This window comes from Coenobita brevimanus, chromosome 21 (assembly GCF_032717465.1).
Source record: "Coenobita brevimanus isolate Jiangsu-jjx chromosome 21, ASM3271746v2, whole genome shotgun sequence".
Taxonomy (NCBI): Eukaryota; Metazoa; Arthropoda; class Malacostraca; order Decapoda; family Coenobitidae; genus Coenobita; species Coenobita brevimanus.
This window is the reverse complement of record NC_136974.1, coordinates 11,780,056-11,852,144: the sequence shown is the minus strand read 5'-3', so window position 1 is coordinate 11,852,144 and position 72,089 is coordinate 11,780,056.

The following is a 72,089-nucleotide window of genomic DNA, read 5'->3' as shown; positions in this document are numbered from 1 at the left end:
ATGTGTTCCCTGCATGTGCTGTCACTAGGGCTAAGTCTAAAGTTACTGGTGACTTAGAGGATAATGATGATGATGATGATGTTATCCTAGCTGACACTTTTCTTGCTAATTTGGACCACTCACCAGATGAGGCAGTACCCCGTAGTGTTGATAATTTGTCTCGTCAAGAGTTGGTTGAGTTGCAGATTGCTGACCCTGAGTTGAAAAGTCTAGCTAACTCTGCTTGCAGTGAGGAAGAGTCAGCTGGTGCTTCTACTTGTTATTATATAAAGTCAGGAGTACTTATGAGGAAGTGGAGACCCCCAACAGCCTCAGCCGACTGTGAGTGGGAGGTTGTACATTAAGTTGTCATCCCTCGTGTTTGTAGGCAGGATATCATTAGAATGGCTCATGATTCGAGTTTGGCAGGACACCTTGGAGTGAGGAAGACTGTGGCACGCATTTTGAAACACTTCTACTGGCCAGGTATCTTCAGGGATGTTTCCTGGTATTGTAAGTCTTGTCACACCTGTCAAGTTGTTGGGAAGTGTAATCAGACCGAAAAGGTTGCACCTCTAGTTCCAATTCCTCCTTTTGAGGTGCCTTTCACCCTTGTGTTGGTGGATATTGTGGGCCCTCTTCCTAAGACTTCTTCAGGATTTTCTTATGTGTTGACCCTGATTGATATGGCTACTCGTTATCCTGAAGCCATTCCACTTAGAAATATCTCAGCAAAGAACGTGGTTAAGGAAATGCTAGGGTTCTTCACAAAGTTTGGTCTGCCCAAGGAGGTACAGTCAGACCGGGGAAGTAATTTCATGTCAAATGTTTTCAAGCAGTCTCTGAAAGAGTTGGGCATCACCCAGATCGCGTCTTCAGCTTACCATCCCCAGACCTAAAGAGCACTGGAGAGATATCATCAAACACTCAAATCAATGCTCAAGAAATACTGTTTGGAACATCAGAAAGACTGGGATAAAGGTCTTCCATTCGTTGTATCTGCCGCAAGAGAATCTCCAAATGAATCGCTGGGCTTCTCACCCTTTGAACTACTGTTTGGCCATGAAGTAAGAGGACCCCTTAAGTTACTCAAGGAATGCTGGCTCTCGGAGGAAGATGACGTCAACCTGCTGGAGTATGTGATGAAGTTCAAAGAACGGCTGTCCACTGCTTTACAGCTGGCGAGAGAGAATTTAGGAGCTGCTCAGGAGAAGATGAAGACTTGGTATGATAAGAAGTCCAGGTTACGCCACTTTCAGCCAGGAGATCAGGTTTTGATTCTGCTACCAGTGCATGGGCAACCTCTTCAAGCCAAGTTTAGTGGTCCTTATTTCGTGGAGAAGAAACTCAGTGATGTCAACTATGTTATCGCCACACCAGATCGTAGAAAGAACAAGCAACTTTGTCACATCAACATGCTAAAGTTATATCACAGGCGGGACGAAAATAACCCAGTCTGCACTGTAGCTGTTCCACCCGAGTCTGCAAGTGAAGTTCTCCCATGTAGCATGAGCCTGAGTGATAGTTTGGGGAAGAATCCTGATATCATGAATGATCTCCAGACTAAGCTTTCTCATCTAGCTCCCGAGGAAAGGCAGAAGTTTTCGCCATTACTGCAGGAGTACCCGCAATTGTTCCGTGCTACTCCAGGAAGAACCACTGTGTTGATGCAAGATGTCGATGTTGGAGACGCAAAGCCAATAAAATTGCCTCCTTACCGTGTGAACCCAGTGAAAGTTCCTCTCATCCAGAAGGAGCTTGGCTACCTGTTGAACCACAAGATGATTGAGCCCTGTCAGAGTGAGTGGAGTTCTCCTGTCACTCTAGTCCCTAAGCCAGGTGGGTCACAGCGGCTTTGCATCGACTACAGATGTGTTAATCAGATAACCAAAACAGACACTTACCCTCTCCCTCGCGTGGAAGATTACATAGACAACATCGGAAAGGCTAGGTACATAAGTAAGTTTGATTTGTTAAAGGGATACTGGCAAGTACCTATGACTGAACGTGCTAGGGAGATCTCATGTTTTGTAACACTAGGAAAGACTTTTGCATGTTCTGTAATGCCATATGGTATGAAGAATGCACCACCCACATTTCAGAAGCTCATGAATGTTGTAACAGAGGGTTTGGCAGGGTGTGTTGTTTATATTGATGATGTATTAATCTTCAGTGACAACTGGAAAGATCACCTATGCCATGTCAGTAAATTTCTTGAGCGTTTGGTTCAGTCTAATCTTGTAGCAAATTTATCAAAGTGTGAGTTTGGCCAAGCTAAAGTTCAGTACCTTGGGTATGTAATTGGTGATGGACATGTTGCACCACCAGGAGCTAAGGTTCAGGTTATAAGTGATCTTCCCAGACCAAAAAGTAGGAAAGAGCTACAAAGATTTTTGGGAATGGTAGGTTATTACAGGAGATTTGTTCATAACTTTTCAATTCTTGTATCACCACTTACAGACCTACTGAAAAAAGGAGTTAAATTTGTCTGGACCGATAACTGTGAATCCTCTTTCAGCAAACTTAAAGCTATCCTATTAAGTCAGCCAGTGCTCGCTACTCCAAATTTTGCTAAGCCTTTGAAGATGGCTGTTGATGCAAGTGATACAGGAGCTGGGGCTGTTTTGCTGCAAGAGGATGATCAGGGTATTGAACACCCTGTATATTATTACAGTAAGAAGTTCACTCCACCTCAAAAGAACTACTCAACTATTGAGAAAGAGCTTTTGGCCTTGATTTTGGGTTTACAGCATTTTTCATTTTATTTGTGTTCTGGTTTTGACCCCATAGTCATTTATACCGATCATAACCCACTGAAATTCCTTAGTAAGTTTAAAGATAAAACTCATAGATTGACAAGATGGAGTCTACTTCTTCAGGAGTATTCATTAGACATACAACATGTCAAGGGGAAAGAAAATGTTATTGCAGATTGCTTATCTAGACTTTAGACAGATTGTTTTAGAGTAATAAGAAATTTCCTTTGTAAATTTCTTTTTCTTTGTGGGGAGGTGTTACATAGCCTATGATTTCATCAACCTTTGTGTAATTCTAACGTACAGTATGCTGCATGTTTGATCACGAGCGTGTTCTACCTCACTCCCCCCCTCCTCCCTTATAGTAGAGTAAGTCGTTCTTTCTGTTGTTCAGAGCAGGATTGTCAACTCTTTGTCCCTATGGCTTCATTTGTGCGTCCTACTTACAAGTTGTATCAAGCTCTGCCGGCCCCTATATAATGAGCTCAGTCTCTGCATTATTGCCACTTTGATCTACTCCTCATTTTGCTCACATCTCTGTCCTGCCCTGTACAGTTGTTATTATTGTGAGTGCTCAGGAAGTCTCCAACCATCTAGCAGCTGTGTAATTTGAGTATAACTGTTATTGCATTTTTTCTTGTACTGTGTAGCATAAGGTGTTAATTCTTAGGCCTGGTAAGGTTTTTGTGATTCATGTGTTTTTATGTCAGTCATTATTAATAATAATTTGTATCTGTAATAATATATCTTGCATTCACTGAGTATTATCTGGTATTCTCATTTTATCAGGGCTGACTTAGATAAATTTACTCTTGCTAATTTCGTGTTAATAGAGGCTATTGCAGTTAACCATATATTTAACCTGTTTTTTGCCATTACATTATCCTTATGAGTTTTGAATGTTTTGTTGTTAGTTTGAGCATTAAACTTTAACTTGTAATTTTACCTAACTCTTTTGTTTTGAACCTGGAACTTTATGGGACAGTAGTGATTTTTAGTATTCTCACTTAAAGTGTACATTATCTTTCTCTGTTCCGTAACAATAGATAGATAAATAGATAGATAGATAGATTGGTAGATATATATATATATATATGTAGATAAATAAATATATATATATGTATATATATAGATCTATCTATATATCTATGTATCTATAGTTAGATAGATAGATAGATAGATAGATATACATACATATCTATCTATCTATCTATATATCTAGGCTGCTTCCCCCAAGGAAAGGGAGGTAGCCGAGACAGGACAACACACTCCCCATTTACTCATCCATTCAAACACATTCATTCGCATCTTTGCCCCAAAGGGGAGAACGGACAGATCCTTCCTCACCACACCGGACAAGGGTCAACTGCGCAATGCAATCAGTGGCATCCGCAAGAGGGGCCCGACAGCAAAACTGGTTTACCCCTGCCACATCATAACAGACCCATCCCCTTACTCGCACCTGACCTGACTAGCTGATCAGACCAAATGTGGGAGAATATCCCCTCAGGGCTGCGTCATCACTTATTCATTCACAATTTCTCTCCATTTATTTCTGTCACGCATAGCCACTCTTCCTTGCTCAACAGACATCCCTCTCGCATCCAACGCTCTCTTCACACTGTCCATCCATCCTATTCGTGGTCTTCCTCTCAGCCTTACACCTCTCACATCAGATCTAGTTATCATTTTCACCAATCGCTCATTATCCATTCTCTCCATATGCCCAAAACATCGCAACACCCTCTGCTCAACTCTTCCAGCCATCTCCCGAACAACTCCAGTTCTCCTTCGCACTTCATCATTTCGCACCCGATCCATACGCGTCACTCCACACATACTCCTCAGACACCTCATCTCCATTACATTCAAACTTTTCATCTCTGCTACACCCATATTCCATGTTTCAGTCCCATATAACGCAGTCGGTACCACAACACCCTCATACAGCCTTCTCTTTACATCCATTCTTAGCGAACGACGTTTAAACACTTTCTTCATTCCTCCCAGCACCTTTCCTACTTCATTTATTCTAAACTTCACTTCTGCATCTATTCTTCCATATATATATATATATATATATATATATATATATATATATATATATATATATATATATATATATATATATATATATATATATGTATATACTGTATATATATATATATATATATATATATATATATATATATATATATATATATATATATATATATATATAAATCATGCAAGACTTCTAGTTTCTCCGTTAGCTGATTCATCACATTGGGAGTAACTCTTTCAGCAGCCATCCCTTTCCTCAGCTTTTAAGTTTCAGACGTTGCCTCTTATTGTAATTCACAATACTCAGCAATTCTGTGGTGATCTTGTTCACTTTCAGTAGGCAGCACATCATTATTTGCTTACATCACAACTGAAATGTTTCACCTACATCTCTACTACTCCTGCTTTGACGTCTCTCGTAACCCCATGCATATATAATTTTACGAACCCAGGGGACATCACTCACCCTTGTCTCATTGCAGTATTGATACTGAAGCTCTCAATCAAACATTCCTCTACTCTTCTACTCTTAACAATATTCAGCAGTCTTCCTTCCTCAACTAAAATACATGTTCAACACCTTCCCTAAACCTTCCCTATTACTTTATCATATAATGTTATTTTCAGAGCTTTTACCTACACACCATTCTTAAGGTACTCATTCCTGGATTGCTGCTTTCATTTAGAACGTAACGAAAACACTGTAATTTCTTCTCTGTACTACAATCTGTTTTATCAGATGCATACAGAAAATTGCTGGTATGTGAGATCGCCCATCATCCAACTGCTCGATGTATTTTTGCCTTCATGTGACTCTACAGTATGTTTCCTGCAACCCTAGGAGCCTTTTGCAAGGTTGGGTGGTAACTATGTATTCACATGATGCCTGGTGGTCTGCTGGGCCAAGGTGCTCTACCCGGATGGGATCGTGAGGATATGGGGTGGCTAAAGTTTATTGCTTACATAATATATTTCCGAGGTAAGAGCAGTTGGTCACTATCGCCTTAAATGTCGGGAATGAGTGGCCTTATTCTGGTCTCCTGATGGGTCAAAGAAGAGTTGGATAACGAACAGATATATACAGAAATGTCGCATGCCTCGCGCTGATACTGTTTTGTATCAGTAAGCTGATATTGTGATAATGTACAAATCAAGGAGGAAATGTAGCAGAGAGGTCAAGCAACAATAAAAGAGTCAGCAGGCAAATATTGGCCACGGCCAACTTGTATCACAGCATGGGAAACCTTTTTTGTTCATTAAAAGATGTAATGAACTGTTTGCCTATGGTTCTTTAAGACAGAAAGAATGGCTATGGTAAAAACAGTACACCCACATGTTCAAAAATGCAGATGGTGGGGTGGTGGTAGTAGTAGCAGTAGTTGTAGTATAGGTAGCTGTAGTAGAAGACAGTGCTGCAACAACAAATCAAATATGAGGCCACTTCTTTAAAGCAGTAAAGTATGCAGATGATCTAATAAATGCTGCCAAAGTGTGAGATGTGAGGAAATGGTTGGACATTGTAACATCCCATGGCCCTAAACCAGGTTATTTCCCTAAAGCAAGTACACCCATCTTGACTGTAAAACCAACTTTCAATGAAGATGCACCAGAAGACTTTAGAGACACATAGCTGATAGATGCAATAGAAGGCCAAAGTATCTTGGTGCAGTGATAAGAACAAAGGAATTCAAAGACATATATGTGAGTGATAAGGTAAAGGCGTGGGTAGGAAAAAAAATATTATCCAATCACACAAAAACTGAGCCCGATGCAGCAAACACATTTCCATATGATACAGAGAATAAATGGACCCTTGTGATGCGCGTCATCCCCGATATACAGTTGTTGCTACAACCATTGCAGGATATTATCACGGAATTAGTCCCCTCTTCACTGACCGATGGTCACATCCACATATTAGACGAGAAGGATCTTCTAAATCTACCACCCGGAATGAAAGGCCTTGACTTTATAAATTCAGCAGCTATAGCAGGCCACAAATACACTAATTTACTCAAACACACCGAACCTTTGTCAGAGAAGATTTGTGCTCGAGACGAATGAAATGACCAGCATCGACACAAAGACAAAGACACAAATAAGCAAAGGGCAGGAAACAGGACAGAAGGACCAGGTGCAGCACATAATACTTTGCATCAGACTAGCGCAGCAGAGTTGAAATGGCACAGGAGCTTGAGGCATCAAATTGGCTGACAACCCTGCCTCTCAGGTCAAAAGGCTTCGAATAAAATAAATAATATAATGACATCATACACTTGAGACATGGGTGGCCAAGAGAAATCAGCTTCAACCGTGTCTCCGTGGCACTATCTTTGATGCTAATCACGCCATGGTTTGCAAGAAGGAAGGCTTTGTGTGTATAAGTCATGATGAAGTACGCGACCTCACTGCGATAATGCAGTAGGAAATTTGCCATGATGTCACCATACAGCCAGCTCTGCTTTCTCTAGACGGTGAGCAATTCATCCACAGAACCGCAAACATATCAAACGATAAATATGCCAGAGTGGATGTCAGTGTTCGAGGTTTCTGGACACGGTGACAGCATTTCGCCATGAACTTTCCCTCGAGGCAGCACAAAAAGGAATGAACATGATTAAAAATTATAAAGGGAAAATCCAACATGTAGAACTCGGTTGATTCACTCCCTAAATGTTCGCATCAGATGGAATGGGTCAAGAGGTGAGGAGATTCTACATGCAGCTGGCAGAGGTTCTGTCTGAGAAGTATCAACCCCGGGGTTCCATTGTGTCCTGGATATGTACTGTAGACTGCTATTCTCTCTCGTGAGGAGATCTGCACTCCTATGCTTATGAAGCACAAGACCATCAGCCCTTAGGCTCGTCTTTCTGGCTGTTATGGACTATACCATGGTACAGAGGTCGAGAGCCGCATTGACTAGCGACTCCAATAAACATATTATCCTGCAATACTGTTTATAAAACACAGTATGAATAAAAATAATATCATTTGATTGGTAACCATAGTCATTGGCGTATTGGGGGCCAATGAACTGTATTATTAAAATCAGTGTTAACCTACACATTATAACTCCAAATGAAAAATTGTATTATGTTTTGATTTTCAAAACATAATTTCCAAATGGATGGAGGTGATAGTAATAGTATTACTACTACTACTACTACTAGTAGTAGTAGCAGCAGCAGCAGCAGCAGCAGCAGCAGTAGTAGTAGCAGTAGTAGTAGTAGCAGTAGCAGAAGTAGTAGTGGCGGTGGTGGTGGTGTACAAAAAAAAAAAATATGGTCAGATACTTTTCGATCAGACCTCGGTAATTTTAACATTGTGCATCCGACGACATATCTATATAATGTTTCTCATTACTTGCAGATAATTTTATGTAATTTAGAAGATTCGTCTCATAAATAAGGGGTTAAAAGAAGGCATCACTTACTCGATCCAGCTCGACCAGTGTCTATAAACCTACGTAACAAAAATTGCATTTTCCAGTAAAAAAAAAAAAAAAAAAAAAAGGGTTGAATATGTGAACTATAGTTTCAAATGTTAACAGGGTGTGGTGATCACCGCTGAAAACAGTAACAACCCTGGCATTTCATCACCTCTTCCAAAAAAAGGATAAAAGGGGTCAGGATGATGGTCATGGTGAGGAACAACACCAGGCCTCCGATGAACAATGTCACTGAGTACCATTCAAGGTTGAGTACACAATATAGGTCTACATGAAAATGAAAATGTGGACATCCAGACACATTGCAATAAATATATATATATATATATATATATATATATATATATATATATATATATATATATATATATATATATATATATATATATATATATATATATATATATATATGTGTGTGTGTGTGTGTTTTATATATATATATATATATATATATATATATATATATATATATATATATATATATATATATATATGTGTGTGTGTGTGTGTGTGTGTGTGTTATATATATATATTTATATATATATATCTATATATATAGATATATATATATATATATATATATGTATTGTTACATAGCCTATGATTTAATCATCCTTTGTGTAATTCTAACGTACAGTATCCTGCATGTTTGATCACGAGCGTGTTCTGCCTCACTCCCCCTTCTCTCCCTTATAGTAGAGTAAGTCGCTCTTTCTGTTGTTCAGAGCAGGATTGTCAACTCTTTGTCCCCTATGGCTTCATTTGCGCGTCCTTCTTACAAGTTGTATCAAGCTCTGCCGGCCCCTATATAATGAGCTCAGTCTCTGCATTAATTGCCACTTAGATCTACTCCTCATTTTGCTCACATCTCTGTCCTGCCCTGTACAGTTGTTATTGTTGTGAGTGCTCAGGATGTCTCCAGCCATCTAGCAGCTGTGTAATTTGAGTATAAGTGTTATTTCATTTTTTCCTTGTACTGTATAGGATGAGGTGTTGATTCGTAGGCCTAGTGATGTTTTTGTGATTCATGTGTTTTTATGTCAGTCATTTTTGATAATATTTTGTATCTGTAATAATATATCTTGCATTAACTGAGCATTATCTGGTTTTCTCATTTTATCAGGGCTGACTTAGATAAATTTACTCTATCTAATTTCGTGTTATTAGAAGCTCTTGCAGTTAACCATATATTTAACCTGTTTTTTGCCATTACATTATCATTATGAGTCCTGAATGTTTAGTTGTTAGTTTGAGCATTAAACTTTAACTTATAATTTTACCTAACTCTTTTGTTTTGAATCTGGCACTTTGCGGGACAGTTTTCTCTGTTCCATAACATAAATTTGGCGACCTCTTATCAGGATATTCAGGATATTATCATAAGGATATTGTTTGATATTTTGTGACTGTGATCTATTCATGATGTCTATTATTACTACGCTTGATGAAGCCATAGATTTTTCGTCAAATGTGCAAACAGTGTGTGATGTAGAAAACAGAACAAAGAATGAACTTAAGCTTGTTGCTCAACAATTGGGAATTGTTGTTCGCTCTCACCATTCTAAAGATCAAATTGTCGACATGAATAATGAAAGTTTGTTTAATGTAACTCCTCCAAATAAGCAAACGCAGATTGAATTAGCTAAGTTACAGCTAGCCCTGCAGGAGGCTCGTGCTAAGGAGGCTGAGTTTCAGACACGTCCTCAGGAGGCACAAATTGAACTTGCTAGGATTCAGGCAGACCATGAGTATCGCATGAAACAAGGTGGAACTGGATCATCTAGCTCTGATGATTTTGATGTGGCTAAAAATGTTAAACTTGTCCCTCCTTTTAATGAATCTGATTTAACTAAGTATTTTCAGTTGTTTGAGAGGGTAGCTACAGGTTTTAATTGGCCCCAAAAGTATTGGCCAGTACTCATTCAGAGTGTTCTCACCGGTAAAGCTCAAGTAACTTATGCATCTTTGCCTCAGGATCAATCTGATAATTATGATGTTAAGAGCTTGATTCTTAAGGCCTATGAGCTTGTTCCTGAAGCCTATAGAGTAAAATTTAGGACAACTTACAAGCAAGATAAGCAATCTCATGTTGAGTATGCAAAAATCAAAGAAGATCTGTTAGAGCAGTGGTTAAATTCTAAGAATGTGGATTCTAATTTTGACAAATTTAAGCAGATGATTTTGCTGGAGGACTTCAAAAGGTGTATTAATAAAGATGTAAGCCTATATCTTGATGAGAGAAGAATAGATAATTTGTCTGATGCTGCAGTTTTAGCTGATGAATATGTTCTCACTCACAAGAGATATTCTAAAGAAAAAAGGAAAGCTGAGAGTAAGTACGTTGCCTCTACTCAGAGTACAGGTAACAGGAAAAAGAATAAAGATGATGTTTCTCAAGAAGTAAATACCAGCTTCACCTCTAGGTTTCAGAAAAGTAAATGTACTTATTGTAGTAAGCTTGGTCATACTACGGAGAAATGTTTCAGGAGACAGCGTGATGTGAACAAAAAGGAGTCTTTAAATATTCAGTCAATTGGTCTAGTGTCCACCCTTGAGAGTTCCCAGAATTCTTGAACTGAGTTAACTGAACCTGCTTTGAGGGGTAAATTAAATTCTCATGATGAAGCTCCTCTTTTGAGCAGTGACGTGGGTGACACTCTCAAGAGTTCATGTGTTAATTTCCTGTCTGATGGTTTTGTCAGTCCTCTGGACAGTAATGACAGGAAATCATTTAAAATATATCGTGATACAGGTGCTTGCCAATCCCTTATGCTGACCAGTGTTCTAGGCTCTAATGTTAAATCCTCTGATGAAACTGTAATCTTACAAGGTGTAGGGAATAATTACTTCTCTGTCCCTCTGTGCAGAGTGAATTTAGAGTCTGGTTTGGTTAATGGTTCCGTTATGGTTGGGTTGGTTGAGACACTCCCAGTGTCAGGTGTAACTTTCTTACTTGGAAATGATATTGGTGGAAGTCAAGTGTGTCCAGCTCCTCAGTTGTCTAGTGAGCCAGTGGCTGCGACCCAGGATTGTGATGTCCCTGATGTGTTCCCTGCATGTGCTGTCACTAGGGCTTAGTCTAAAGTTACTGGTGACTTAGAGGATAATGATGATGATGTTATCCTAGCTGACACTTTTCTTGCTAATTTGGACCACTCACCAGATGAGGCAGTACCCCGTAGTGTTGATAATTTGTCTCGTCAAGAGTTGGTTGAGTTTCAGGTTGCTGACCCTGAGTTGAAAGGTCTAGCTAACTCTGCTTGCAGTGAGGAAGAGTCAGCTGGTGCTTCTACTTGTTATTATATAAAGTCAGGAGTACTTATGAGGAAGTGGAGATGTGATAAATGACTTTGTGTCATAAAAGACTTTGTATTTACTTGTAGAGAAGTTATATATATATATATATCTATGACTTGTGGACGAGCGGTCTTTATATCTTGGAGTAGCTTCCCATTTGTCATGTAGTGACAGGAGAGGTAAAGAATAGTATGGGACTATTTTTATTTGTCTTGGAAATATTAACAAGTCTCTCACACGGAACGAAGTATAAGTCCCGGGTAGCTACCTCCCTGTCTCGCTATCTGTCTCTCTCTCTCTCAAATTGCCAAGCCCTTCTCCTCGTGACCTGTCTCCTCTAAGGCCTGTCTCCTTCTCTCTTGCCTGTTCTGTGGCTAACCTCCGTCTGCCGCTCTCTTTCCTAAATTCTGGTGTAGCAGGGGTGTGTCACATGTGTTCCTCGTGGATGGAAAGTTCTTGCAGCCTGTGTGTATGTGTGTGTATGGTCACTAGGCGCTGTCGTGTGCCTATCAAGCATTCCTTGCGTTAAGAGTGTGTAAGCATGTTTAGCATTGCTCGATTCTTGCAGACACAATACCTTCTCATCATCTGACTCCCTGCTTCTATCTGTCTCTCTATCTATCTATTTATCTATCTATTTATTATGATTTGCAATTATAATATGGAGTCCTACCACACTGCTCGGCTGCGCGAAAATGGCGTACCATCGACAGTTAATAGTCATAACATATTAATACATAATATATATATATTATAATGAACTTATAAGCCAATTAAGTGAAATACATAATATTGTAAAAGTAACATAATTGTATGAATATTGTATACATATAATATTCATAGTAAATAGTGATTATTCAGTAATATTACATTTTAAACAAGTTGTATACATAGTTGAATAAATGCAATGGTTGTTGTATAACACTTTGTAAGACGTGCATGTACAACAGACGTACGCATATAATTGTGCAATGGTAATACTGCTAGGTTATACATTACATAGAGTTATCACTTTGGTAATGTCTAATATTTCACCTAACTTGTATGATGATACTGGTAATACAGAATTGTACTATAATTGTATGACTTATATTGTGTTAATGCATAATTGTGTTGGCCTTATATAAGTGTCTTGGCCTTATAATTGTAGTTAAAGTTACATAAAAGTTAATGCAACTCTTACATCCCGCCGCTGCCACCAAATGTCATAAATGACTTTGTGTCATAAAAGACTTTGTATTTACTTGTAGAGAAGTTATATATATATATATCTATGACTTGTGGACGAGCAGTCTTTATATCTTGGAGTAGCTTCCCATTTGTCATGTAGTGACAGGAGAGGTAAAGAATAGTATGGGACTATTTTTAATTGTCTTGGAAATATTAACAAGTCTCTCACACGGAACGAAGTATAAGTCTCGGGTAGCTACCTCCCTGTCTCGCTATCTGTCTCTCTCTCTCAAATTGCCAAGCCCTTCTCCCCGTGACCTGTCTCCTCTAAGGCCTGTCTCCTTCTCTCTTGCCTGTTCTGTGGCTAACCTCTGTCTGCTGCTCTCTTTCCTAAATTCTGGTGTAGCAGAGGTGTGTCACGTGTGTTCCTCGTGGATGGAAAGTTCTAGCAGCCTGTGTGTATGGTCACTAGACGCTGTCGTGTGCCTATCAAGCATTCCTTGCGTTAAGAGTGTGTAAGCATGTTTAGCATTGCTCAATTCTTGCAGACACAATACCTTCTAATCATCTGACTCCCTGCTTCTATCTGTCTCTCTATCTATCTATTTATCTATCTATTTATTATGATTTACAATTATAATATGGAGTCCTACCACAGAGACCCCCAACAGCATCAGCCGACTGTGAATGGGAGGTTGTACAAGTTGTCATCCCTCGTGTTTGTAGGCAGGATATCATTAGAGTGGCTCATGATTCCAGTTTGGCAGGACACCTTGGAGTGAGGAAGACTGTGGCACGCATTTTGAAACACTTCTACTGGCCAGGTATCTTCAGGGATGTTTCCTGGTATTGTAAGTCTTGTCACACCTGCCAAGTTGTGGGGAAGTGTAATCAGACCGAAAAGGTTGCACCTCTAGTTCCCATTCCTCCTTTTGAGGCGCCTTTCACCTGTGTGTTGGTGGATATTGTGGGCCCTCTTCCTAAGACTTCTTCAGGATTTTCTTATGTGTTGACCCTGATTGATATGGCTACTCGTTATCCTGAAGCCATTCCACTTAGAAATATCTCAGCAAAGAACGTGGTTAAGGAAATGCTGGGGTTCTTCACAAAGTTTGGTCTGCCCAAGGAGGTACAGTCAGACCGGGGAAGTAATTTCATGTCAAATGTTTTCAAGCAGTCTCTGAAAGAGTTGGGCATCACCCATATCACGTCTTCAGCTTACCATCCCCAGACCCAAGGAGCGTTGGAGAGATATCATCAAACACTCAAATCGATGCTCAAGAAATACTGTTTGGAACATCAGAAAGACTGGGATAAAGGTCTTCCATTCGTTGTATTTGCCGCAAGAGAATCTCCAAATGAATCGCTGGGCTTCTCACCCTTTGAACTACTGTTTGGCCATGAAGTAAGAGGACCCCTTAAGTTACTCAAGGAATGCTGGCTGTCGGAGGAAGATGACGTCAACCTGCTGGAGTATGTGATGAAGTTCAAAGAACGGCTGTCCACTGCTTTACAGCTGGCGAGAGAGAATTTAGGAGCTGCTCAGGAGAAGATGAAGACTTGGTATGATAAGAAGTCCAGGTTACGCCACTTTCAGCCAGGAGATCAGGTTTTGATTCTGCTACCAGTGCATGGGCAACCTCTTCAAGCCAAGTTTAGTGGTCCTTATTTCGTGGAGAAGAAACTCAGTGATTTCAACTATGTCATCGCCACACCAGATCGTAGAAAGAACAAGCAACTTTGTCACATCAACATGCTAAAGTTATATCACAGGCGGGACGAAAATAACCCAGTCTCCACTGTAGCTGTTCCACCCGAGTCTGCAAGTGAAGTTCTCCCATTCAGCATGAGCCTGAGTGATAGTTTGGGGAAGAATCCTATTATCATGAATAATCTCCAGACTAAGCTTTCTCATCTAGCTCCCGAGGAAAGGCAGGAGTTTTCGGCATTACTGCAGGAGTACCCGCAAGTGTTCCGTGCCACTCCAGGAAGAACCACTGTGTTGATGCATGATGTCGATGTTGGAGACGCAAAGCCAATTAAACTGCCTCCTTACCGTGTGAACCCAGTGAAAGTTCCTCTCATCCAGAAGGAGCTTGGCTACCTGTTGGATCACAAGATGATTGAGCCCTGTCAGAGCGAGTGGAGTTCTCCTGTCACTCTAGTCCCTAAGCCAGGTGGGTCACAGCGGCTTTGCATCGACTACAGACGTGTTAATCAGATAACCAAAACAGACACTTACCCTCTCCCTCGCGTGGAAGATTGCATGGACAAGATCGGAAAGGCTAGGTACATAAGTAAGTTTGATTTGTTAAAGGGATACTGGCAAGTACCTATGACTGAACGTGCTAGGGAGATCTCATGTTTTGTAACACTAGGAAAGACTTTTGCATGTTCTATAATGCCATATGGTATGAAGAATGCACCAGCCACATTTCAGAAGCTCATGAATGTTGTAACAGAGGGTTTGGTGTGTTGTTTATATTGATGATGTATTAATCTTCAGTGACAACTGCAAAGATCACCGATGCCATGTCAGTAAATTTCTTGAGCGTTTGGTTCAGGCTAATCTTGTAGATAATTTATCAAAGTGTGAGTTTGGGTACGTAATTGGTGATGGACACGTTGCACCACCAGGAGCTAAGGTTCAGGTTATAAGTGATCTTCCCAGACCTAAAAGTAGGAAAGAGCTACAAAGATTTTTGGAAATGGTAGGTTATTTCAGGAGATTTGTTCTTAACTTTTCAATTCTTGTATCACCACTTACAGACCTACTGAAAAAGGGAGTCAAATTTGTCTGGACCGATAACTGTGAATCCTCTTTCAGCAAGCTTAAAGCTATCCTATTAAGTCAGCCAGTGCTCGCTGCTCCAAATTTTGCTAAGCCTTTTGAGATGGCTGTTGACGCAAGTGATACAGGAGCTGGGGCTGTTTTGCTGCAAGAGGATGATCAGGGTATTGAACACCCTGTATCTTATTACAGTAAGAAGTTCACTCCACCTCAAAAGAACTACTCAACTATTGAGAAAGAGCTTTTGGCCTTGGTTTTGGGTTTACAGCATTTTTCATTTTATTTGTGTTCTGGTTTTGACCCCATAGTCATTTATACCGATCATAACCCACTGAAATTCCTTAGTAAGTTTAAAGATAAAACTCAGAGATTGACAAGATGGAGTCTACTTCTTCAGGAGTATTAATTAGACATACAACATGTCAAGGGGAAAGAAAATGTTATTGCAGATTGCTTATCTAGACTTTAGACAGATTGTTTTAGAGTAATAAGAAATTCCCTTTGTAAATTTCTTTTTTCTTTGTGGGGAGGTGTTACATAGCCTATGATTTCATCAACCTTTGTGTAATTCTAACGTACAGTATGCTGCATGTTTGATCACGAGCGTGTTCTGCCTCACTCCCCCTTCTCTCCTTTATAGTAGAGTAAGTCGTTCTTTCTGTTGTTCAGAGCAGGATTGTCAACTCTTTGTCCCCTATGGCTTCATTTGCGCGTCCTTCTTACAAGTTGTATCAAGCTCTGCCAGCCCGTATATAATGAGCTCAGTCTCTGCATTAATTGCCACTTAGATCTACTCCTCATTTTGCTCACATCTCTGTCCTGCCCTGTACAGTTGTTATTATTGTGAGTGCTCAGGAAGTCTCCAGCCATCTAGCAGCTGTGTAATTTGAGTATAAGTGTTATTACATTTTTTCCTTGTACTGTATAGCATGAGGTGTTGATTCGTAGGCCTAGTGAGGTTTTTGTGATTCATGTGTTTTTATGTCAGTCATTTTTGATAATATTTTGTATCTGTAATAATATATCTTACATTAACTGAGCATTATCTGGTTTTCTTATTTTATCAGGGCTGACTTAGATAAATTTACTCTATCTAATTTCGTGTTAATAGAGGCTATTGCAGTTAACCATATATTTAACCTGTTTTTTGCCATTACATTATCCTTATGAGTCCTGAATGTTTAGTCGTTAGTTTGAGCATTAAACTTTAACTTATAATTTTACCTAACTCTTTTGTTTTGAAGCTGGAACTTTGCGGGAGTTTTCTCTGTTCCGTAACAATATATATATGTATATATATATATATATATATATATATATATATATATATATATATATATATATATATATATATATATATATATATATGTGTGTGTGTGTGTGTGTGTGTACAGGATGTCCAGGAAGTTGACGTACTAATTTCCGGTAATTCACGAGGCCATACTAAGGCACAAATGTTCCATGAACTTATGTCAGATTCACAGCGGTTTTAAATTTAAGGGAATTTAAATATGAATGCTGATAAGGTGACGAAATATTCATTTTCATCCGATGTTATCATCCTCTTTACTCTTCATTATACTGTATTTCTTTTTATGACAAGAATCGGTGCCAAGACGCAGCAAACTCGTCTCCGGCAGTCTTTTTAGTGCTGGCATAGTGGTAGGTGGTGGCGACCATCATCCACTCACTTGATGTAGTGCTGCCTACTTCTTCCTCAGCCTTTATTTTTTTTTTTTTTTCTGTGGCTGCCCTCCTCTCTTCCTATTTCTCCCATCTTTCCTGTCTCTTCTTATTGCTTTTCTTTCCTTTACAGGTGGCTTTACATTGAGTGACAACCAAATGGTTTCCTGTAAGCCAAGAAACCATTTACAACTCTGGGTGGTAACCATATAACCAAACCATACGTGCTCCCTACGCGTCAACAAGTGGGTTGGTGGAGGGTTAGTGCCCCTCCCCGTAAAACAAATAACTCAAAGTCAATGGCCACCCCTTACGGGATTATGGCGTCTGGCAATTGATTGATTGATATAAAAACAACAGGACATCTAGTCAAAGATGACACACATCAAATTTGGAATACGTGTAAATCGGGTGAAAATTGACGATTTTGTGCCCATTTGAAATTTTAGGCCCGGTCCACCAGACATTGACCCCCCTACCGCTAACTGGTGGGGGGACCCCCTGATGTAATGAGGCATGTTACAGGATGCAGATTTGAAAGATGCACATTTAGGTTTTGGTTTCAGGTCGATATGACGAATTTGAATGGATTTATGGCGAAAAAACTATTTGTTTTACTTTTTTTTTTTTAAATTTTGGGGCCTACAGCATGGACTTTGGCCCAGTTTGGCCCAAAACATAATCAGGTGATCAGAAGGTCGTAGCCCATCATCCCCGTAAATCGCACCAGTGGTTTTCGCGTATAGTTGTTAATGGACAGACATACCGACAAAGAAACAAACAGACAAACTGGGTGATAACAATACCCGTCCTAGAGCCCCTTCGGGACGGGGACGGGTAAAAATAACTGAACATTATGTAACAACCACACACTGGGCAGCCTAGCAAAAATTTGGTAATGGAGAGTGCACAGCATGATAAAATACTGTGGTAATGGATAATTTTTCTCATCAGGTCTATTCAAACATAAATGCCCTTGCGTCATATCCGTTGAAAATCCGACATACGATCATTGGTTCATCGAACATTCGTCTTAGGATGACTCCAGAAATCACCTCCTAAAGACGGTACATCTCCCTGGACAACACACACACACACACACACACACTATTCGAAATAGCAGTCTCAACCATCTTGTTACTGTATGGAATAGATGAACCATCTTGTTATTTTATGAAATTGTTGAACCATCTTGTTATGAAATGGAATTAATCGAATATGTCTCATAGACATTATACACGCCGCCATTTATATGAACTGAAATCCAGTCATCGTTAGTGCGCGTCCACACTTACTCTGGAACATATTATGGCAACACGGCAGGCAACATGTTCGGGAACATGTTTGCAGCAGTATTTGGACAGATGTATGCAAACATGTTCCAATGCAGCTTCGAATAGTGGCAGCAGAGGCGATGGGATAAGTGTATCCATACCAGGCAGCTGAGACTTCATCACGATGTTGCCAATATGATCTGGATGCTGCTGCTGTTCCCAAAGTGTTTGCAGAGTGTTCGTTACTGTGTTGCTTACATGTTGCCAGCACTTGTTCAAGTGCACATGTGGATGCACCCTTACCCTAACTGGGAAGTGATAACAAAATTGAAACAGATGAACATTTTTCATGCCCGCAGATGCAGACGAGGCCGCCATGTCTCCCACTTCATAAAAATACTCAAGCAGTATAGATTCTAAGCCATTGCAGCTGTCATCAGTTAAGCCATACGAACATACTGAATTTCCATGTATAGGGTACAGTTTTCCAACCATTCTTCTGTCCAATGTCACATCTCTAAGCACCAAAGTGGATGAACTTACAACAGTTGTCAACTCAGTCATCCCAGATACTGTTGCCATAACAAAGGCATGGCAGTTTACACCAGAAACTAGACAGATCAACAATTTTGACTTGTTTCATTCACTTTCCAAGGGAAGCACGGTAGTGGTGTGGTGTTGCATTGTGACCAGGACATTTCGCCATCCTCTCTAGACGTTGACATTCCTGAGGGTGTAGAGGCACTCTGGGTGCATATGCACCATCTCGCCACCCCCGTTATGCTGCCTTTATTCTGTGCTGTGTGGTGTACCATCTCCCTAGGGCCCCTACTAATGACCTTCTTCTACACCACCCAATTCATACCTCCGACCATCTTTGTGTCAGATATCCCTGTAACAAACTAATAATCGGTGGAGACTTCAATGAATCAGATGCAACATCCATGGAAAATGAAATGCACCCCAATCAAGTTGTCCACTTCCCCACTCATGGTAATAATATACTTGACCTGATACTGACTGACTTAATTGAACATTATCGGACACCACAATCAATGTCTCCATTTGGCCACAGCACACACACCTCGATCCTCTGGCACCGACTACCTACAGTGTCCCAGCATCATCCTTCCACCATTAGGGAGTTCAGGCCACTCCATATGTCATCCATTCGTTAGTTTGGGCAGTGGTTGGTGCAATACCCTTGGTTCGAGGTGCTGACAGTGCAAGATGTTGCTACAAAATGGGACAATTTTTATCTACAATCATCACTGCATTTCAACATCGTTTCCCGATCAAGACGCTAAGAAGTCATCCAACCGACCCAGCCTTGGTTCACAGATCACATTAAACGCCTGCTAGAGCAATGCAACCAAGTTTTTATGTCCAGTAACACTCAGCTTTACAATGCTCTCAGAGACAAGGCAATCAGAGAAATCAAGCTGGTCAAAAAATCATACTATCCTAGCAAACTGGAAAATCTGAAACAAAGGAATTTAAGTGGTACAATGAGGTGAAGGAGTTGTGTGGCATTAAAACGCCAACCACCTCGTTCCCGTGGACGAGTCACCTATCCACCAACGAGGCGGCAATCGAGGTAAACACACACTTTGCCTCTATATGTCAAAGACGCCAAGACTTGACACCATCCTCCTGCCCGTCTATCTACCAGCACGGAATCCCACGTGTACCAGAAACTTAAAGCATTTCAAGCTAAGCAATTTACCACACCCATAGACCTACCTATGACACTTGTAAAAGAATATGCCTGTGAACTATCCTTATAACTCTATTCTATTATCAATGCCTCTTTCCAAGAGAACTAATGCCCTGGTGATCGGAAAACCTCGTATGTTACATCCATTCTCGAAACTTGCCAATCCTGCCAGCAGTAACGACCTGCGACACATATCAGTCACGCCATTGCCCAGTCTGCTCTGTGAAAGTCTTGTAGCAGAATGGGCATATGCAGATCTAGCCTCTAACGCAGACCTGCAACAGTTTGGCAACATGAAGGCCTCATCAACTACTCATTGCCTCATCAGTTTTCTGGACTTCATTTTCAAAAACCTATAACAGCATAAAATCTCAGTTGTAGCATCATTGATAGACTTTACCAAGGCCTTCAACCTAGTCAACCAAACCAACCTTATAACTAAAATGTCATCCACGGGCATCAGGGAGTTTATCATCCCATGACTGGCAGACTTTCTATCTAACTATCGGCAGGCAGTCCGCTTCAAGGGTACAGTGTCCAGCATCCAGACAATCACGTGAGGAGTGCCCCAGGCGATGAAATTGGGCCCATTGTGCTTTCTCTTCCTAATCAATGAAGTACTTTTGGACACCCCCTTCTGCTGGAAGTAAGTGGATGATTCAACAATAGCCACAACCATCAGTAACACCTCTTCGGACTACACCCATTTGCAGACAATTCTAAATAACCTTAGTTCTTGGACCAGTGTTACCAACATCACCATCAACACTACAGAAACAGTGGTAATGCATTTCAACCTCAGCACCACACCCATTCCACCTCCCAGTCTCATCCTGGAGAACCACACGCTAGAAGTGGTCACCTGCACCAAGCTGCTGGGTGTCATCATCAACGAAATGCTGTCTTGGGGTGATCACATTAGAGTTGTAGTCAAAGCGGCCAGCTACAGACTATACATGCTCCGACACCTCAAGTCCCTTCGCCTTCTGATGATGGAATTGTGCAACATTTACAAACAGTTTATTCTCCCCAAGCAGACATACACCTCACCTGCAAGGTCCCCCAGCCTGGAACAGACACAGCAATTCCATATTCAGGGTTTTAAAAAAAGTTCAGCTAAGAACATCATGAGACCCTCGTACAGCACCTATGATGACGCCCTTCACACCGCTGACCTAACAACCCTGGCTGACAATCACCACCAAGCCCTTGAACAATTTATTTACAAATTGCTGAACAATCCACGTCACTGTCACCTTTTGCCACGGCCAGAACCCCCACCACTACGTGCCTCTCGGAGATACTATAAGATTACTTCAGTTCCATCCAGAACTGACATATATAAGAACAGCCTGATTCCGATTCTACTTAGAATTTTAAACAATCATTATTATTGTATGTGTGATTTCTCTTCTTACTAAGTTTTGATATATTTGTAATGGGTACTTGCTTTTAAGTAATAGCTATTAACAATTTATTAATTTGACTATGATTAAAGTATTAACTTTTATTCATTTTATGTTTTAAACAATGCAGCTAAGGTACTTTTCAAATAATCTTCCTATTTTTCATCGTATAATTTCAGCATTTGGCTGCCTTTTAATCAATAAACCGATAATTATTATTATTATTATTATTATTCCACACACACACACACACACACACACACACACACATATACTATATATATATATATATAGTTGAGAGGCGGAAGAGAGAGTTATATGTGGAGAGAAAGAGAGAGGTGAAAAGATTAGTAAGAGAGAGTAAGAAAAGAGTGGATGAGGAATTTGGAAGGAATTTGAGTGTAAAGTGGAGGGATTGTAAGAAAATGTTCTGGAGAGAAGTGAAAAGAGTAAGACAGGGTGGAAGTGAAGTTAGCAGGGGAGTGAAAGATAAAAATGGTAGATAACTAGTGGAGAAGGGAGAAAAAGTGAGCAGATGGAGAGAACACTTTAAGGAATTGTTGAACGTAGAGGATGGAAGTAATGCGAGTATAAGTGGCTGGGGAATGGCTGGGAGAAGGAGGGAGGTGAGAAGACAGGAAGAAATCAGTAGGATAGAAGTTGTGGAAGCAATGAAGAAAGTTAAATCAGGGAAAGCCCCAGGAATTGATGGAGTGTGTGGTGAAATGCTGAAGCATGGGGGAGAGATAGTAGTAGAATGGATGTGGAAGATGTGCAGATTGGCCTGGGAGGAAGGTAGAGTCCCGGAGGATTGGAAGTCAGGTATAATTATTCTCTTGTACAAAGGAAAAGGGGAAAAAGAAGTGTGTGGTAATCATAGGGGCATTTGTCTTCTTAGTATAATAGGAAAAGTGTATGGTAGGATACTTATAGACAGAGTTAGAGAAAGAACAGAGAAATTAGTTGGAGAAGAACAGGGAGGCTTTAGGAAGGGAAGAGGTTGTGTAGATCAGATATTCATTCTTAGATCTTTAGTGGAAAAGTTTCTAGAGAAGGGAAAGAAGTTGTATGCGGCTTTCATGGATTTGGAGAAAGCATATGACAGGGTGGATAGACAAGGATTGTGGAAAGTGTTAAGAATATATGGAGTAGATGGGAAGTTGTTGAATGCTGTGAAGAGTATGTACGATGGTGCGAAGGCTGCAGTGCGTGTGGATGGTGAACTAAGTGAATTTTTCTCTTTGAAGGTTGGGTTGAAACAGGGATGTGTCATGTCTCCATGGTTGTTCAATCTGTACATGGATGGGGTAATAAAAAGGTACAAGGTAGGGTAGTGGATGTTGGAGTGGCCCTGGTGAGAGAGGATAGTGTTTGGAAACTCCCTGTACTGTTGTTTGCAGATGATACTGTGTTGTTGAGTGAAGACGAAGGGGAGGTGCAAGGCTTGGTGGATGAGTTTGAGAGAGTGTGTAAGAAACGGAATCTAAAGGTGAATGTAGGGAAGAGTAAAGTGATGGTCTTTGAGAGAGGTGAAGTTAGTGAATGTACAGCGAGGTTGGATGGTGAGGAATTGGAAAATGTGAGTACGTTTAAGTACTTGGGTAGTGTAATGAGTAAGGATGGAGGTTTGGAGGGTGAAATGCTTGAAAGGGTACAGCAGAGAAGAAAGGTTGCTGGTTCTTTGAAAGCAGTGATAAGAAACAGGGAAGTGAGCATGAAAGTGAAAAAGTTACTACATGACAGTATTGTGATACCAACTCCAACGTACGGAAGTGAAGCTTGGACATTGTTGGAAGGACACAAGTCAAGAGTGAGAGCAGTGGAAATGAGTTATTTAAGAGGAGCCTGTGGAGTCAAGTGGAGAGACTGGCTGACGAATGAGGATATAAAGGAGCGTTGGGGTGTGGATGTGGATGTGATAGGAAGCGTTATAAGGAACACACTGAGATGGTTTGGCCAAGTGGAGAGGATGGAGGGTGAAAGACTGACGAAGAGAGTGTATGCGAGTGAGGTGGAGGGGGGAAGAGGGAGGGGGAGGCCGAGGATGAGATGGAGGGATGGGGTGGAGAGGTATATAAGAGAGGGGGGTGTGAGTTGGGAGCAGGGCAGTGACATGGCGGGGGACAGGGCGACTTGGAGGCGATTTGTTTGTGGCCACTCCAAAGCGGGATTTAGGCGTCTGGCAATATATATATATATATATATATATATATATATATATATATATATATATATATATATATACAGTACAGAACAAGGACTGACCAAAAGATGACCACCAAGGACCGGACAAAGGACATGGTAATCGGAACTTGGAATGTAAGAGGAGCGAATGATGAGGTGAGAGAGAGAGAAATTGTCCAGGTGCTTGAGGGCGCGAGAGTTGATGTATGTGGAATAACTGAAACGAAATGGAGAGGTGAGAGTGTGAGAGAATGGGAGTATGGATGGGGTATATGTGCAGAAGTAGGTGAGAATGAGAGGGCAAAAGGAGTATGTATAGTTGTGAGTAAAAGATGGAAGAAGAGCATAAGAGAGTATGAATCAGTTGGGTCAAGGATTGTGTGGGTAAGAGTGAAAGTTGGAATACAAATGTGGACGACTGTGTGTGTGTATGTGCCAACGCAAGATCGTGCAAGCAGAGTGAGAGAAGAGGTCTGGACAAATGTGGAAGTGTGCATGGAAAAGTTTGGAAGGAATGAGTGTTTTTGATCGATGATATGAATGGTAAAGTAGGGAATGTGAAGGTGGATTGAATAGTTGATGAGTTGGGTGTGCCTGCTGAGATAGATGAGAATGGCAATGCGTTAGTGGATATTTGTGCTGGGAGGGGGTTGGTGATAGTCAATATCCTCTTCAGGCACAAGATGATCCACAGGTATACATGGCGAGTGATGAGAAGGGTGGGTGGTGAACTGAATGAAAGGAAGGCAATGATTGATTCTGTGTGTGTGGAAGAAAGGATGCGAAAATGTGTAATGGATGCAAGAGCTTATAGAGGTTGTAGGAGTGGACTTTCTGACCACTACTTGGTAGTGGCCAGAATCAAGGTCCAATTAGGATGGAGAAATAGAAGAAGGGAGGGATGGGAAGCAGGATTATTTGTCTGAAGAGTGGAAAGGTTACAAGAGGATGAGAAAAAGGCAGAGTATAAGAGAGAAGTGGAGGAACGATTGGGCAAATATGAATTGGAGCAGATGGGGGACGTGGAAGGTGTGTGCAGGATATTTACAGAGGAGATATGTGCAACATGTGATGTGGTGTGTGGGATGAAGAGAAGACGGAGGGTGTGCAATGAACAGCGTGGTGGAATGAAGAGGTAAGGCAGGCTGTGGCACAAAAGAAGAAAGCATACAATGAATGGATGAGAAATAGGGGCGTGGAAGAAGTTAAGAGGCGGAAGAGAGAGTTATATGTAGAGAGAGGTGAAAAGATTAGTAAGAGAGAGTAAGAAGAGAGCGGATGAGGAATTTGGAAGGAATTTGAGTGTAAAATGGAGGGACTGTAAGAAAATGTTCTGGAAAGAGGTGAAAAGAGTAAGACAGGGTGGAAGTGATGTTAGCAGGGCAGTAAAAGATAAAAATGGTAGATTACTAGTGGAGAAGGGAGAAAAAGTGAGCAGATGGAGAGAAGACTTTAAGGAACTGTTGAACATAGAGGATGGAAGTAATGCGAGTATAAGTGGCTGGGGAATGGCTGGGAGGAGGAAGGAGGTGAGAAGACAGGAAGAAATCAGTATGATAGAAGTTGTGGAAGCAATGATGAAAGTTTAATTGGGGAATGCCCCAGGAATTGATGAAGTGTGTGGTGAAATGCTGAAGTATGGGGGAGAGATAGTAGTAGAATGGATGTGGAAAATGTGCAGATTGGCCTGGGAGGAAGGTAGAGTCCCGGAGGATTGGAAGTCGGGTATAATTATTCCCTTGTACAAAGGAAAAGGGGAAAAAGAAGTGTGTGGTAATCATAGGGGCATCTGTCTTCTTAGTATAATAGGAATAGTGTATGGTAGGATACTTATTGACAGAGTTAGAGAAAGAACAGAGGAATTAGTTGGAGAAGAACAGAGAGGCTTTAGGAAGGGAAGAGGTTGTGTAGATCAGATATTCATTCTTAGATCTTTAGTGGAAAAGTTTCTAGAGAAGGGAAAGAAGTTGTATGCGGCTTTCATGGATTTGGAGAAAGCATATGACAAGGTGGACAGACAAGAATTGTGGAAAGTATTACGAATATATGGAGCAGATGGGAAGTTATTGAATGCTGTGAAGAGTATGTGTGATGGTGCTAAGGCTGCAGTGCGTGTGGATGGTGACCTGAGTGAATTTTTCTCTTTGAAGGTTGGGTTGAAACAGGGATGTGTCATGTCTCCATGGTTGTTCAATCTGTATATGGATGGGGTAATAAAAGAGGTACAAGGTAGAGTAGTGGATGTTGAAGTGGACCTGGTGAGAAAGGGTAGTGTTTGGAAACTCCCTATACTGTTGTTTGCAGATGATACTGTGTTGTTGAGTGAAGACGAAGGAGAGCTGCAAGGTTTGGTGGATGAGTTTGGGAGAGTGTGTAAGAAACGGAATCTAAAGGTGAATGTAGGGAATAGTAAAGTGATGGTCTTTGAGAGAGGTGAAGTCAGTGAATGTACAGTGAGGTTGGATGGTGAGGAACTGGAAAATGCGAGTACGTTTAAGTACTTGGGTAGTGTGATGAGTAAGGATGGAGGTTTGGAAGGTGAAGTGCTTGAAAGGGTACAGCAGGGAAGAAAGGTTGCTGGTTCCTTGAAAGCAGTGATAAGAAGCAGGGAAGTGAGCTTGGAAGTGAAAAAGTTACTACATGACAGTATTGTCATACCAACTCTAACGTATGGAAGTGAAGCTTGGACGTTGCTGGAAGGACACAAGTAAAGAGTGATAGCAGTGGAAATGAGTTATTTAAGAGGAGCCTTTGGAGTCACATGGAGAGACAGGCTGACAAATGAGAATATAAATTAGCGTTGTGGTGTGGATGTGGATGTGATAGGAAACGTTAGGAGGAATACACTGAGGTGGTTTGGCCATGTGGAGAGGATGAAGGGTGAAAGACTTACGAAGAGAGTGTATGTGAGTGAAGTGGAGGGGGGAAGAGGGAGGGGGAGGCCGAGGATGAGATGGAGGGATGGGGTGGAGAGGTGTGTATATATATATATATATATATATATATATATATATATATATATATATATATATATATATATATATATATATATATATATATATATATATATCCATCCATCATCCAATCCTACGTTGCCGCACGAGGAGCGTAGGAGTCCGGAGCTAGGAAGGTTGGTCCTGACATTTAAGGAAAATGAGATCCGTTACTGAAAGAAAGGCAATACAAGAATATATATATATATATATATATATATATATATATATATATATATATATATATATATATATATATATATATATATATATATCCATCCATCATCCAATCCTACGTTGCCGCACGAGGAGCGTAGGAGTCCGGAGCTAGGAAGGTTGGTCCTGACATTTAAGGGAAAATGAGATCCGATACCGAAAGAAAGGCAATACAAGAGACTGTGTGAATCTATATGAAAAAATATTAAACAGATAAGCAAGCAAAAAAGTAAGGTGTTAGGAAAATCTAGGAAGAGATACAATAACAGATTATTAAAAGAGAAATGATGTGAAAATACTGAATATGGATTACCAGCATTCCCAAGGGAATACATAAGATGACCAAATTTATTGGATCTAAAAGCGGAACATTGTCTTACCTGAAAGTTGACAAGCTGAGGATCAAAGAAATGGCAGATGATTACATGACCAAAGTAGAGGAGGAGTTGAATCAGTGAACTGGAATGAAATGGATCTGGACAGCCTGTGGAATACATATAGGGATTGCTTTGTTAGTAATTCTAAAGTGGTGTGTGGTGTAGCAAGAGTAACCACAAAGAAGAAAGGTAAAGCATGGTGGGATGAGGAGGTTAAGAGAGCGGTGGAGGAAAAGAGGAAGAAGTGGCTAAAGTGATTACAGGATAGGGGTTCAGTTGAATACTCCTGGCTCAAGGGGGGAGTTCGTGTCCATCGGAAATGTACAAAGTTTCCCATGATTTTACAGTACATATGAAGACCTTTAAAAAAAAAAAAAAATGAGTGACAGGCCCAGATCTGTATACATTTTTCTTAAGACCCCCACGAATATTTCCACTTACCCCCCTACTACGTATACATGAGAAAATTTTGTTTTCAACCAATACACAACGAAACTTGACAAACAAGGTATCTATATCCATGCTTTCAGGGTCAAGGAGTATGATAAGGCTAGTTTTGTTATGATTGGAGTCATTATGACGTCATGAATGTGCATGTACAACAATAAATCATGGGTAACTATGTACATTTGCGATGGACACGACCTCCCCCCTAGAGCCTGGAGTATTAAGGTGTTCATCACATAAATGGTGATTTTTGTATGGGGTGTGTGGGTGGGTGTGGGTGTGTAATTGGTACATTTAAAGAACTTTCTTCAAAAAATCAACTCGTTGTAATCCGGTTTTTTTTTTTTTTTTTTTTTTTTTTCAGATAAATTCTAAAGAGGAGTCCTAATCACACTCAGCAATGGAAGGTGTACAGCTTTCAGGATCCGGAGCTGGTGATTTTGACCAGAAAAAGTGTGTGATTTGTCAACAGTCAACGCAAGAAAAACTGATCAGCACACTAAATGGGTGTAAAAGAATTCGGGAAACTAGTGACTTACGAAATGACTGTAACAAAACGTATAAAATTGATGCCATCCGAGAGTGACTTCTTCTATCATGTTTCAAACGAGTGCTACAAGAAGTACACCAGTGCAAATCTGCTCAGACGCATCCACATACGAGAGAAATCGCAGAAAACACAGCATTCCTCAGAAGAAATTGGCTTTCCTCATGGGGTCACGACTCGTTCTCATTGTACTGTACGTTCACCTCCAAATCCTGCATATGCACGAAGTGTTAGCTACTTGATGAACTGCATCATTTGTGACAAGAAGCCATACAAACGTGACTTCACAAAATATCGTATATCCGAGTCGAATCGTCCTACTTCACTTTCAGAAGTGGCAACTTCTTCCAGGATGACATTTTCTGTCGAATTTGTGACCTGCATGAAGAACATGCAGTTTTTGGAGCTGACTTATATTACCACAAACCATGCATGACACTATACCTCCAAAAGTTCGAGCATGCTTCACATTCAACGGGCAAACCACCACAGCTAAACTCTAAGCAGCGTGCATGCGGCGTAATCGCGTCTGAGTTAGAACAGGGATTGAAAAGTGGCAATGGTAATGAACTCAGTGCAATTGGAGACCGACTGAATAAACTTGTTGATGACGAGCATCAGTTTCGAAATAGAGACATGAAGATATATTTGTTGAGACACTTTGGTAGGAGCATTGATTTCACATATCCTGACAATGTGCGGAAGTCTTTGATGGTTTATTGTGTACCATGTAATAGAACAGATGTTTTGGCAGAGCATATTCGCTCCATTGATCCTATACAGGTATGTGCCAGTGTGCTAAGGCAAAGTCTAGATAGTTATGATTCGACCTAAATCCAGGGACATATTCCAAGGCAGCTGAAGTGTTAATGACTGAGGCAGATCCTAGAACAAAAGATGTATATGATGAGTTAGATGATGCAGAAGAAGTAGAGAATTGTGAGGGTTGGAATAAGAGTGACTGTGAACTGACTTCTGATGGTTGCCTCTCTGTTCAATGCTGCAGGAAGATCTAAGCTCTGTTTCAGACTATGTCTATCTATCTATCTATCTATCTATAGCCCGACGCCCTAATCCCGCAAAGGGTGGCCGCAGACAAAACGCCTCCAAGTCGCTCGGTCACCCACCATTTGACTACCCTCCCCCAACTCACCCCCCCCCTCCCTCATATACCTCTCAACTCCATCCCTCCACCTCATCCTCGGTCTACCTCTCCCTCTCCCTCCCTCCACCTCACCTACATACACCCTCTTAGTCAGAAAGAGAACACCAATGCATATAATGAATGCTGAATCAGCTCAGTCTTGGGCATGAAGGGAAAATTCTCACCATTATCCTGAATTGCCAAGGGCTTACAATAAGCTATGCAGAACTGCGACGATACCAGTATGACATTGCAATGTACACTGCACAGCAGAATAAACATGATGTTGCGCTACCAGCTCATTTTGATCCTGGAGAATTCACATCATCAGGCTTTGACAACTGGGATCATGAAGGTGCAAGTGTGTCTGAGCATGACACAATCTGTGTTCTTTTCCAGGACAAAACTAGTTCCCAGAGATTTAAACCCAAACGGTCCGATACATTGGTCGATCGTGGTCCACAGGCTTTTAAAGAAATGCTCTAATGCCAGGTTCTTCAAGAGTTCTAGGCACGTGTGAAACGACCTGACCTTCCAAGTTCGTTCAAGGGCAATAATGAATCTAATGACGCAGGAAAAAAAAAAAAAAAGGCTCATTGACATTTGATGTCAAAGACAACCAGGTTGCTCGCATTACCTACCCTTCATTTCAGATCATGCCTTCTTGGAGTGCTAGTAATGCCGTCTGGACAGATGAAAACGTTCCACTCAAGCAAGTAACATTCCTACTTGTTCTACCATATCCCGTCACACTGTATAGTGCCGTGTACACACAGATGAAGAATCTGGTGGCAATTTGCTCACAACTGGTCCAGCACAAGCTTCCCGTTTATGCAGATGAAAAGGTGTACAGCATGGCAAAGGAGATCCATCTTCCGCGACCAGAGGAATTCAAAAGCCTTGTACTATGTCCTGGGACATTCCACACAGCCATGACATTGCTAAAATGCACTGGAAAGAGTTTGGAAGGAAGTGGCGCAGAGAATGTGTGGCTAGAAGCTGAAATGTATGGCCAACAATGATCCAGAACTCTACTCTCAGTGGAGGTCACTACTGCCGTTCACTGGATGGCTAAAAGCTCCTGGTTGAATCAATGCAACGCCTGCTGTACAAGGAGTTCTTTGCAGAAAAAGGAGTTTCAAACTATTCTCATGAACTTGAAATTCTACAGTAAGTCAACTTAAGAAGAGCACAGCCATTGGAAATGTATCAGAGAGTCAGAAGTTCTTGGAGCAATTCAAAACATTGTCTTCGAAGCTAATCGATGATCTCATGACTTTCATCAAGACAAGATCTCCCACAAATGAGACCTTCCGATTCTGGTATCAGTTCCTGAAACGACATAAAATAACTCTTCATTTGTTGCGAGCTGACCGAGAAGGATTATGGCAGTTGCATCTTGGTGCAATGCAACGTGCTCTTTATGAGTCTGCTGCTTGGGACACAACGCATTACCTTCGCTGGGGCACAGTGTACCTAGAAGATGCAAGGAGCCTGCCTGAAACAGCACTATCTGTCTTCAGAAACTTCTCTGAGGGACACTCATTCTCAATTAGGGACAAGCCCGGTCGCTTCTCAGCAGTTGGTGGTGATCAGAAGCTTGAGCAGACTATCAACCTCTCATCAAAGTGCGGTGATGGTGTCATTGGGCATGCCAAGCAGAAGCAGCATGTCGCTCAATAGGATCTGATCTACTATGAAATGATGGCTGTGAAAAACTTGCACCGCGAGTATACTAGAGTCAATGAGAGCACATCCGAGACATTGCACCATCACGAATCATCACATTCAACCACGAATATAAATAGAAGGGAACACCCAAGAAATGATGAAGTACACTGAAGACAGAGGGTCGGCATTTTCAGTAGTGTGTTCACCAGTGCTACACAAATTTGTCACAAAAGAGATGATGATGGAGGAGATCAGAAATGATGTCCTGAACTCATTTGAAAAAGGCAAGGAGAAATATGAGGCATTCCACAAAGGTTCATCAACAAAACCTTAAAGCTGAGCGAAACTATTCACAGAATGAACCTCAAAACTATGAGCTTGATAAGAAACAAACCCAGAAAAACAACAATGAAAGTAATCAGAGAAATGAATATGACTGAAAAATCAATTGAAATCGCTCGAGATAGAGGTCTTGGCACAGAAGATCTTCTGACTAATGATGCTGTGGCCTCTCCCATGCTGTTCGATGATGATGGGCTCATGACTAAGCCTAAGAAGTCAACTTATTCGTTAGCATGAACATAAACTGACGCCTGACGATTATTCCTACCATCACAAGCCTGAGTCAGCCTTCTTGAGAGACGTCATGGCAGCGGTTCACAGGGTTCCCCTCACTGGACTTTCCTACTTCTCTAAGCTGCTCTCAAATTTCACACAGATGACCGCTGTATACCACGGTTCTGGTAGATGTGATTACATCTTTGAAATTTACAATGGCAACCCATCAGTAAAAGACAGTGAAAGGTTGCGGAGATGCAGTGTGACTCCAGTAGTTTTGAGTACGGTTGAAGAGACAATCCCCCTTCCTAAAGACATGGCAGCATTCTGGCCATCAAACAAAAACAAAGTGCTGCTGGAGAGGCTAATCTATAGCCACGTACATGAACAGTCATTGCAAGACCATGAACAGCCGACAATACTCAGCTACCTATGCATGGACAATAACGACTTGCAGTGTATAAAGATTCACAATAGTACAGAACATTACATGCAGCACCCGCAGTCCACAGTTGAGGAGGCAGATCTCCGCATACCCATGCATGTCTTTGATTGTCTCCAACAAGGTTACAAAATCTGCGTTGTTATCTCCAACGATACAGATGTGATAGCTCCCCTACTGTTTTATGAGCCCATCTTTCTTCAAGAGGAACTAAAGGAACTGTGGGTATGGGTAGGGAGAGGCACCACCATCCGTTATGTGCCCCTTCACATTCTGGATGCACGGCTGGGTCCTAATCTGTGCACAGTCCTTCCAGCACTACACAGCCTCACTGGACCAGCAAGACTGGTACCAAGAAAACGGCCCTAAACGCAGACCCTCACATCCACTTGCAAGGATTTGGCACAACGGCTCCACTAACTTCTGCAATGATTCAGCATGCGAACAATATGTTGTTGGTCAATGTTGTAGATGCTGGGAGCAAGTCCAGCACTTTCCAAGAGCTTCGGACACATCAATTTCACTTCTCTAAATCAACCTCACATCAGAATCTGCCACCGACAAGTCAAGGCCTTGAACCTCACATCTATCGTGCATTCTACAGTGCATACACCATTATGCATGTCCTAGACAGGCAACTCAACGTCGGAACAGCAGACCTTAATCCAGTTGATTACGGACTTACACTTGAGAATGGGCATCTTTTGCCATCAACATCATGGAAAACCCTGGAGGCACGTTGGTCTATTGCGTGTCGTTGTTGTAGTTGTGCCCGTGTAACATGCCCTTGTCGAGCGGCCCTGGTAAAATGTTCTGTGTTCTGCAAGTGCCAGCAGACGGAAAACTGTAAAAACTCTTACAACTGATATGATACATTAGACTCTGTTAATACTGACATCTAGGCTGCAATGGGTACAGTGCACAGACGATCAAGTGCTTGTACTTCATGTGTGTTTGTTATAATTATGAACAAAGTAACTTTTCATTTACATGTTTACTATCAATGTTGTTTTGTTTGCCTTTATATTTTAACAAGTAAATGAGATTCTTCAATAACGATTCCTCAATAATGATGACAATGGTGACTTCTAATTAGCATAATAATTGACAGTTTATTACCCAATCAAAATTAAAATAGGCTAATCATGATCCTTGTCCATGAATAGGTGTGGACTCATTGTACATTGAGCTGTGGAGCAAGTGGGTCTTGTCATAAAGGAAAACAAGATTTTTCAGTTATGTTTTCAACTGATTTGAGTATCAAATAATGGTATGTCCGCTCATTCATTAACCAAGTTATGATGATAGCAGTCACCCTAGATAAGTTTTAAACCTTCCAATCAATGTATGCATGTTCAGTGACTTCCTTAAGAAACTGTGTTAATTATAATTATTTTCAAGTAAATGACCCATTTTAAAGACGGTTTTGGATCTAACTTGCACATGTATGACGTCATGATGATTCCGGTCATAATGTGGATATAGATACGTTGTTTGTCAAGTTTGGGTGTGTATTGGTTGAAAACAAGATTTTCTCATGTATACGTAGTGGGGGGGTAAGTGGAAATATTCGTGGGGGTCTGCAGAAAAATGTATACAAATCTGGGTCTGTCACCCAAATATTTTTGAAAGGCCTGGATATGTACAACAATAAAATCATGGGTAACTTTGTACATTTGCAATGGACATGAACTCACCCCTAGAACCCGTAGTAGAAATAAGAACTGAGTATACTGAGAGCAAGAAACATTTAAAGAGACTAGTGAAGAAGAAAATGAAGGAGGTAAATGATGATCTAGGAAGAAAAATGAATGCGAACTATTCTGAAAATAGGAAGTTATTCTGGAAAGAGGTGCGGAAATGTAGAAGTAAAAGTGGAAAGAAGTGTGACGGTGTGAAGGATGCAGGTGGTAGATTATTAACCCATGGAGATGAAGTAAGGACCAGATGGAAATAATAATTTGAAAGCCTGATGAATGGGAATAGAGAGAGCAGAGCGGCTGTAAACATGATTGGTTTTGGGGGAGTGCAGAGAAGGAATGCAGTGCCAGGAGACGTGACACTTGCACAGGTGAAGTGTGCTCTGAAGCGGTTGAAAAATGGGAATGCAGCTGGGGTCGATGAGGTATATGCAGAGATGCTTAAGTGTATTGAAGAGTGTGGAATGAAGTGCTTGTTGGAGATATGTAAGAAGGCATGGATGAGTGAAAATGTGCCTGCAGAGTGGAAAAAGGATGTGATTATACCACTGTACAAAAATAAAGGTGAGAGAAGTGAGTGCAAGAATTATCATGGCATAAGTTTATTGAGTGTGGTAGGGAAGGTCTATGGAAATATTATTACAGAGAAAGTAAGAGAGATATCAGAAGTCCTAGTGAATGATGAACAGGGTGGCTTTGGTAGTTGCAGAGGATGTGTGAATCAAATATTTGCAGTGAGATAGATAGAAGAGAAGGCTTGTGAGAAGGACCATAATGTGTTTATGGCATTCATGGATCTGGAAGAAGCATAGGACAAAGTAGACAGAGAGGGACTGTGGAAAGTTTTGCTAATGTACGGTGTAGATGGAATCTGCTAGGTGCTGTCAAGAGTTTTTATGATGGTAGCGAAGCATGTGTAAGGGATAGTGGGCATCTGAGTGAATGGTTCACGAACGGTGTGGGCGTGCGACAAGGTTGTGTGATGTCCCCATGGTTGTTTAATACATATATGGATGGGGTGATGAGAGAAGTAACAACACGAGTAATGGAGAGAGGGATGGCGTTGGTAATGAATGGTGATGGATGGAACATCTCAAATTTGTTGTATGCTGATGATGCAGTACTGCTTGCAAGTACCGGACATGAACTTGGTAGGCTAGTGCAGAGTTTTGCTGATGTCTGTGAGCGTCGTGCCTTGAGAGTAAATGTAGAATAGAGTTAAGTGATGGTTATTGAGTGAGGAGATGAATCCCAGTGTGATGTTACAGTGAATTGAGAGAGATAGGAATTGGTGAGAGAGTTCAAATACCTGGGTACAGTGATAGAAATGAGAGGAAAATGTGAAAATGTGCAAAAGAAGTTGAAAGTACAGTGACATAAGGAAGAAAAGTAGCTGGTACAATGAAGGCCTTGATAAGAAACAGAGGCTTGAGTGTTGCAGTTGCACGAGGCTTACATGAGGGAGAGTTAGTGCCAACTTTAACATATGGATGTGAGACTATGGTGTAGCGTGAAAATGAATAGTCAAGAGTGAGAACAGTGGAGATGGGACTGCTGAGGAATGTATGTGGAGTACAAAGGGTGGATAGAATACGAGATAATGTAATTCGTGAAAGGCGTAGAGTGAGAAATTCGGTGGACACCAGAACTGAAGAAAGTGTACTGAAATGGTACGGTCATGTGGAGAGAATGGATAACAATAGAGTGATGAAAAAGGTATATCTGAGTGAATTTGAAGGAGGGAGGAGGAGAGGTAGGCCAAGGAGAAGGTGGAGAGATATGATGGATGAGTGTGTGAGGAAGAGAGGTTTGGAAGTCGGCAGCGTCCTCATTGACTCAATCGGATACGTTTATGTGAAGCTACAGAACGTGGTGAACGTTTTTTGGCTTATCCGATAAAGCCTGGATTCCGGGGGCTTGAATGATGAGTGAATGGAAGCATGGCCCATTGGATTGGGCTAATTTGGGTGTCTGGACATTGCTACTCCGCACACTGCCCTTGGGTGGGAAAGGAGGTCCGGATGATGATGATATATATATATATATATATATAAATTGGTGCCTGGTGGTTTAGTGGGTAATAACGGTGCTCCAGTCGGATTGACCCGGTGAAGGTTTATATCCAAGGGATGGTTGGGGTTTACTGCTCACGTAATGCCACTCAGGGATGAGTGAGGCTGGTCACTCTCATCTTAAATGCCAGGATCAACTTGCCTAGCCGGGCTCCTACGCTCCTCATGGGGCAATATAGGATTGGATAATGGATGGATATATATATATATATATATATATATACACAGAATATAGTAATTTTCTAAAAGCGGAACATTTAAGATAATTTGCTTCAAAAACGGGACATTTTAGTCACAGTTAAAAAAGCGAGACAGATGTAAAAAAAAAGCTGGACTCTGGTGACCTTAGGAATGCAGGAAGGTCTCCACCAAAGCAAATGAATAAATTGAAAATACACCTTTAGCACTCATAGATCTTCACAGAACTGAATAAGCTTTCCGGATTTGTGTTGCACTGTTCCACGGGTAATATATGGATTTACCCTTGGTCCCATAATACCCTTTAAAGTACCAAAAACGTAAATATATAGGACGTTTAGAAAGTATGTTCTTGTATTTTTCGAAAGAACAAGTGTATCATGTTTTAAATGAACTGGCGGAGAAATAAAAAAGTGGCACCTAGGTTGTAAATCGTCTAGCAGAAAAAAGAAGCTCAGCAAATGCACTATGGTTTCCAGCACATTATGGAGACCATAAAAGGGGTGAGAAAATACAAGGAAGTAAGAAAATACAAGAAAACGTAATAAAACACGAGGAAGAGTGTTTTGCTATAAATGATGTTAAAGTACGAGAAACGCAAGAAAGCGAGAGAAAGAACAAGAAATTATAAAAGAAATGAAGGGAGTTGAAATGACACTGGGGAATGTGTGAGAATAAGAGGATATTGAGAAAATAAAGTAGTGAAAACATACGATGGTAGTAAGAAAATACAAGTATGAGGCTAATCAGAAGTACAATGATATTAAGCAATCATGAGGATAATGAAGTAAATATGAGGATAACAAGAAAACAGAACATGTAGAAATATATAGACGAAAGTTAGATGAAACGGTAAAGTAGCCAAATTACGAGACAAGTAAGGACATGCGAAAAAAAAAAAAATTGTTTAAAACTCCGAAGAAATGGGAGAAAACTTAAGCAGCGAGAAAATGCAAGAAACTGTGAAAATACCAGTAATACTGAAGAACAAGAGGCAAGGTGTGAAGTTACTGACAAAGTGCGACCATAAGAGAAAATGCAAGAAAATGTGAGAAAAAGAGAGAAATTATGAGGAAAACTGGGAAGTAGTAAACGATGAAAGAGGGACACAGGGAGATGACATGAAAAAAGGAAGGTGACTACAAGGAAAGTAAAAAATAGATGACAAAGAGAAAGCAAAACGATAACCGTGATTTTATTCCAAAGGGAATGAAAACAAATATGATGAGTGAGATCACGATAAGGAAAAAAAAAAAAAACAGAAATGAAAACGAGAAAGGTGAGAAAACGAGAATAACTAGAAAATATAATACGTACTATGAAAAAGAACGAAATTATTACTGAAATACATGGCAGTGACGAGAGAATTAAGTAGAAAACAGAGAAATTACAAACATCAGGAATATATATATATATATATATATATATATATATATATATATATATATATATATATATATATATATATCATCCAGTCCGTTTTTGCCCCCTCAGGAGCATTGGGGTGTTGGCCTAGGCTACTCAGTCCCTGTATTTTAGGCGAAAGACACCAGTTGCTCTTTCCTGAGGAGCATTATATGAATGAATGGTGGGTGCCCTCACACACCACAGAAAATAGTGGGAGAAACGTAATAAAAAAGCATGTACCGGTATGCACACACACACACACACACACATATATACAGTATATATATATATATATATATATATATATATATATATATATATATATATATATATATATATATATATATTATATATACAGTAGAGAGAGAGAGAGAGAGAGAGAGAGAGAGAGAGAGAGAGAGGGAATAAAAAAAATTGAGTAAGTAAGAAAAATGAAGAGTCGGTGAAAAACGGGATGCTGCTGCTCGACCTTAGAACAAATACCAGATTTCCTCGGCAGGAGAGACAGAAAAAAACTAGCTCTTCAATTACGCACAAGGCGGTTTCTCCTCTGAGCCTTCACTCGCGTTCTCTGATCTTTCTTGCTCTGGTTGCCACAAGTCTCTCTCTCTCTCTCTCTCTCTCTCTCTGTTGGAGTCAGACACCCTCAAATGCCACCACCTCAGCACTAATCCTCTGATGGAGTCAGACACCCTCAAATGCCACCACTTCAGCATTAATACCACACCGTCTGTATGGAGGTACGCTGCTGCTATCACGTTCTGGACAGGCATGATAATAATAGCCTCTGTTCTTTTATCTATATCTATCTATATACCTAGGCTGCTTCCCCCAAGGAAAGGGAGGTAGCCGAGACAGGACGACACACTCCCAAGTTATTCATCCACACACACACACACACACACACACACACACACACACACATTCATTTGCATCTTAGCCTCAAGGGAAGAAGGGACAGATCCTCACCGCACCACACCGCACCAGGGTCAGCTGCGCAGTGCAATCAATGACATCCGCAGCAGGGCCCGACAGCAGAGCTGGTTTACCCTTGCCACATCAGAATGGACCCATCCCCTGACCCGCACCTGACCGGATCAGCTGATTAGACCAAATGCGGGAGAATATCCTCTCAGGGCTGCCACACCATATTCTCTCCAGTCATCCCTATCACGCGCAACCACTCGTCCTTGCTCAACAGACATCCCTCTCGCATCTAACACTCTCCTTACACTGTTCATCCATCCTATTCGTGATTTTTCGTTTAGCTTTATACCTCTTACATCCGATCCAGACTCTGTTCTTAGTGGACACTATGAATGTGGATACAAAAACCAACTGGTTTTATAAGGCAAGCGTATTTTAAAGCCAGAAAAGCCTTTTTTTTTGTACCTAGATCAACATCACAAAGTCAATAAAATAAGCCATACAACACTGTTCTGTATGTGTCAAAGCTTGGTGAAGTCTGTGAGTCATGATTTGGATTAAACATTGCATTTAGATATACTTCCACCTTAAGATCAATGTTAGTAAACAATAAACCCATTAGTAACGAAACTGTAGGGGTATACAAAATTCCATGTAGAGACTGTGATTTGGTTTATATTGTTGAAACTGGAAGGGATTTGGACACTCGCATTAAGGAACACAAGTATGCTTGTAAGATAGGCAACATAAATAACGCAGTGTACGTTCACTCTTCAGAAAACGACCATAGAATCGACTGGAATTCTAGCCAAATATTGTACAAATGTAGTAACTATAAGAAACGTAGGATAGTGGAAGCTGTATGTGCTGTAAAAGGTTGCATATTGCCAACCTGTTACTCTTGACGCTTTGCGGGTATTATCTACAGTGCCTCCGACTCAGGCGAAAATGCAACCTCTCAGTGAGAAAACCAAGGTGATCATTTTTTCCATTTTAGCGCTACGGGGATCTGATAATGATAATAATAATAATAATAATAATAATAATAATAATAATAATGATGTTGATGATGATGATGATGTTGATGATGATGATGATGATGATGATGATGATGAGGAGGAGGAGGAGGAAGAAGAAGAAGAAGAAGAAGAAGAAGAAGAAGAAGGAGAAGAGGAGGAGGAAGAGGAGGAGGAAGAAGAAGAAGAAGAATGAGAAGTGAAGGAGGAGGAGGAGGAGGAGAAATCAGGGTTTTTGTTGACTGTGTTTCACTGTGTTGGCGTTATGCTTTAACTACTTCAAGAGATGCAGAGAGAAAGAAAAGCGTGATGTTCAAGGCTAGATGCATAAAACAAATTAAAAACTCAGTGTTTGGCTGTTATGTGTTAGGTTCAAGGGCTCGTTAGTGGTATAAGCAGTAGTAGTAGTACAGCAATCATTTCATGCATTTGAAAGGTTCATCGTCAGAATGTGCAAGGTAAGATTCCACTGTCCAGCGCCAATTGTTTGTTCCTCGCGATTATGGAAATGCCTGTATATGAGTTCTTGAGTCTAATACTCCTTGGCATGGGAGACTAACGTAGCAGTTTTGCTCTGCGTATTCTGCACCAATATGTCATTTTCTTTGTTATTTTATATGAATATAGTTCCAATTTATAAAAAGGATCATTGATGTGCTGTACAGAGCGACAAACTGGTATGGAAGTGACTCTAAGGAAACTCTAAACTTGAGAAGAATATTACATTTTACGGTATCACGAAGGTTATGAAACCTTTCATATCTACAAAAAGCTCCCTTATTTCCGTCATACCAATATAAATTTTGTTCAATGATCAGTGTTAATCGCCTGACACAGATACCTGCAAGGGGAATGGTTTTGGCTCTGTTGCTGAGCGAAAAATTCTCATAAACAGTTCAATCACTTTTATTCTAAGACAGGTTATCCACAGTCGGTCATAAACTGCTACACTCGTCAAACCTCTACCCAGAGGGCAACGCCTTAGCCCTTATCGAAAAAAATGGGACACGGCCTAAAACTCCAATATATATATACAAATCTGCTGTGTGTGTGTGTGTGTGTGTGTGTGTGTGTGTGTGTGTGTGTGTGTGTGTGTGAAGTTGCTGAATCGTCGTGATACTCCTGACGGACTATGGGTGAGTGAATAGGGATGTGGGTTGGTGGGTAGCCTATGTGGGTGGATGGACGGAGGAAAATGGGTCCATTGAAGAATAGGTCCATAAGGTAAATAGAGCTATTGTCGGAACATGAGCCAATGGGAAAAATAAGTCAGTGGGGAATAAGGTCTTGAGGGAAGTGAGATCAAGTGGAAATATAGATCAAGTAGGTAAAAACAGGTTGATGGGTGCAAATTGGGCCGTGGGTGATAAGTCCATAAATGGATTTAGTGTTTCCCCATGGGGAAAAATGGGTCCATGAGGAGAATAAATTCATGATGAAAATATTTCCATGGGGAAAATAGGTTCAAGGAGGAATGTCCATGAGGGGGGGGGGAAACAGGCACATGGAGAAAATAAATCCGTGTTGAAGAAAAACGTCCATGAGGATAAGAGGACCCAAGGGGAAAGTAGTCATGGAGGGATAATAGGTTCTTGAAAGGATAAGACCATAGAAAAAATAAGGCCAAGGTGGAAAATAGATTACTGATGCAAATAGATTCTTGACAGAAAATATGTCCACTTGGGAATAAAACTCCAGAGAGGAAATAGGTCCATGAAGGAGAAGAAAAATAGATACGTTGGTAAAAGAGGTTCACAGGGACGCAATAAGTTTACAGGGAAAAGAGGTCCATGACAAAACGTAATTCAATAGAGAAAATATGTCTGAGGGAGGATGGGTCCGTGAGCACAGTAGGTCTTAAAGAGAAAGCAGGGCCACTGGAAAATAGATCCACGAGGGAAACTTTGTCATTGTTGAAACAGGTGCCTGTGGGAAAAAAAAAAAAAAAAAGTAGGGGGAGGGAGTTAACTCGAAGGGGGTGTTTCCGGAGATGGGATAATATGCTAGTATATCCAACAATCCTGGTAACTATCCCAGGCAGGTAGATAAGGACATATTATTCAGAACTTGATAGGAAAAATTAAAGTTCATTTCTGAACTTTCATCTTCAGAAACTGACGATGCTCAGTTCTCCACATTCATTTTTCCTAGCGAATATTTGCACAATACAGAACGTGTCACTGCCTGTGATACTTTGCAAGGTACTGTGTGGCCTTAATGAGAGGCCACATCATACTACGGAAATCTTTGACGCCATGGCAGGACATCAGAAGACTGAAGAAGGTATACAAAGAGACGCACTATAAAATAAGAGAATTATCTGGAAGAGGCTTGCCTGAAACTATGTGAATAGACAACGTATAATGGAATATTTAGTTGAAGGTAGAGTACTGTGGAATGAAGGATTCGTCACTGTAAACAAATTGAAAAACTAGAAATAATTTTTGAGGAATTTTCATGACAAAATGCAACGTCAAACAATAAATAAATGGACAGATGGCAATGTAGAGACAATGTAGAATATCAGATAGAACAACAAAGCTCAGGTGATCATCACCAGCAAGAGATCAATCTAAAGGGGACAATAAGCACCAAACTGGGAGCAAGACATGTGATAATTAATATCTCCATCAGTTGGAGTTCAAAACGACACAGACCTATAGAGGTTATACCAGGCAGTCCCATGACATCAAATACTAGCAATTTTGTACTTAAGTCAAAACACATTATTTAAAATAGTGCCATGATCAAGGGACTGGTACAGAAACGATAATGAATATGAGGATTTCTAAGCAGTTAGAGGCGTATGTAGTTTATAGTGTCTGTATGCAGTTTTACAATGAAACCTCCTAAACAGCCCCTCCCCTTTCGCATTCTCTCCTAAGGAATATCAGTGTAATGTTGCGTAGAGAGAGAGAGAGAGAGAGAGAGAGAGAGAGAGAGAGAGAGAGAGAGAGAGATTAGGGCTTTAACTTTTGATTTTTTTTCAAATGAATGGTAGCCTGTATCCTAAATTGATGAAGTTTAGAAAAAAACAAACAAAGAAAAAAGCCCTTATTCTCCTCAGTTAAAAAAAAAAAAAGTCATCCCCAAATCAAAAAAAGGATGACCATATTTTTAACGTTACCACACGCAAGTTTTATCACTATCTTAATCTTTATATAGATTTTTTAAATAATTTTATAGACTTGCACAGAAGATTCTAGAACTGTTTAGAACTTTCTAGAACAGTTTGCAACGTTCTAGCACGGTTTAACATAGTTCAGAACATTCTAGAATAATCTAAATATTATAAAACGCGATGCAGTTTTCAGCATCTAACAGTTATCTTTGCAGTTTGCAGGTGAACAGTCAGCAAAATAACAGCTTAGTGTGTTGCTGTTATATATTTAATATTTTTTTTTTTTCAGATAACATGATGTCACACGAGAGAAGTGATATTATCATACAGAAGAAAAAGGATATCTGGACCAATAATTTGGTGCGGTTCCAGTAGCCACATAGAAGAAGAGGAATTGTGCCTTTAGAAGAATCTTCATTACAAGAAAAATGCAGAACGCCAAACCAAAGGCAGGTTGTTGGACGTTACCAGTTTCTTGGAGCAAAAATTAAATTAAGAAAAGAACGAATAGTCGAAATTTCCAAAGAAGTTGCAAAATTATGGGAGAATAAACTGAACTTTCCACACATGTGTCAGATCAAGCAATACAAGCAAAGTTTGACAGGGTGCTAAAACCTTACGATGAATGTGTCAAGAGGGGGAAATGATGCCCTAAATAAACTTTTTGATATCACAAAAGCAAATGGTCAATGATTATCCACTGAAGATAAACAACTGTACCACCTACAAGTGTAAAGCAAAGAAGTGGGGTACTCAACAGGTCAAGTTGCAAGTAAGGAAACCATTCACCCTTCAAAAAGACGAATACTGCTTGATGAACCTATATTACCATCAACAATTTACGATCTTTCATCTAGTGGTGGTTGCACTGAATCTGATGACAGCGAATATAAGGATGAAGATGAGACTAATCATCCACCAACCAGAAAACACAACAGAAGTAAAGTTGCAACTATCTTGGTGACATCCATTGGAGTATCGACAAACAAAGCTGCTAAATTATGCAAACAATTGTCACAAGATGGTATTGACATTCCAGATCCAAGTCAAGCAGCAATTTACCAGTCAATTTACAAAGAGGCTGCTACATTGAAGGAGGAAATGACTGAAAATTTACAGTTGGAAACATGGTCTTTACATTTCGATGGAAAGCTGATTGATGAAAATGAGTACCAGGTAGTACTACTTAAAAATGAAAGAACCGAAATGAAATTGGATGCACTGCTTTTGGAAAATGGCAAGGCTGAAACTAATGCTGAAGGAATTGCAAAAGTTATTGATGAATACAACTTATGGCATGAAGTAAAAATTATCATTGCTGATACAACTTGCGTTAACACTGGGAAAAAGAGTGGAGTTGTTGTCAGATTACAACAAATGTTCTCGGATAAGAGTTTCAACAGACCACAATTTTCGGTTGTCAGCATTACATTCTGGACAGGATTCTCCGTTTGGTGATGGCCGAAAATCTTGGCGCTAACACCAGTTCTCCAAACATCGAATATCCATTTGTGTCTCGACTAATAAAGAATTATGAGAAACTAAAATCACAGTTTGTTAATGGAACAGAAGAGATCCTCGGTAAGTCGGGATGGCGAGATGACATGAAGTTTTTGTACCATTTAACACGAGTGTGTAGATTTTTTTGAAGAAATAGGGCATTTTCCTTTCATTACCTTTCACAAAATTCCAAATATCGGTAATGCGAGGTGGAATTCAAGAGCAATTCTCGCTATCCTTGTGTTCACTCTTATACCTACAACAAGGAAGACTTTGGAGAAGATATGCTGATTCATTTCGTACGAATGGGCAGAGTACTGGTTTACTAATTAGATGTACAATGAAAATTACTTCAAGAACTTGTCAGAAATATTGAAACCTTACAAAAAAGCACTAAACTCATTGCAGAATCACTGGCTGCAGGAGCCATCCTTACTCAAGATACCAAGAAGTAATCAGTGTGCAGAACGTGCACTCAAAGTGATGCTGGAACTTTATGCTGCCTGCAGAAACAAAGCCAAACTGCAACTTAGACTTATTCTAGGTAATAAACAGCGATTTAAAGTGTTAAAGCATTTGATTAAGCTCTTTTATTATTATTATTATTAAATATATATTTTTTTTTTATGTGTCCGACTCTGGGCAAAGGCTTCAGGGCCTATATCTCAGGGGCAGTAGCCTATCCCAAGGCCCAGTAGTCCTCCTACACCTCCACATGTCACCACTTCGGCGCTAACACCCACCGTCCATATTGAATACATGCTAGGGCTGTCTCATACAGGACTGGTGTATTGGTATTAGCGGGGGTACTTTTATGACATGTCGGCGGGTCATCTGGTAGATCAGGAAAATCTGCTTCTATGAAATTTAAATCCTTAAACTGTCCCCTGCCCCAGCCGGGATTCGAACCTGGGTCCATCAGGACTGCAGGCCGCCTCTCTACCGATTCAGTCACCGCCTCGGTTTTTTTATTTTTTTATTTCGGGTGACCTTTTTTTAAAACTGAGAGGAATGAGGGCTATTTTTTTTGCTTTTATGCAAAAGGTCATCGACTTGAGGAACAGGATCATAAGGCTGTAATAAAGTTAAAACCCATAATATATATATATATTGCCAGACGCCTCAATCCCGTTTGGGGTGGCCACAAACAAATCGCCTCCAAGTCGCCCTGTCCCCCGCCATCTCACTGCCCTGCTCCCAACTCACACACCCCTCTCTCAATATATACATATATATATATATATATATATATATATATATATATATATATATATATATATATATATATATATATATATATATATATATATATACAGTATATATGTGTGTGTGTGTGTGTGTGTGTGAGTCTCTCTCTCTCTCTCTCTCTCTCTCTCTCTCTTTCTCTCTCTCTATAAAGAGAGATGGGGAGAGCGAAGAGCCAGATTTTTAAGGGGTCTCGAAATACCATTCAGTATTATGATGTGCCTTTATATTCCCTTACTTTTGTCACTCCCATCCCAGAGGATCCTTGCCAAGTGTGTTCCGTCCCTCCCCCTTCCCCACACACATGCATACATGCACTGCCCGTCAATTAGACCCAGGTACGGTACTAGTATCAGTAATCCCTTCAGTGCCAAGAGTCCCGCATTGTGTTATTCCCGCTCTCACCAGGATGATTGTGATCCAGGTTAGGGGAGGCCTCTCGTAAAGGGTTTTTTAAAAGTAAAGATGCCTTTGACTGGATGAACTGAGTTATACAAAAAATTTACTCCTTTCACGTGTTACTTGGAACAGGAAGTACTGATGCCTGGAGCTATGATCTGAGTAGCCATTGTGTGTGGAGCCGGAGAGGAGTGAGGCCATGCCCCACCCCAGAGTTCGCCCTGACTAAGCAAACGACTAATTCTCCCCCCCCCCTCCCCCTGCAAACTATCGCCTGGTGTTTGCTGAAATAAAATATAACAGATTTTAATCTTTCTTGTGCGATTTTTTAAATGACAGATAAAAGCACTGAGGGCAATCAAAATAATATGATGAGCTCCAAAGCAACAGCCAGATATCCTTTACAATTCTGATCACGAAACTTACGTGAATTCTACACCAACCAGGAGAAAAAGTAGGATTTCATTGCAACTGTATGCTAAAAGTGTTCATGCTGATACAGTAACAAAGCTGAAGTAAACATCTGTGTAGGTCATTTGCTGATCACAAAAGATACATTACTGGCTGACCCCAGAAGTGATAAGATGATTGTGAGTCGGTTGAAAATAGGATAAGGAACTGTACTGGAAACCGTCCCAGAGTGTCAGTACAACCATAATACTCCACTAGAGACTACAAAAATAGCGATTAAGAGAGATACTCGGACAAGGTGACATGGTTTCATCACAGTTGTGCCCGGGTTAACCAAAGGACTGTTGTGTGAGCTTAAAGTGAGAAAATAACCTGATAAACCCTTTCAATACAGTGACGTTTTATTTTAGTTTATTTTTGTTACCAACAAACAATTTGATTAAACTCTGAAAAGATCTCTTGATCTGAATAGATTACTGAAGACTAAAGTAACCCCCATCCAGTTTGACAGCCTCTTCTGAGCTGAATAAAGCTGTTTGTAGTATCATGAATCAAGTAAAAGTCATCAGTGTGAAGGGGCTAGAGAACGTAAGCAATATTCGACAAGATTTTTTTTTTTTTTTTTTTTAAATCGAGCTTCCTGAAAAGCTACAAATATGATCGTTTAGCCTGACACAGAGTGAACGAAAATGGCCTCCAATTTACATATAAAACATATGTTCTCGTATTCTTCCTCAGCTCCTTCTGGTAAAAATGGAGACTGAAGTGCAAGAACGTTGAAAGGAATATGTATAAGAGCAAATAAATCACTGTGTGGTCCATGACTTATATTTATGTTGAAAGCGACGAGGACACTAAAATATGAGCCTTCCCAAACACTCTCCTGTGCTGACACCTTGCACGGGGCACAAAGAGTGAGAAAGAATGCTGTATGCTTATGCAAGGTGATTCTCAAAGGTGTTTCATAAATTTCTGGGTATACTCTTCATACAAATATATGGCAAATTCATCATAGTTTCCAGGTCACAGCACTTCAAACATAAAACTTACTACGGTGGTATTATGCTAAATCTATGTCAATGTATTTTGAGATTAAACACGCAGTACTAGAATGTTTAACTTTACATTACAATGCATTGACCGAAATAGTGCAAATGTAACCCACTATTTGCTATCATGTGCATAAATTATTACCAGCATATTCTGTGGGTTCCAACGCTCTAATATCAGCACAATTAACTCTTCCATTTGTCAAGCACTGAATGGTAGACTGGTTAAGTGCAAAGAATAGGGTGTTGGCTCCAAGTCTTGATGCGAAGGTCCCCTCTGGTGCGGAAGTACCTTAGGGCCATTAAAAAAAAAAATTAGTCAAAGACAAGTTAGATCTCGCATCGTATCTGAAATATATGTTTTTTTTTTTTCCAACATGGCCGCCGACAATACACCAGACCCCCTATCTTTGCTACCGTTATAGCTGTAATTACAAAATTGGTGTCAAAAGTGTACATTTGGGGAGTCAAGGCATCCAGTATATAGGTTATCAAACAGTTAAGTTCTGTTAACCTCAACTATTATTGGTAAAGTATGCTATTTTTTTTTTTTTTAATTTATATGTAATTTGGTTACTCTTAAAACATCGGCACCTCGTTGCTTGGAAAGTGACTGCCATAGAAAGCCCATGGATTGTGATATACGTTTTATAGATATAATCTGAGGTCCCTGAAACCATTAAAACTGCATGCTTTCAAAAGTCAACTCACTGAAATAGCAACTCAAATTTTCGATATGGTTATTGTTATACGGATGCAAGTGCTAGGTACTGAGTAGCGAGACAACGAATTCGTAACTATGTTCACAGTTTCAGTGAGACACATAATGCCTGACAGAAAAACTTGAGGCAATTATTTCCCATCAATAGTCAGAGGTAGACAGTGCGACACCTACAATGTTGTAGTGGTGAAAACTAGTAGTTTATAGTGTTCAAGCATCTCTAAGCAGATTCTGCATGTAGATGTCGGCATCTCTGCGGGGACATGAAACTTTATATCCACAAGGAATTCTCACGCTTCATTCCCATCTCAGTTGGATCTAGGATGTCAATGAGATTCTCAGTTTGTTGGCTTTCTTAAGGGAAGTGCTGCTGAATGCTGATACATGTTCCATGGAAGACTGATGTTGCTGTTGTCGATGATGGGTTGTGGTCAGTGTTATCTAAACTACTAGTTGTGATCAAAACTACTAAAGGTGAAGACACCCTTGACTAACTGAGGTGGGTCCACTACACCAATCTGCTCCCAGTGATTGATCACTGAAAATGCTATGTCTGTGCTGAATGTATTCAAGTGGCCATATGACACATATTCCTCGCGTATGCATGGTTTCCACCAGAGATGCACTGCCAGTTTGAAGGCGTAATTTCATTGTCAGATATAGTGAAGCTGGTGTTTTCCTCTCTTTTACATGAAGGGGAACACTGCCAGGTTTCTTGAATTTGCATCTTACGGAGTTAAAAATTATTTGTTGCCCAATGGATGTTGCAGTCTCGGATTTCTCAAATCAAAAAGGTGACTGATCAATACCTTATCCATCAAGAAGCTTGTGTAGGAAAGATCTCAGCATGGGAGGGATTGAATCAGCTTCACAGGAGGTTGGATAGGAACCTGTCAAAGCCTGTTTCATGGGGAGGTATTATTGCCGGAGGATTTTGGCTGCTTTGAGGATGATGGAGACATCAGTAGATGTGTTGTTTTTATTGTCAGCAACTTCTTGTACTTTGCTCAGGTCATCATAAAAACATAAGGGACTTGCCACGATTCATTCGTACTGATCTGATGTCTAGAGTCAGGCGTTCAATATCCTCCCGAAGGCGTGTGGTGTTCCATTTGATGTACCGGTATGGTAAGCCCAGACCAGTAGTGTAATTGTCACAGATAGCTGTCAAGTCAGCCATTGCCAGTAATTCTCCTAAGCCACGATAGGCTAATCTTCGATTAATTAAAGCAACTCATTGGGGACATGTGCTTTGATGACCTGAGTTGCATTACTTTCATCCATGTTATACGAGTATCCAACAGTTTTTGCTTTTCTATACAGCCTAGTCAGGCAAGCACGATGGTAAACAGCGTCAACAGTGACCATGTCACCAACAGTTGGTCGAGCCAATAGGTAATGGTCACCCACGACCTGAGCACATTCGCTTTTCTATCCAGGCCAGGGGTGGCAGCCCTGCTCGGTTCCTTTTTATGGCTCACTTCACCACAGAAGAGACGGTGAGTTGACTGGTTCACATGATGAAGTTGAGGGTGTGGGTAGAGCCTGTGTGGTGAACTTGGCATTACTGTTCATACATCGTGTTTTTACTGGGCTCACGGACTCATGTTTTGTTCTTGCTCTCTCAACTTTTTGATTGTCAGTGGCATTCCTGAAGCTTTTATGCCAAAGTATTGGATTCGAAATCATCAGCTGCACTACATTCTCAGCACCACCACCACTGCCACCAACACTAATATCACCACCACTATTGTCATCCACTACTAGAAATCAAACAAATCACCTAATTCCCTCATCTCTTGGATGTTATCTATAACTTCTTTGTAACATACATAGTATTTCAGGATTGTTTCTCACTTTTACAGAAGTGAGGGATCTAAAGCTTTTCCACTGCTTCCTGCAACTGACATATGAAGCATAAACTCCAGTCACGCATGTCCATGATGGCAGTGGACCTTTGAGAGTCCAGGTTATGTGTCCTGGCATGGACCATTGCTGATAGAAAAAAATTCCAAACTCCCAAATGAGGTCAAGGCCACTAAGAAACGGTGGAGACTAATGATTGCCGGGCAGTTAAAGAGTTCTAGTTATTATTATTCCCACCTCAGAGTCTACGCAATGATTCCATGAGAACAGTTGACTGTGTGAGGAATCTGAAGTGCCTAGATTGTGTCCTGGCATAGGCTGTTGCTGATAGAAAAAAAAATCCTTTACATGCTGTGGAAGGGCATGTCAAAATGAATCATATCTACAGTATTATGTTGTGAATTAAACAAGTTGGTCGCGTCTAGTGGAGATTTCAATATGACCTGCTCAAGGAATTTCAATTGCTCTGGTTATGTGCCCTGGTATGGACCATTGCTGATCGAATCATAATCGAAATCTCCCCAGTGGGGTCAAGGTCATTGTAAGAAACAGTAGGTGGAGACTAGTGACTGTTTGGAGGACGGTTACAGAGTTCTAGTTTTTGCTGGTATTATTATTATTCCAGCCTCAGAGTTTTGTGACGATTCCAGGAGAGCTGGAGGCTGCGGAAGGAGTCTGAAAGGCCCAGGTTTTGTGTCCTGGTATGAGTCACTGATGATAGAAAAAAAAAAAAAAATCCATATCCTTTATGTGCAGTGGTCGAAAAAGTCATATCAGTTCTATGAGTGAAAGAGATAAGGTGGCTGTGTCTGCTGGAGATTTCAAAGGAAGCTGAGCACGTAATCTGAAAATAAAACTTCGGGGGACCGATTCCTAAGAGATTATTTAGTTTTATTAAATGAATTCCATGTTTCCCCAATGATCAAGGTTATTGTGAGAAGCAGTAAGTGGAAACTAGTGGCTGTCCACAGGACAGTTACAAAGTTATTATTACTATTATTTTTATTATTATTATTATTATTATTATTATTATTATTACAACTACTACTACTACTACTATTATTATTACCGTATTATTATTATTCCGTCACTTTTCACTTCTGATTTTCAACATCCTTATTAACCCCTACACCGCGGGCTTGTTTACCAATAACTTGCGTGTGCCGCGGGGTTATTTGGGCTCCGACAGACTCTCAAAAAATATTTGCCAAAAATCAGTTATTAGTCCTAGAATAATAAAATTACATATGCTTATGGCACATACCTTCAGCTTTCTCCTGGAATGATTGTTGAGCCTTCGTCGTTACCGTAGGACTTGTGGAGACCTCTGAAGTAGGGTAACGAAGTCTCCACTTTACACTTCCCGACAACCCGTAATATGATTACCACAGCCAGATACAAAAACTATAAACACTATTCTACAATTTTCAAGTAGTTTGGGATCCATACTCAAAAAAAAAAACACTGTGAAAGCAATGGAAATTACGAGCGCGTCTGATCGTCGCACTGGCACTAGTTCGCTTTTGTTACTCTGTCATTTATTATTCATAAAACCCCTCACACTTTATATTTCTATTACTATATAACAATTATATATATCTACAGTCTTTATCCATAAGTTTCCTTCAGTAGTATTAGTTTATTGTCACTGTAGGGATTCAATTTCTTTCAGTAAAATACGTAGCATTCACTTTCTCGTCCTGTATACTGGCATTGAGAGTGAATGTCACTTTCATCTTCACTCTCATAACTCATAGCATTCAGACATGCTAGAGTGAAACTTTCACTTTCATTACTCCTAGGGTATATACTCGTATTCTTATAATACTACTCATTTACATTTCTATTTACGTTCTCTATTTTATTTACGTTATTTACATTTCTATTTTATTTACACTGTGTTGTGCACTGTCACTTGAAATAACTTATAAAACTATTTTCCATTGTTCACGTATATTTACATTCATTACTTTCACTTGCTGTTTACACATTATTTACACATTATTTACAATTCCACTTGCACTGTTGTACTCAATAGAAAGATCGTAGTCACTCTTATCAATTGTCAGCCCTTTACCTCTTTCCACACGAGGTTTAGTAGGGGGTAAAGGTCACAGGGCCATTTGCATGGGGGTGAAAAAAGGCCTTGAAGTCAGCAAGAAGAAACATAATTAACGCTTCGGAAGATGAGAGTAAACTGATAACGGAGGGCCAGCGTGGAGGCCTGCTTAGGGGTTATTCAGAGTTACCAATATTGGTTCTTGAAACAGCTAAGTCTAGCACTGATATGATTGGCAGGAAATCTAGACAATACATTATAAATTTGGTAGTTCCAGGTGAATGTAAATATCACTTAGGCTTCTCCCTTCCCTCCTTACATGTATATTTATTACGAAAATAGATTAGAGGCCTACTTAGGAGATATATATTCAGAGCTACCAATGTTAGATCTTGAAACAGCTTTGTCTAGCACTGATATGATTGGCAGGAAATCTAGACAATACATTATAAATTAGGTAGTTCCAGGTGAATGTAAATATCACTTAGGCTTCTCCCTTCCCTCCTTACATGTATATTTATTACGAAAATAGATTATACGGCATATTTCAAGGGAAAAAAACAGCGAAAATTAGCGAACGAGTGCACGTGAGGTGTTGTCAGGTGATAATTAGCCAATTCCAGGTGTATGGCACTCTCACTTACCTTATTTCTTTCTTGTATATATTATTTGGTATAAGAATAGGACATAGGGCTTATTTCAATGGATGAAATCAGTGAAAAATTCCAGGGAAGATTTACTTAGCGTAGCACGGCCAGGCAGGCGAGAGGATAGGGTAATGGAGGGGGGGTAGGGAGGGGAGTCAAGAACGGGGAGAAATGGCTAAATTGTCAACAATGGATGGGAGTACAGATGAGATTAGGAGTGCTGACTAGTGTTGGACATTGTCAGTACTGATAGATGATACAAGCCCCCACTTGGAAGCCCGGGTGAATTCAAAATAACACAGAATCACAAAAGCGACGCCCCGAGGTATGATCCCTTGCTCCCAAGCGTCACGAAAGTGACGCCCCGCGGTTAAGGGGTTAAGGATGTACAGCTCGATGACCCTATTACAGTAGCCCAGTTTCAGTGACCTTGACCTACTTTTCAAGATCACTTGTCCAGTAATGTCGAAAATAATGAATTTTCAATCTTAATCTACCCCGAAACTATTATAGATACATGAAAGTGGAAGAAAACCCCATGATAAAATTATTTTTCAAACATTTGCATGGAAAAAATCTGAAGGTCGTTCATATGTGACATAAAGGTACTTCGGTCACCCCACTTTTCAACACTTTTCAGTTGCTCTTCCATACAGGAAAAATCAAAACATAAATGGGGCATTTCTTGGCCTTAAAAGTTTTGTCTGGCCTTGGACCAGTTCCGTAGCCTGTACTTTTTGGTGGCAGTTTGACCAACGGTTTTTGAGTTATTACAAAAAACATAAGGTCAACAAAATTTTAATAGGTAGAGATCAGTAACCTTCTCTGACAGTTTTTTTTTTTTTTTGTGAGGAAGAAGGAACCAAAGGCAACGAGCCTGCAAAACCATTCCTTCCAAGAGAAAAACAAAATATAAGAGAGAGCCAAATTCAAGATCCGATCATTTCCAGATGCCTGGACACACTGCGTTTGAAAAACTGGAGATCATAGGAAGTAGGAAATACAGACAGAGGGAGACAGTTCCAGAGTTGACCTGTTGCATAAATGAAGGATGGGAGTAACGGTTAACTCTTGCATTAGAGAGTTGGACAGAAAAGGGATGAGAGTTTGCTGCTAGACGGGTGCTACGCGTCTGTTGTAGGTGTGGAGGAATGCATGCAGACAGTTCAGAGGAGCAGTGACCATTGAAGTAGCGATAGAAAAGAGATAAAAATGCAGCAGTGCGGCGAAGATACAAAGGTTGAAGGGAGTCAGTAAGAGGAGGAGAGTTAATGAGGCGAAAATCCTTTGACTCCACCCTATTGAGAAGAGCTGTATGTGGGGAGCCTCCCCACACATGAGAGTTGTACTCTACACAGGGGTGGATAAAACCCCTGTATAGAGTCAACAATTGTGCAGGGGTAAAGAAGGAGTGGAGTCGGCTTAGCACACCCAATCTCTTGGAAGCAGATTTTACAAGAGATGTAATATGATCTTTCCAAGACAAGTCCCGAGTAAATGAAACCCCAAGCATGTTCAAGGATGATGCAGGATTAAGCTGAATATTATCAAACATTAGTGGGTATTCCTGTGGAAGATTTTGTCGGGTTGATAGGTGCAAAAACTGAGTCTTTGATGCATTAAAAACAACAAGATTATTTTTACCCCAGTTAGAGATATGAGCCAAGTCAGACATTAGGTGTGCCATAGCCTCATCCCTTGTTTGTTGAAGTAACTGCTGAGATGGACGTTGTGGGAATCGAATGGAAAGGTGAAGGGTGGAGTCATCAGCGTATGAGTGGATAGGGTTAGATGTACAGCTTAGAAGGTCATTGATGAATAAAAGGAAGAGAGTTGGTGATAGGACAGAGCCCTGAGGAACACCACTGTTAATAGATCTAGGAGAAGAACTATGGCCGCCTAAAACAGCGGCTATAGAACGACCAGAAAGGAAGCTAGAGATGAAGGCACAGCTAGAAGGATATACTCGTAAACCGTACGAGGGCAGTTTGGAAATTAAAGATTTATGCCAGACTCGATCGAAAGCCTTAGAGATATCAAGTGCAATGGCAAAGCTTTCGCCAAAGTCCCGAAAGGAGGATGACCAGGAGTCTGAAAGGTAGGTGAGAAGATCGCCAGTGGAGCGTCCCTGACGGAACACATACTGACGATCAGAAAGAAGGTTGTGATAGGAAAGATGCTTTAAAATTTTTCTGTTAAGAACAGACTCGAAAACTTTTGAGATACAGGATGTTAAAGCAATTGGACGATAGTTAGAGGGTTGGGAATGGTCACCCTTCTTTGGGACTGGCTGAATGAGAGCAAACTTCCAGCAAGAAGGAAAGGTACAAGTTGACAGACAAAGGCGAAAGAGTTTGCCTAGGCAGGGTGTAAGCACAGAAGCACAGTTCTTGAGAACAACAGGAGGGACTCCATCAGGCCCATATGCCTTATTAGTATTGAGGCCTGTGACAGCACAAAATACATCAGCTGAAGAAATTTTAATGTCAGTCATGAGTAAGTCTGAGGGGGAAGTGATGGAGGAACAGCACCGGAATCGTCTAAGGTGGAATTGGAGGAGAAAGTCTGAGCGAAGAGATCTGCTTTATCCAGTTAATATTATTATTATTATTATTATTATTATTATTATCTTTATTATTATTATTATTATTATTATTATTATTATTATTTTAGTGGGGGAAGCTAAAGAAGAGTTATTAACTAACCCACTCAGGGATGAGTGAGGCTGGTCACTTTCATCTTAAATGTCGGGACCAACTGCCTAGCCCCGGGCCCCTACTCTCATCATGGGGCAATGTAGGATTGGATGATGGATGGATTATTATTATTATTATTATTATTATTATTATTAGTAGTAGTAGTAGTAGTAGTAGTAGTAGTAGTAGTAGTAGTACTAGTAGTAGTAGTAGTAGTAGTACTAGTAGTAGTAGTAGTACTAGTAGTAGTAGTAGTAGTAGTACTAGTAGTAGTAGTAGTAGTAGTAGTAGTAGTAGTAGTAGTAGTAGTAGTAGTAGTAGTAGCGGCAGCAGCAGCAGCAGCAATAGTGGTAGTATCATTATTACCATCATCATCATCCGAACCTCTTTTCCCACCCTAGGACAGGGTGAGGAGTAGCAACGTCGAAATAGCCCAAATTTGCCCAGTCCAATGGGGCACGCTTCCATTCACTCACCATTCAAGCCCCCGGTATACTGGCTCTATCTGATACTCCAGAAACATTCATCACGTTCTGTAGCTTCACATAAACTTATCCGATAGAGTCAGGACGCTGTCACGTTAAAAAGGGGTGTCAACTCCCTGATCATGGGCTTCTCCTCACAATATTCATCCACCCAGTTCGATTTCTTGTCAGTTCCCTAGCCTCACCGACATCCATATCTCTCTTCCTCACGCACTCATCTGCCATAATCCCTCCACCTTCTCCTTGGCCTACCTCGCCTCCTCCCCCCTTCAAATTCGCCCAGATTTAACTTTTTCATCACTGTATTGTTATCAATTCTTTCCACATGACCATACCATCTCAGTACACTCTCTTCGATTCTGGTGTCCACAGACTTCCTTATTCCACATCTTTTACGAATCACAGTATTGTCTAGTACCCACTCTCCATACTACACATACATTCCTCAGCAGTCTCATCTCCACGGCTCTCACTCTTGACTTTTCATTTTCATGTCACACCATAGTCTCACATCCATATGATAAAGCTGGCATTGACACTCCCTCATATATTCCTCGTGCAGCTGCAACACTCACGCCTCTGTTTCTTATCAGGGTCTTCGTTGCACCAGCTATTTTCCTTCTCTACTTTCCAGTTCTTTTGCACATTTTCCTCTTTTATCCATCACTGTACCCAGGTATTTGAACTCTCTCACCAATTCTAGTCTCACTCCATTCACTGTATCATCGCACTGGGAGTCATCTTCTATCTCGGTAACCATCACTTTACTCGTCTCTACATTAACTTTAAAGGCACGACGCTCACAGACATCAGCAAAACTGCACTAGTCAACCAAGTTCTTGTCCGGTATTTGGAAGTAGTACTGCATCATCAGCATACAACAAATTTGAGATGTTCCATCCATTACCATTCATTACCAACGCCATCCCTCTCTCCATTACTCGTGTTTTTACTTCTCTCATCACCCATCCGTAAACTGTATATATTCAACAACAATGGGGACATCACACAACCTTGTCGCACGCCCACACCTATCATGAACATTTCACTTAGATGCCCCTTTACCCCTACACATGCTTCACTATCATCATAAAAGCTCTTGACGGCATCTAGCAGCTTACCGTCTACACTGTACATGCGCAAAACCTTCCACAATGCATCTCTGTCTACTTTGTTGTATGTTTTTTTTTTTTTTTTCCAGATCCTTGAATTCCACAATCATCTTATAGTCCTTCTCACAAGCCTTCTCCACTATCTGTCTTACTGCAAATATTTGATCCACACATCCTCTGCCACTCCTAAAGCCACCCTGTTCATCACTCACTAGGACTTCTGATATCTCTCTTACTTTATAATAATTATTCCATATACCTTCCCTACCACACTCAATAAGCTTCTGTCACGATAATTCTTGTACTCACTTCGCTCACATTTATTTTTATACAGGGGTACAATCACGGCATTTCCACTCTGCTGGCACAGTTTCACTCATCCATGCTTTCTTACATATTTCCATCAAGCACTTCATTCCGCTCTTGCCACTACACTTAATCATCTCTGCATACACCTCATCAACCCCAGCTGCTTTCCCATTTTTCAGCCTCTTCACAGCGCTCTTCACCTGTGCGAGAGTCACGTTTCCCGACACTACATTCCTACACCCCCAAACCATTCATGTTTACAGTGGCTCTGCGCTTTCCATTCCCTTTCATCAGGCTTTCAAAACATTCTTTCCATCTGGTCTTTACTGCATTCCCACTTCACGCCTTCACATTTCTTTCCTTTGTCACTTCTACATTTCTGCACCTCTCCAGAATAACTTCCTATTTTCAGAGTAGTTTGTATTCATTTTTCTTCCTAGATTATCATTTACCTTCTCCATTTTCCTCTTCACTACTCTCTTTACGTGCTTCTTGCTCTTAGTATATTCAGTTCTTACAGTATTTCAATTGAACTCCTGTCCTGTAACCTACCACTCTAGCCACTTCTGCCTCATTTCCTCTACTTCTTTTATAACCTCTTCATCCCACCATGCCGTACCTTTCTACTTTTTTTGATACTCTTGCCACACAACACACCGCTTTAGCATTCCTAACCTTGCAGTCCCTATATGCATTCCACAGGCCGTCCAGTTCCATTTAATTCCAATTCATTATTATTATTATTATTATTATTATTATTATTCCGTCACTTTTCGTCTCCGATTTTCATCATACTTACAGAGGATGTGCAGCACCATAACCCTATCGCACTGACCCGGTTTCAGTGACCTTGACCTACTTTTCAACAACACAGGTCCAAAAATGTCCAAATATCATGAAATTTTGATCTCAGTTTCCTCCAAAACTATTACATATACATTAAAACAGAAGAAAATCCCGTCATAAAACTATTTTCCAAACATTTGTATGGAAAAAATGTTAAGGTCATGCATGTGTAACATTATGATATTACGGACGCACCATTTTTCAGCAATTTTCAATTGTTATTCCATTCAGAAAAAAAAAAAAAAAAACGAAGCATAGATGAGGAGCTTTATGGCCATAAAAGTTTTGTCTGGTTCTGGACCAAGTCTGTATACTTTTTTGGTGACAGTTTGACCAACGGTTTTTGAGTTATTACAAAAAACATATTCTCGTAGGTGATTGGTAATTGTCTCTGACAGTGTTCTAGTTATTATTATTATGATGATGATGATGATGATAATGATGACTATTATGATGATTAATGCCAGTGAAACATACATTTACAGTTCATTATAACAATCTATTACACTTCAATAGACTTAGATACATGCGGGATGGAATGGTCAGTTTTTATATTATTCTTGATTTAATATTTCTCCCTCCTGGGGGTAGGGGGGTTTTCAAGAATACTCCCCCAGTATCCCTGCTTGTCTTAAGAGGCGACTGAAAGGGCTGGCGGAGGGTTAGTGCCCCTCCCCGGAAAACAGCTAGCTAAAAAAAACGAACAAGAAGCCTCAGACAAGGACTGACCAAAAGATGACGACCATGGACCGGACAATGGACATGGTACGGATCGCAACATGGAATGTAAGGGGTGCGAATGATCAGGTGAAAGAGAGAGAGATTGTCCAGGTGCTTGAGGGTGCGAAAGTGGATGTATGTGGAGTAACTGAAACTAAACGGTGAGGAGAGAGTGTGAGAGAAATGGAGTATGGATGGGGAATATGTGCAGGAGTAGGTAAGAATGAGAGGGCAATGTATAGTTGTGAATAAAAGATGGAAAAAGAACATATGAGCGTATGGATCAGTTGGCTCAAGGATTGTGTGGGTAAGATTGAAAGTTGGAATACAAATGTGGGCGATTGTGTGTGTGTATGCGCCAATGCAAGATCGTGCAAGCAGAGTGAGAGAAGAGTTCTGGACAAATGTGGAAGTGTGCATGGAAAAGTTTGGAAGGAATGAGAAAGTGTTTTTGATCGATGATATGAATGGTAAAGTAGGGAATGTGAAGGTGGATGGAATAGTTGATGAGTGGGGTGTGCCTGCTGAGATAGCTGAGAATCGCAGTGCGTTAGTGGACACTTGTGCCGGAAGGGGGTTGGTGAGAGCCAATACCCTCTTCAGGCACAAAATGATCCACAGGTATACATGGCGAGTGATGAGAAGAGTGGGTGGCGAACTGAATGAAAGGAAATGATTGATTATGTGTGTGTGGATGAAAAGATGGGAGGATGTGTAATGGGTGCAAGAGCTTATAGAGGTTGGGAGAGTGGACTTTCTGACTAGTTCATGGTGGTGGCCAGTATCAAGATCCAAGCAAGATGGATATATAAAAGAAGGGAAGGACGTGACGAAGGAGTAGTTGCAAGGAGAGTGGAAAGGTTACAAGAGGATGAGAAAATGGCAGAATATAAAAGAGAAGTAGCGGAACGATTGGGTAAATATGAATTGGAGCAGATGGGGGACGTGGAAGGTGTGTGCAGAATATTTACAGAAGAAATATGTGCAGCATGTGATGTGGTGTGTGGGGTGAAGAGAAGACGAATGGGGGTGCAAGGAACAGCGTGGTGGAATGACGAGGTGAGACAGGCTGTAACACAAAAGAAGAAAGCATACATTGAATGGATGAGAAATATGGGCGTGGAAGAAGTTGAGAGGCGGAAGAGAGCGTTATATGTAGAAAGGAAGAGAGAGGTGAAAATATTAGAAAGAGAGAGTAAGAAGAGAGTGGATGAGGAATTTGGAAGGAATTTCAGTGTAAAGTGGAGGGACTGTAAGAAAATGTTCTGGAAAGAGGTGGAGAGAGTAAGACAGGGTGGCAGTGAAGTTAGCAGGGGAGTGAAAGATAAAAATGGTAGATTACTAGTGAAGAAGGGAGAAAACGTGAGCAGATGGGGAGAACACTTTAAGGAATTGTTGAACATACTGTAGAGGATGGAAGGAATGCAAGCACAAGTGGCTGGGGAATGGTTGGGAGAAGGAGGGAGGTGAGACGACCGGAAGAAATCAGTAGGATAGAGGTGAGAAGACCGGAAGAAATCAGTAGGATAGAAGTTGTGGAAGCAATGAAGAGTGTCAAATTGGGGAAAGCCCCAGGAATCGATGGAGTGTGTTGTGAAATGCTGAAGCATGGGGGAGAGATAGTAGTAGAATGGATGTGGAAGAGGTGCAGATTGGCCTGAGAGGAAGGTAGAGTCCTGGAAGATTGGAAGTCAGGTATAATTATTCCCTTATACAAAGGAAAAGGGGAAAAAGAAGTGTGTGGTAATCATAGGGGCATTTGCCTTCTTAGTGTAATAGGAAAAGTGTATGGTAGGATACTTACTGACAGAGTTAGGGAAAGAACAGAGGAATAAGTTGGAGAAGAACAGGGAGGCTTTAGGAAGGGGAGAGGTTGTGTAGATCAAATATTCATTCTTAGATCTTTAGTGGAAACGTTTCTAGAGAAGGGAAAGAAGTTGTATGCGTCTTTCATGGATTTGGAGAAAGCATATGACAGGGTGGATATACAAGGATTATTGAAGGTATTAAGAATATATGGAGTAGATGGGAAGTTGCTGAATGCTGTGAAGAGTATGTATGATGGTGCTAAGGCTGCAGTGCTTGTGTATGGTGAACTGAGTGAATTTTTCTCTTTGAAGGGTGGGTTGAAACAGGGATGTGTCATATCTCCATGGTTTTTCAATCTGTACATGGATGGGGTAATAAAAGAGATACAAGGTAGGGCAGTGGATGATGGAGTGGCCCTAGTGAGAGAGGGTAGTGTCTGGAAACTCCCTGTACTGTTATTTGTGTTGCTGAGTGAAGACGAAGGGGAGCTGCAAGGCTTGGTGGGTGAGTTTGGGAGTGTGTGTATGCAACGGAATCTAAAGGTGAATGCAGGGAAGAGTAAAGTGATGGTCTTTGAGAGAGGTGAAGTCAGTGAATGTACAGTGAGGTTGGATGATGAGGAAATGGTAAATGTGAGTACGCGTAAGTACTTGGGTAGTGTGATGAGTAAGGATGGAAGTTTGGAGGGTGAAGTGCTTGAAAGGGGACAACAAGGATGAAAGGTTGCTGGTTCCTTGAAAGCAGTGATAGGAAACAGAGAAGTGAGCATGGAAGTGAGAAGGTTACTACATGACAGTATTGTGATACCAACTCTAACGTATGGAAGTGAAGCTTGGACGTTGTTGGAAGGACACAAGTCAAGAGTGAGAGAAGTGGAAATGAGTTATTTAAGAGGAGCCTGTGGAATCACATGGAGAGACAGGCTGACAAATGACGATATACAGTAAAGGAGCGTTGTGGTGTGGATGTGGATGTGACAGGAAGCATTAGGAGGAACACACTAAGGTGGTTTGACCATGTGGAGAGGATGGAGGGTGAGAGACTGACGGGGAGAGTGTATGTGAGTGAGGTGGAGGGGGGAGAGGGAGGGGGAGGCCGAGGATGAGATGGAGGGATGGGGTGGAGAGGTGTATGAGAGAGGGGGGTGTGAGTTGGGAGCAGGGCAGTGAAATGGCGGGGAACAGGGCGACATGGAGGCGATTTGTTTGTTGCCACCCCGTGCGGAATTGAGGCGTCTGGCAATAGATAGATAGATAGATGTTTTGCAAGGTAAAATACAGCATTGATGGAAAAACGGGAAGAGCGGAATACCTCCCCTAATTCTCACCCCCACCTCTCTGTAAATCCGCCATTGGAAATGGGTGATGATGATTATTATTATCCTGTGGCAGCAAAAGCTCGTCCTGTCACTTAGTTGCCCTGCCATTGGTGGAGAACTGGTGACGTCACGCAACAACAATGGCGGCCCCTCACTGGTTGACGCCAGGGCCATTATTAACATTATTGGCTGGTGGGAAAGAAGTGCCAGACGGTAACACTGTCGGTAAATAACGTCGAGGCTGCAGGTAGTTCCCCGCAAGCGGCCCGATAATGACTTTTTCGATAGGCACGTGAATCGCCTGAGGGAGTTTTTGTGGTTGTTGCTGTGGTGGTCGTGTGGTCGAGTCGGACTGTGGTAGAGGCAGAGGTCGTCTTGGAAGGTGATTGAAAGAAGTTCATTGTGGTGACAGTATTAGCAAGGGCGGATGTGGTTGTCAAGTGATCCACTCTGTCCGGTAATTCCTGGAATATGGAATTAGCTGACTGATACCACCTGTACGATCCAGGTCAGTACACACCAACAATATTGCCGTAACTGTGATGTGCTTTCGGAGCAAAGACCAGGGGAGTAACTGTATTTTCCAATGAGTTTCGTTCTTCCTAAAGCATGTCTAATTCCAAGAAAATATTACCATACATCTATTTTTTTCAAAAATGACAAGTAAAGGAGGGTGCAGTTTTGCTTATTTTTTCCTTCTTCAAAAACAGATCAAAGTTACGAAAAGGAAATAACTATAAGTTCACGTAAGTTTATTTGTATAAACCTCACGTTTACACTTGAGAGTTTGTATTGTTATTTCGTTGTTTCATTTGGGTGAATGTGACATCACCGATTAAAATTTTATTCATATTAAATCACGATCAGTCGCGATTATATTCGTGTGGTTGTATTCCTAGTCAAGTACTCGTTACGAGAGTCTCATGATTTATGAACCTTCGAAAAAAAAAAAAAAAAATCATCTGCAGTCAGCTCCCCTTTGAAGGATGTCTTGCCGGAGAAATTGCTTAACACAGTATATAGATAGTTAGGCATATATATATATATATATATATATATATATATATATATATATATATATATATATATATATATATATATATATATATATATATATATACCTAGGCTGCTTCCCCCAAGGAAAGGGAGGTAGCCGAGACAGGATGACTCACTCTCCATTTACTCATCCATTCAAACACATTCATTCGCATCTTAGCCCCAAAGGGGAGAACGGACAGATCCTCACCGCACCACACCGCACAAGGGTCAACTGGGCAATGCAATCAGTGACATCCGCAGCAGGGCCCGACAGCAGAACTGGTTTACCCCTGCCACATCATAACAGACCCATCCCCTTACCCGCACCTGACCTGACTAGCTGATCAGACCAAATGCGGGAGAATATCCCCTCAGGGCTGCGTCATCACTTATTCATTCACAATTTCTCTCCATTTATTTCTGTCACGCACAGCCACTCTTCCTTGCTCAACAGACATCCCTCTCGCATCCAGCGCTCTCTTCACACTGTCCATCCATCCTATTCGTGGTCTTCCTCTCATCAGATCTAGTTATCTTTTTCACCAATCGCTCATTATCCATTCTCTCCATATGCCCAAACCATTGCAACACCCTCTGCTCAACTCTGCCAGCCATCTCCCGAACAACTCCAGTTCTCCTTCGCACTTCATCATTTCGCACCCGATCCATACGCGTCACTCCACATACTCCTCAGACATCTCATCTCCATTACATTCAAACTTTTCCTCTCTGCTACACCCATATTCCATGTTTCAGCCCCATATAATGCAGTCGGTACCACAACACCCTCATACAGCCTTCTCTTTACATCCATTCTAAGCGAACGACATTTAAACACTTTTTTCATTCCTCCCAGCACCTTTCCTACTTCATTTATTCTAAACTTCACTTCTGCATCTATTCTTCCATCCACAGCAACATGTGACCCTAGTTATTTAAAACAATCTACCTCCTCAAGCAACTCACCATTCAAAACTATATTCATCCCCCTACCATCTATCAACCTCGTACACTTCATCACTTTACTCTTATTCTCATTTACTTTCAATTTCCTCCTTTCACACACCCTTCCATACTCCTCTACCAACTGTCTCAATCTCTCCTCTGAATCAGTCACCAGTGCAGTATCATCTGCAAACAGCAGCTGCTTCAGATTCCACTCTCGTCCATCAATATATATATATATATATACAGAGAGAGAGAGAGAGAGAGAGAGTATGAACAAATATTTTATATCAAAAGCATCATCAAATGCGGGGAACCCACCAGACCGAAAGACTGACACATTAAAAGACTTTCAAGTACCTATACATTATTTAGCATGATGGTATGGCAGTCGTTAAGTACTTCACAAAAGATCGATCGAGTTTCACTAGTGATAATGGTTATGAAATAACAGGTAAATGTTTCCAGTCAAATGCAGCAGAACGCCTTTACTTCAGCAGAGTTGTGACCATATGGAACAAGCTGTTGAAGAATGCAGTTGACTGCAATACACTAATAACATTTGATGTCGCATGGATTAGTGTCTAGCTTTGATGGCTTTGATCGCAACGTCTGATCAACTGACTTTTCCTCTTTCAGATCATAAAGAATGCAGCAGCAGCGCAATATTTTTCTCAGATAATGTTACTTCTATCTTGTACGTTAGGTTAATGTATTTTTTTGTATTCCTTCCAGTGAAATTACCATGACAGTTTCTCAGTACTGCAAAGTGGTTCTTCTCACTTTTCCTGCTGCCTTCGATTGGAGCGTTTGGCGACTGAAGGAGTCTTCTTGGTCAGGTATCCTTATCGTCAGATCGCAGAACTAAATAACATAGTCATAGTCCTGTCTATAACAAACAGTCTCGAAGGGACCATTAGGTCAGCTACTGTTTGCTTTCCTTTGTTGTACCCTCTTGACAGCAAATACTGCAGTAACTGTAACCTTGATCTACATCTCCCTTTCACCTTTCCGGTCTAATACTCAAGCCGATAATGGTCTCACTATTACTTCTAAATTCTGAACTATACTTTTCATTCACTAATAGTTCCTGTACATGCTTCCGCTGGTATGTCACCCAGAGGCACCCATCAAGCGGAGGCATAAATGAAAGGTGTAGAGGGGAGCAAGGATATACGTAAGTCTAGTTTAATCACACTGAAATGATAGTGGTGGTGACAGTACTGATGTAGTTAATGATGAGGAGGCAGTGGCGGTGTGATGAAAGTTATAGCGATAGTGGTGACGAGATGATGATGCTCAAAAAGCATAGGACTCTGATGGAATTCTTGGTATGGTGATGGTGGTGATTCTGACAATGGTGGTGAGTTGACTGTCTTGTTGCGGCAAGTGAATCTGTGGAGGGAAAAAAAAAAAAAAACGTATGAACAGAAGCGTAAATAATGTAGGGAGATGCTCATGAAAAGAGATTTAATTTGGCAGTTTACGGAATGCCGTTAAATTATACTTTACCGATCTTCCACAAAAACCGCCTTCAAAGTGTCATATAACATTATTATTATGTATTCAGTATAATCAGTAGGCATTAGTGCCGATGAGCTGACCTGAGAATTCTGCCCTTATGGGGACGGACTGTTAAGTCACCGTCCAGAGTCGGACACTAAAAAATAAATTAAGTAAAAAACCACTAAGACTACTAAAATCTGAGTTCTAAGTGTTCCATGAGAGTCTCCAAGTGTTAATGTCTCTCTCTCTCTCTCTGTCTCTCTCTCTCTCTCTCTCTCTCTCTCTCTCTCTCTCTCTCACACACACACACACACACACACACACACACACACACACACACACACACCATGTTAACTTGCGTTTGTGTTTATATGTATTTGTTTATTATAATTGCAGTCGTTTTCCTCTTATTTTCTATTTGCTTGCAAATCTACGTATATAAGTATTCATTGGCATTATAGCACACACACACACACACACACACACACACACACACACACACACACACACACACACACACACACACACACACAGAGCCTAAACTGAGACCAACTCATCCGTGGTGCCAGACGCTAAATGATACTGCAATACCATTTTCATTACTGACCGTGTGTTCTTACCTTACTGTTCTTTCCTAACTGTATCTTTACAGGAATGAGTCAAGCTCTACCTGTCCCGTGTATTAAACCATTTTTATCATACATATCCTTCAATTTATGAATAGTTTTGGCACACACTATTTCATTCGGTAGTGCATTCCACTGATCAATTGACCTACTTGGGAAACTGAATTTTCCTACGTCTTTACCGCCTTTCTTTTTATGTAGTTTTTTTGCAGTGTCCTCTTGCTGATGCTCCCCCATAGGTTATATATACATTTATGTCTATTTTCTCTTGCCCTGAAATGCATTTATATAGCATAATCATGTCACCTCTTTTCTTTCTCTACTGTAGTGTCAGTAGATCCATTTTTTTCTAGTCTTTCTTCGTAGCTTGGATCCCTTAAACTTGGTACCCATCTTGTAGCTGCCCTTTGTGCTTTTTCAATCTTATTTATGTGTTTTTTGAGATGAGAATTCCAGACTACTGATGCCTACTCCAGGGCTGGTGTGATGAATGATGTTATTATCTTCCCCAAGATGTCTTCATTTATACATGCGAATGCTATTCTCATATTGGCAAGCAGTGTACACGTTACGTACACTCATGATTACTAATCTCTGACAAGAGAGTTAGCCAAAGTCGTAGCCAGACGTCGGCTACACAATTAAACACGCTCAACCATCGTTCCATAAAGGTTTGGTGCTTCAATGAACAATTTTCTAAGCATCACTGAAACACTTTCGCTTAACATATTACTTTTTCGAGTAATACATTTGCATTTTAAGAAACAGCCATGAAAGTTGGTCATAGCTGTTATTTTTAGTGTGCAGTGAGAGCGTGATATTTGACATTCATACTGTGTTTTATTAATCTCTTTATTAATTCACTGACCTATTTACCTGAGGCGAGCCTTTAACCGTGCTGTTGATAGGTGACAGTGGCGAAACATCCACGACTGCCACAGCAGCCGGCATCCACACGACATATTCCAAGTATATATGCTTTATTAAATTTACAGAATTATTACTTGCTACTTTGAACAGATTTTTTTTTTCTTTTTTTTCTTTTTTGTGATAACAGGCCCAGTAACCATCCAATGGAAATGGATGCATTATACCTACGCGACGTCTTAGCTGCATACCCCCTCTGGTCACAATGTGTGCCCATTAATGCCGTTAATTCACAAATGATAATTACGGTATATACAGTATGATGCCAATACCCACATATAGTGGCACTAGTTTATTATTGCCCGCCTTACGAGGCGGAGCGATAATGTATTTGCCTGCCTCTGTGTGTGTGTGTGTGTGTGTGTGTGTGTGTGTGTGTGTGTGTGTGTGTGTGTGTGTGTGTGTGTGTGTGTGTGTGTGTGTGCGTGTTCCCATTATACCTCATGAACGGCTTGAGCTACCAACATGAAACCTTCAGGATATCAAGATATGGCCAAAATCTTCGCCGAGTTCGAAAATGGCACTCGGGTTCAACGTCAAGGTCACCGAAAGGGCTGCCAAAGTTGAACTATACTCGGTTTCACGGAGCCTGACGCACTGATTTTGCCAGCCGAGGACAGGTGGATTTGGTAACACTGCGTGATGCACTCGGGCGGTGATTGGTGGATTTCCGTTGTGTTTGAATGTGCACCAAATTGACTTTGTATTCCAGCCAAGGCCCTTATTGATGTGTAAAATACCGGAATATACAGATACAAATTAAAGCAATGATATCTTTAATTATAAATATGTGTCTCTTAGATTACTAGCGATAAACCTGAACGACAGTGATAACAAAATCTAAGTAAAGTCACGACTGGACACATACGGACAAGAGTCAGCGACTGATTAATTTGTTTAAATTCATTTCATTATGTTTGATTTCCTTCACACTGCACGCGGTTTTATTACAGCAGCATAGTTCAACTATTATTTTCTCATGGGGTTTGCTTTTATCTTACTTTCCTTTCTTCCACCACTAACAAAAATTCGGTTCATTCTACAGTGATGTAATCTATTACTTTCCCGGCTGTATGTCGAGGGGACAGAGATACATACTTGAGGAGAGGGTGTATGGTGACCAGGGATATGGCGTCCGTCTGTCTGTCTGTATGTCTGTCTCTTATGATACGAAAATGTTTGGGAAAATCAGACACGAAACTTATTTATGTCAGAAATAATTTTACTGAATCTGACTGGGAATACAAACAAATGTAGATTTTTAAAGCTACTGTTACCTATGAAGGTAATGAAAATGTGTATGTACACATTATATATTGAGAATAGCATGTATTGACCCCAGTGAGGTGTGTGTGTGTGTGTGTGTGTGTGTGTGTGTGTGTGTGTGTGTGCTCGCACAAGTCATAATTATTAGAAGCTAAGCTTATCTAGGGTAAGGTTGTATATTAGCAGATGAGGTAATGAAGGGTATGGTGTAGACTGTAAACACTGACACTGTGTAGTAGTGGTGGGAAAAACACTCTTACCTTCTCAGGACCTCGGAACCACCTTGCTATGAAATTCTGAATTCCCGCCACAGTCCTAATTTCGTTCGTATACGTCGCGACTTTACTTAGTTTTTGTTATCATTGTCGTTCAGGTTTATCGCTAGTAATCTAAGAGGCACATATTTATCATTAAAGTTATCATTGCTTTAATTTGTATCTGTATATTCCGGTATTTTACACATCAATAAGGGCCTTGGCTGGAATACAAAGTCAATTTGGTGCATATTCAAACACAACGGAAATCCACCAATCACCGCCCGAGTGCATCACGCAGTGTTACCAAATCCACCTGTCCTCGGCTGGCAAAATCAGTGCGTCAGGCTCCGTGAAACCAAGTATAGTTTTTATCGCCCGCCTTTAACACCATTACTGTATATCGCATGAACGACTTGAGTTATCAATATGAAACCTTCAAGGTATCAAGATATGGCCAAAATCTTAGACTTGACCAACAGCATATTCTGGCGGGCGATTAGCATTCGGCTCCTGATGCATTTCTTTCATTTACTTCTTATAAATTGCCCAATAGCAGGCTGATTAAAGAAATGTTGGCCCCTGTAAATGAATGCAGACAACTATGTTATGGAAGAGAAACCATAAAAAATATGCTAATTCCAGAGATATGAGGTGCAGAACGCTTCAAATCACTTGGTTAGCGTTTTTTGCCCAGCCCAGTGGTGTAGAAGTTGTGCTCGAATGTGTGGCTCGTGTGTGGTCATAACACTGCCCGCCACGCGTCTTTGGTCAGAGATTGGTAATCATGAGTGTACCTTCTCAATGATGTGGTCAGCCCGAGACAGTCTGTTATTGATAATCACTCTTAGGCCCTTTTCCCTTTGTAATATGTGTAGTGCTGAACTTCCTAACTTATAGTTCCAATCCGGTCTTTTTTTTTGCTTTTACCAAACTTAATTACATGACGCTTGACCACATTAAATTCCAGTTGCCAGTTATTGCTCTGGTCATGAAGTTTTTTAAATTCTTCTTGTAGCTCTCTGCAAGAATCTGTAAATAATTTTCCTTTGTATTTTTGTATCATCAGCAAACATATTTAGATAGCTTCCATTTCCAATGTTACTGTGTCATTTTTTTATTCTTAAAACATAAATGGTGCCAGCACTGAGCCCTATGGAAATCTACTAGTCACTTCCCTCCATGATGAGTAATTTCCCCTTAGTACTGTAATCATTTCCCTGTTTCTGGGAAAATCCTGCATCTAACAGTACAGGTTACCTTGGATACCTTCTTGATGGTACAGTTTCCATAAAAGTCTTGGGTGCTGTAGTCTGTCACATGCTTTCTTAAAACCTAAAGTGATACTGTCCACCCATCGTTCTCTTTTCGATAATGTTTCTGTAACTCTGTCGTTGTAGCTTATTAGATTAGTTACACATTATATTCCCTTTCTAAAACCAAGCCGCCTTTATGTTATCATACTGTGTTCTAGATGGTTTACCCAAACTTTTCGTACCAGTTTTTCTAGTATCTTCCAACACTGGTCAGTGATACTAATCGGTAGTTGTGTGGATTCTGTCTATTCTCTTTCTTGAATATGGGAACAATGTTTGCTTTCTTCCAAAAATCAGGTAGTTACCTTGACCTTAGGATTCCTTGAATATTATATATAATGGTCTGCTTAACTCTTCACATTCATGCAACACCCAACCTGAAATTTCGTCAGGACGATATGTTTTTCCTTTGTTTAATTTACTTAACTCCTCCTTTACTTCCTTTTCTGATATTTGTGTATATGATAATATGTGTGGGCATGCATGTTCCATATAATCTCTTTCTAATATATTTTCTTCTGTACAAACTGATTAGAAATGTTTATTTAATGTTTCACAAATATCTTTCTCGTGTGTGTGTGTGTGTGTGTGTGTGTGTGTGTGTGTGTGTGTGTGTGTGTGTCATTTTCTCACTTTGTTCTCAGCACTTGCTGGTCTATGGTCATAGCCATTAGATTCTTACTGTAATGATTTGAACCAACTAGATTAAACGACGTATATTTTATCAGAAAACTTTTTTTTTTTTTTTCACAGTAATACGCTGTATATTGTTTTCTTCTTTGCAACTTCGTCACGTTCATCATCAGTATTTTCATTATCACCATCTCCACCACAAGAATCACCATCATGATGATCGTCGTAAACCTACCCCAAATCCTTTTTCCACAAATACAGACGCTGTGAATGGATGAATGAATGAACAGTGAGAAAAGCCAGCACCAGGCCAGGGGAGGCTATGTGGCATTAAGGTATGGTAGCAAAAGAAGGCTGGACAATTAAATTAGATGCAAAATACGCAGAGCAGAAAGAAAACCAATTATATTAAAAATAGAAAACATATGAGTGTTACCAAGGAAAGAGTAAGCAACAGGAGGTATGCTGTGATTAGGGTCCAGAAAAAAGAAGATACAAGCAAACACTGTATGTTTAAGCTACTTAGTAATAACAGCGGGGTGCCCAGACAGCCTGGGGATGGCAGGGGCTCATTAAAAAAAAAAAAAAAAAATCACCCCTCTGTCCGATACTGCAAGAGAGAGAGAGAGAGAGAGAGAGAGAGAGAGAGAATCAGTTGAAGAGGGCACTTTGTAACAGACAGGGCAAAGAGGCAGGCGGTTTGGCCAATATAATCCTTACCTGCGCACGCCCCTGATAAGAATGGTCCGGGTTTCCATTCACTCATAACACTTCGAAACCTTCGGCTGCACCCTACAGGAGGTAGAAATGCAAACCCGTGATCTAAGAACTGTTTGGTATTTTCTTTTTTTACTTGAACGATATCACTGCCAGATAAACACCCTAGAAATATCAAACCACCAGATGTGAATACACTGTCCCATGGGTATCATAGACACGGCGGGTATTGCTGCCCACAACTTTAGGCTAAACTTTGAGAACCGAGGACCGGTCTTCTGTTACTGTGTCACAGGTCGACTACTACACCTAGAGAACGAATTTCCTAGTCTAGGTTTGAAGAAAAACGCGAAGGCATGTCAGTTAGAGAATATTGGAGTACTGTATTTCTGAGTGTGTGTGTGTGTGTGTGTGTGTGTGTGTGTGTGTGTGTGTGTGTGTGTGTGTGTGTGTGTGTGTGTGTGTGTGAGAGAGAGAGAGAGAGAGAGAGAGAGAGAGAGAGATTTGCTGTATCTTTCCGGTATGAAACTGTGCATAGTGTGTGTGTGTGTGTGTGTGTGTGTGTGTGTGTGTGTGTGTGTGTGTGTGTGTGTGTGTGTGTGTGTGTTGTTTGCGATATCTTTCTAGTATGAAACTGTGCATAATGTGTGTGTGTGTGTGTGTGTGTGTGTGTGTGTGTGTGTGGTGCTTAACCATAGCGATCCATTATTTATATCTAGTGATCATACAAAAGGGATGAATAATTGAAACACTCATTAACATCATCATCATCGTCACCATTATTATCATCAGTATCGCTCATGTTTAGATATTATTCTCACTAAAGCTTTATTATTATTGTCCGAATCATCTGAAAATTATGGAGCTTCTAATGCTGGACTTAAACTTGCCGTCAGTCCCATGCTCATCTGTTTCCCACGATTAATTTTCCAAAAACGCTGGACAAAAACAGGGCATTGTATTCTTCTTTCAATTATAACACGTGTAAAGTGGTTGACACGGATGTATCAAGCGTAAGGAAAATCAGAATGAATCTCTCTCTCTCTGTTCTCTCACAGCTTGCACTTATTGTCGCTTCCTGTCGT